This window comes from Peromyscus californicus, unplaced genomic scaffold (genome assembly GCF_007827085.1).
Source record: "Peromyscus californicus insignis strain IS unplaced genomic scaffold, ASM782708v3 Scaffold_3__1_contigs__length_106647218, whole genome shotgun sequence".
Classification (NCBI taxonomy): domain Eukaryota; kingdom Metazoa; phylum Chordata; class Mammalia; order Rodentia; family Cricetidae; genus Peromyscus; species Peromyscus californicus.
This window is the reverse complement of record NW_026294551.1, coordinates 80,821,379-80,893,467: the sequence shown is the minus strand read 5'-3', so window position 1 is coordinate 80,893,467 and position 72,089 is coordinate 80,821,379. Positions and strand designations below refer to the sequence as shown.

At 36.8% G+C, this 72,089-nt stretch overlaps 1 protein-coding gene across 3 annotated transcripts; it reads right to left on the bottom strand.

Moving 5' to 3' along the window:
* Window positions 1-15,783: 15,783 nt before the first annotated feature.
* Gabra1 (gamma-aminobutyric acid type A receptor subunit alpha1) lies at window positions 15,784-69,379 on the bottom strand. 3 transcript variants are annotated; one of them, XM_052758479.1, is made up of 10 exons: window positions 69,038-69,379; window positions 66,564-66,652; window positions 62,886-62,995; window positions 49,379-49,446; window positions 42,437-42,657; window positions 39,560-39,642; window positions 33,619-33,762; window positions 25,370-25,522; window positions 20,417-20,619; window positions 15,784-18,093 (listed from the first exon to the last, which is right to left on the bottom strand). In XM_052758479.1, the coding sequence occupies exons 2-10, from the start codon at window positions 66,635-66,637 to the stop codon at window positions 17,782-17,784; spliced, it is 1,368 nt and encodes a 455-aa protein (XP_052614439.1). In that variant the 5' UTR covers window positions 66,638-66,652; window positions 69,038-69,379; the 3' UTR covers window positions 15,784-17,781. The 3 variants fall into 3 exon arrangements, with proteins under 3 accessions (XP_052614439.1, XP_052614440.1, XP_052614441.1); XM_052758480.1 differs by lacking the exon at window positions 69,038-69,379 and adding an exon at window positions 68,910-69,011; XM_052758481.1 differs by lacking the exons at window positions 66,564-66,652; window positions 69,038-69,379 and adding an exon at window positions 64,733-64,833.
* Window positions 69,380-72,089: the final 2,710 nt, after the last annotated feature.

Genomic DNA, 72,089 nt, shown 5'->3' with positions numbered 1-72,089 from the left:
TTTGAGTAGGGCTGATTGGACAAAAGGAGTATATCATGTGACACACTGCAGCTCCTGAAGCCACTAGGAAGAATGAAGAGGTGTTGGAAAGAGGGAGGAGAAAGGTAGGTTCTTTTGTTTGTCTGTTGATTGGTTGGTTTTTAATTAATTTGGGGGGATCATACTGCAGGGGTGAGGGGCAGATATGGAGGGACTGGGAGGTGAGCTGGATTGGAGTGCATGATGTAAAATTTTCAAAGGATCAATAAAGAATTATGTTTAAAATTTTTTTTCATTTTACATTTCAACCACTGTTCCCCCTCCCTCCCCTCCTCCCACTACCCATACCTCCCCCCATCCCACCCCTATCCACTCCTCATAGGGGGTAAGGCCTCCCTTGGGTAGTCAACACAGGCTGGCATACCAGTTGGGGCAGGACCAAGCCCCTCCCCACTGCATCAAGGCTGAGTAAGGCATCGCACCATAGGGAATGGGTTCTAAAAAGCCAGTTCATGTACCCAGGATAAGTTCTGGTCCCATTGAGAAATAGCCTTGAATGTACTGGCACAGGAGACAACTTCCTGAACAGAACACCAATTGGGTAGGTAATAAGATCAATGATTAATAAATGGAAACCCCATGAAACTGAAAGCTTTCTGTAAGGCAAAGGACACTATCAACAGGACAAAATGGGAGCCCACAGAATACGAAAAGATTTTCAACAATTCCACACCTGACAGAGGGCTAATATCCAAAATATGTAAAGAACTCAAAAAACTGGGCATCAACAAATGAAATAATCCAATTTAAAAAATGGGGTACAGATCAAAACAGGATTCTCAACAGAAGAATCTCAAATGGTGGAGAAACGCTTAAAGAAATGCTAAATATCCTTAGCCATCAGGGAAACGCAAATCAAAACAACTCTGAGATTCCATCTTACACCTGTTAGAGTGGCTAAGATCAAAACCACAAGTGACAGCTTATGCTGGCAAGGATGTGGAGCAAAGGGAGCACTCCTCTGTTGCTGGTGGGAGTGCAAACTTGTACAGACACTTTGGAAATCAATATGGTGGTTTCTCAGAAAACTGGGAATAGATCTACCTCAAAATCCAGCTATACCACTCCTGGGCATATACCCAAAGGAAGCTCCATCCTACCACAAGGACACTTGCTCAACTATGTTCATATCAGCTTTACTCATAGTAGCCAGAAACTGGAAACAACCTATGTTGTTTCCTCCACGGAAGAATGGATAAAGAAAAAGTGGTTCATTTATACAATGGAGAAGCTGTTAAAAACAATAGCATCAGAAAGTTTGCAAATAAATGGATAGAATTAGAAAAAAAATCATCCTGAGTGAGGTAACCCAGACCCAGAAAGACAAACATGGTATACACTCACTTGTAAGTGGATACAAGATGTAAAGCAAAGGATAATCAGGCTAGGTTCCACAGACCCAGGGAGGCTAATTAACAAAGAGGGCTTAATGAGGGATGCAATGGTCTCTCTTGGAAATGGAAATAGAGTAGATTTCATAGGGGAGGGTCTGGGGGTGAGGGCTGGGGGGAGTGGCGTGAGGGGTGAGAAAAGGAGGGGATCAGATTACCAAAGGAAGGAGAAAATACTGGGAGAAATGACTGGAATCAGTGGGGGCATTTCAGAGGTGAGGAGGAAACCTAGTGCTATGGAAACTCCATGGAATCTACAAAAGTAATCCTCACAAAGACTCTTAGGAATGGAGGACACACAGAGCCTGAATTGGCCATCTTTTGTTACCAGGCAAGGCCTCAAATGGAGGGATTAGAACATCAAGGCAGCCACAAAACCTTCGACCTACAGTTTTTCCTGCCTGCAGAGTGTTCTCTCATTGGAACCTAGCAGCATCGTCACCATCAAAGAAACCAGAGAGACTTCATCCAGAAACGGATGGGAACAGATCCAAAGTTTCACAGCCAAATATTAAGTGAAGCTGTAGAGAAAAAGGAGGAAGGATTAGAGGAGCTAGAGGGGTCAGGGACATCACGAGAACATGACCCACAGAATCAACTGACCTGGATGCATGGGGGCTTGCAGAGATCTGGCAGCCTGTAGGGGGTCTGACAGAGGTCCTCTGTATATAAGTTGTAGCTGAGTAAGTTGACGTTCTTGTAGGATTCCTAAGAGAGTGAGTCAGGGGTGAGGGATCTGTCTCTGACGGTTTGTCTACTTGGGGGACCCTTTTCTTCCTCCTGTGTTGCATTGTCCATCCTTGATGTGATAGTATGTGCCTATTCTTATTGTAGCTTGCTATGGTGAGTTTGGTTCATGTCCCTGGGAGGCCTGCTCTTTTCTGAGGGGAACCAGAGGAGGCTGGATTTGAGAAAGAGAGGAGTTCTGGAGAAGAGAATGGCAGAATGGAAAGGAGAAGAAACTGAGATCAGGATGCAATATGTGAGAGAAAGAAAAGATACACTTGCAATCAAAAGGATGAAGAACCACAAATTAACATAAAACAATAGGTTTCTACAGAGATTACAGACGATCTCGGGATGACTTATATACATCCCAGGAGACAAATACTCAGAGGCAAGTTTTAGTGTTAAACTTGACCAGCACCTTGGGGAAGACAGTTTCTCAGTTCTCAGGAAAATAAAAGGTTAAAATTGAGCACGCTCTGTAAAATTTCTGGACGTTTTTACCTTGTGGCTGTTTCTGCCCTTTTCTAATTCTGGTGAATGCGTGTGTGTGTGTGTGTGTGTGTGTGTGTGTGTGTGTAAAGGTTTTATTTAATTTTCAATTCTTATCAATCAAAGGGCATGTGATCTCTCCTTAAAAGTAGACCCACTCTGCTCTAGAGGACATCTCTATTCAAGGAGGCCAGGCCAATGGAACAGTTGGGGAAGAGATGGTCACTTATTTTCCTTGTGTTATACCAAGGTGCCCAAGCTCCCTGCCACCTGGATCATTTAGCAGTCCTGATTAAAGAGCACAAGGCCTGGCAATCTGTGAGCAGCTATTCCCTGGTGCCACCTGGACTGCCTTGGGCTGCAAGAAGCCTTGCTGTCTCCAGACAATCTGTCATTCTGCTGTGTCCCAATAACCTTTGGCAACAGCAAAAGCTAACAGGTGCTTCAAGGCAGAGGGGTGACAATAGAGAGGACTTGCCCTTTACTTATTATTTTTAATAATTATCTCTGTCACCACAAGAAGTCATTTGGAGGTTTCTCTAAGAATCAAGAGCACACCTGGGCTCACTACAATTCTAGACCAAATAACATGTAGATTTAGAGTGACCATCTTTTTATGCTGCTTAGTACCCTTTTTCACAGAGTATGGAGAGTTGGGACAGTGTTTTAAAATGAAGGTTGTTAATAAGAACATATGTAAACACGTGTGTGTGTGTGTGTGTGTGTGTGTGTGTGTCTATGTGAGTGTGTGTCTGTGTGTGTGTGACAGATAGAGGTGTAAAGACTGAGATAATCACAGAACATATGTAAACACCCCCCGTGTGTGTGTGTGTGTGTGTGTGTGTGTGTGTGTGTGTGTGTGTGTTTGTGTGTGTTTGTGTCTGTGTGTGTGCCTCTGTGTGTGTATGACAGACAGACAGTTGTAAAGACAGAGATAATCACAGAACATATGTAAATACTCCCCATGTGTGTGTGTCTGTGTGTCTGTGTGTCTTTGTGTGTGTCTATGTGTGTGTGTGACAGAGAGATAGAGAGGGGTGAAAAGAGATAATCACAGAGAGACAGAGGAGACAAATGTACAGGTGTATTTTTAATATCTTTTAATATGAACAGAACTATCCAGCTATGTGAATGCTATACTTAACAAGTCTAGATGCTCAGATTCCATTGACACCCCACAGTGTAAGTGTCTCCAATTCCTACAAGGCTGACAAGATAACCAGCAAGTCAGCTGATGGGTGGCAAGACATGGTAAGGAATGGGTGGGCATGTGGAAAACTGAGTGTTTCATGCCCAATCAGGAAGGGGCAGCTATCACTGGTCTCCAGTTCACTACTGTCTGACAGATGCAGGTTTAGTGTTGGCAGATGCTTTCTTTTCTTTTTTTTTTTTTTTTTTTTTTTTTGGTTTTTCGAGACAGGGTTTCTCTGTGTAGCTTTGCGCCTTTCCTGGAACTCACTTTGGAGACCAGGCTGGCCTCGAACTCACAGAGATCCGCCTGGCTCTGCCTCCCAAGTGCTGGGATTAAAGGCGTGCGCCACCACCGCCCGGCTGGCAGATGCTTTCTTTTCAAGTGAAGCTGATCTACCAGAATGCATGCCAGTTCTACTGACTTGGAAATGGTAATTCCACAGGCTGAATCTCGTTTTTGAAACATACTCTACAGCATATGCCTTTACCATCAAACTGCCCAGTTTGGGTCCAGCTCTCTCATCTCACTGCACCCTTCCCATTTCTCTTCTCCGTAAAGAGCCTTAAACTTAAAGATGATGATTTTTCTTTTTAGAAAAGTCTTCAAGATTGGAAAGTAGGTCAGTAGTAAATCACCTGCCTAGCTTGTGGGAGACTGCAGTGTGATCCCTCAAATAACAAAACAAAACAAAAACAAAATTGTAATCATTTCTTTAGAGTATAAAAATAGTAGTTCAAAGTAAACGCAGTGGTAAAAATTTGTTTATAATTAGCATTCTTTATTTTGGACAAAATTTAGTTGATGTTACAAATTGGCACTCATTTGAATTTATTATTTGTTTCATATCACAACAGCAACATTTTCTATTAAATAATGTCTACAATTTTAAACCTATAAATCATTTTTTTACTGATGTTTAATAATGTTACATATGTACATAACCAAAGAGAATAGATAATGTTATTTTTACAATACAACCAAAGATGTCCTGGAAATTTCTGGTAAATGCCATAAGAGACTTGAGGGGACCAAAGAAACATGGAGTAAATTCTTACAAAATAAGAAGGAGCGTTCCACATCCAAGGGTTTTAGCTATGCTACATGACTCTTTCTAATGCAATACAAATGTCTCTATTATCTATCATTACTTCTCCCAACTCTGCTCTCAAAACCATCTTGAATTATGATTGCTGCTCTCTCTATCATCTGGCATGATTTCTTACAACTTTGCTCTCAAAGTCCCTTTGCGTTATAACAAGTACTAAGCGAGCCAAGGATTGTCCTGTGTGCTTTATGCCCTTGGTATTTGCTATCCTAAAAGCAGGATGAGAAAATACTTAAATATTCATCTAAACATTAAAATAAATCCATTAGGTATGAAAAGTATTTTTGTGGAAATGAGCAATGGAAACAAAGTTTTCCTGGGGACATGGCTCAGTGAGATAGAGCATGCCTAGCATTGGTAAGTTCTTGGGTTCTAATCTACAGCACCACAAGCCAAAGTCCAATTTTACCTGAAGAGATAGCTTAATGGTTAATGGCACTTACTGCTCTTGCAGAGGACCTCAGTTCAGTTCTCAACACTCACATCTGGCTTCTCACAACTGCCTGTACCTCCAGCTCCAGGGGATCGGACACTCACTTCTGGCGTATATTGATATCCACACATGCCTGGTAAATACACACACAAGTATACACACATACACTTTTTTAAAAAGTAAAGTATAATAAAAAGTATGTTACTCTTTCATATTCTTTGTAACTTCTATATGATATAGATTAATAGAAGAAAGCTAAACTTATATATCTGTTTATTTTTCCCATTCTAATGATTTATTGTTGTGGTCGAAGTCTACAAAAAATTCTGGTCACACATATAGCTTTAAAGATATAACTAGTCCTTCTTTTTCAAGAAGAATAATTTCATATATTCTTTTTTATTCTTATCTCATTTTTGCATACTGATCACAATTACCTCTTCCTCCTCTTCCCCCAGTCTATATTCCCTATCTTCCCTCTCCTTAGCATCCACCCCCTACCTCTCTGTCTGGCTCCCCTCAGAAAAGAGTAGGCCTCCCAGGGACATCAAGGAAACTTGGCATAACAAGTTACAATAAGGCCAGGCACACACCATCACATCAAGGCTGGAAGACACAACCCAGTAGAAGGAAAAGGGCCCCACATGTAGGCAAAAGAGGCAGAGACAGCCCCTGCTCCCACTGTTGGGAATCCCACAAGAACACCAAGCTTCTCAGCCATAACATATATGCAGAGAACATAGGTCAGACCCTACAGCCTCTGGGATCTCTGCAAGCCCCCAAGAGTTCAGGTCAATTGATTCCGTGGGCCATGTTCTCATAGTATCCCTGACCCCTCTGGTTTCTCTGTTTCATTCTCCCTCTCCTCCACAGGATTCCATAAGCTCTGCCTAATGTTTGGCTGTACAACTCTGCATCTTCTTTCAACCAGTTTCTGGATGAAGTCTCTCTGGTTTCTTTGATGATGATGCTACCAGGCTCTGGTCCCAGAATACTCTACAGGCAGGACAAACTATAGACGGAAGGTTTCGTGGCTGGGTTGGTGTCCCAGTCCCTCCACTTGAGGCCTTTCTTGGTTACAGAAGATGGCTGGTCAGGCTCCATGCCCCCATTACTCAGAGCCTTTGCTAGGGTTAATCTCATAAATTCCATGGAGTTTCCATTGCACTAGGTTTCCACTTCATCCAGTAAATGCCCTCCAATTTTAGTCTTTTCTCCCAGTATTTTCTCCTTCCCTTCTCCCTAACCTGATCCTTGCTGTTCCTAACCCCGAACACCACCCAACCCTGGTCCATCCACGAAATCTAATCTATTTCCCCTTCTCAGGAAGGTTCTTTTCTACTCCACTAAGCCCTCCTTTTTACTTAGCCTCTCTGTGTCTGTGCAACCTAGTATGATTATCTTTTACTTTACAACTAATATCCACTTACAAGTGAGTGCATACTATGTTTGTCTTTCTGGGTCTGGGATACCTCACTTGAGATCATTTTTTTTTTCTAGTTTCATCCTTTTGTCTACAAATTTCCTGATGTCATTGTTTGTAACAGCTGAGTACTTCTCCATTGTATAAATGAACCACTTTTTCTTTATCCATTCTTCTGTGGAGGAAACAACATAGGTTATTTCCAGTTTCTGGCTACTATGAGTAAAGCTGATATGAACATAGTTGAACAAGTGTCCTTGTGGTATGATTGAACATCCCTTGGTTATATGCCCAAGAGTGATATCACTGGGTATTGGTTGTAGTATTAAGGCCACTCCACGAAGTTAAAAGGGAGGTTTATTTTGTGGGGTAACTTACAAGTAAAGGGATAGGTTACAGGGTCAGGGAAAGGTGTAGTGCAGTCCAGCAGTGTTCTCTGGAAAACTCTGCTCAATCTACCTCCAGCGTCCAGGATCCAGGAACCAAGAGAGTTGGCACATCCTGATCTCAGGTCTTAAGGGATCCTGTCTTGGCCCTGCCTTGTAGGCACGACAGTTACTGAAGCCTCAATGGCGGTAGTACTTCCATGTCAAGCTGGAACAGCTACCCACTGTAACTGGGTCTTGAGGTAGATTGATTCCCAATTTTCTAACAAGTCGTCATATTGATTTCCAAAGTGTCTGTACAAGTTTACACTCCCACCAGTAATAGAGGAGTGCTCCTCTTGCTCCATATCCTTGCCAGTATGAGCTGTCACCTGAGTTTTTAATCTTAGCCACTATGACAGGTATAGGATGGAATCTCAGAGTCATTTTGATTTGTATTTCCCTGATGGCTAAAGATATTTCTTAGTGTTTCTCAGCCATTTTGGTTCCCTCTATTGAGAATTCTCTGTTTAGATCTGTACATCATTTTTTAATTGGATTATTTAGTTTGTTGATGCCTAGTTTCTTGAGTTCTTTATATATTTTGAATATTGGCCCTCTGTCAGATGTGGAATTGATGAAAATCTTTTCCCATTCTGTGGGCTGCCATATTGTCCGATTGACAATATCCTTTCCTTTGCAGAAGCCTTTCAGAGACTGAAAGGCAGCCTACAGAATGGGAAAAGAGCACTGTAGAAGCTAAAATCTTATTCATTAATTTTCTCACTCTGCTACATTAAAGTTCAGTATTGTGTGTGTGACACTGAGTAGATAATTTTCCATATTTGGTTTTTAACATTACACATCAGTCATTTAGAAAACCTGGTCTTTCAATGAGTTGTGAAAATCTTTATTAAAAGCTCAAACTTGATCATGGGCGATAAACATTATTAGTTGCTCTTTTTTGAGGAGACTGTATATGTTCATTCATTTTGAGGAAATGTCCGCTTTACACCTGAATTAGAACCCATCCATTGTTTTTAAGTGAAAATATTTTATAACACAAGATTTTTCATGAAAATTATAGAAAATATTCCAGTGCTTTTCATTGAGGCATCATGGTAATTTATCAAGCAGCGAAGGCATCTTTTCTATGCATTCCCTTTCAGCCCACAGAATACTAAGAAGGCATGAACTCAGCAGTTGATATTTAATAAATCAATAGTCTTTACTGTTATATCAAGGGCATTGCTGAGCACAACCGACTGTGCTTTCTCTGTGTTGTAGAGTGATAAACAACACAGGCTCCTAGAAACTTGGAGTTTATGTTGATTCACTCTAAAAAGCAAACAGTTTTAATCACAGATGCTATTACATCCTCAGTATAAATGCCATTACTTTGAAACAGGTCTAAGAATCCTTTGATACTAAACCTCTAAATATTTTAAAGAAATCTCTGTGTTCCCCATAGCATAGCTTGTGATCTTGTTACATTTAAAGACTCACATCTTCCTTCTTAATTCATTTGCATCCATTTAAACAAAGCTTGGTTAAAACTGACAGATATTCAATAAATCTTACTCTTTCTGAGTTGGATACACAAAATTATATTACTAAAGATACTAGAATGAAGAATTTAACTTGCTATTCAAGGAAAAGTCACTTCAAATATTGGTCTGTGCTTTTTGTATGAAAGCTAACAAGTAGATTTTATTGGCTATGTAATAAGAAAATCATTTAAAGTATCTTGTTTACAGAATAAGAGATGCAAAGATGAATATTTAATAATCTATGGATAGACTGATTCTCTTGCCCATGTTAAAAAATAGAGCCATCTGGGTAGAGCTATTGATTACTTGCCTTCCTTGGAAGCTGGCATAGCAACTTCTGATACTAGGAGAGCTAGCAGTCAGGGAGGAGGCTTCTAGTTCAGGACCAGCTTGACTTCTCCTGTGTCTTCACATGTGATATCTTCAGTCATACAGTTTTCCTTGATGTTCCAGGAGTCAAATAAGAACAATGGCACTATTATTTGGGGTTGTCTCTTGGACCCGTCCTAAGCAACAACTATTTCTATTGTTTTAAACTGGGTTTTTTGCTAGGTAGAATCTGGCTCCTAGGGAGAGAAACATCACCTCACAGAGAGTAGCTTCATTTAAACTCTATATGCGTATAATATGTGTACACATATGTTTATGGTAAAAATAGAAAAATAATGTTTCTTTGTGCCATTTATTTTCAAACATCCATAGCATTATATACCCCTCTTTCCTCCCTTTCCCTATGTATTATCCTCCTTCTTCAAACCACTAGGTCCAGCCCAGCAGTTTATCCCCCATGGTACAAAAGTGGCACTTATATCTTTGGGATAACCGACAATTAGGATAACCTAGTTGGACTTACAGTCTACTCTTCATGTGCTTCTTCAATATAACAAGAATTCTCTTCCATAGCCCAATAGGAGCTTCACCTTTACTTGAACAAAATTATCTCATGTCTTATGACTCATTGTCAAATGCAATGGGAGCATCATAATGCAATGTGTTTTGTGGAGAATGGAGCTTAATTTCAGCAAGATAATTTTTAGAAGAAGTAAAAAGTAAGGTGGGTGTTAATTATGTGATGGTTAAACATCTTCAAGCATTATTTCAAATGCTCACCAAAATAATATTTCTATTACTCATATATCCCTGCCAAAAAATTACTTTTTAAGATTTAAGTAGTGAATTTCTGAAGAGGAATTTAGTTAACTCTGCCCATTCTAATATCTTCTCTATGAAAGTGATATTTCTGAGCAAAACAACTGAATAGTACCCCCCACGTGTGTAATATTGGTACTTGAAAAGTTTGGTAAGGATATTACAAGCAATGTTGCCTTTTGGGGAGTGGGGTTTGAGACAGGGTTTCTCTGTGTAGCTTTGCACCTTTCCTGGAACTCGCTCTGTAGACCAGGCTGGCCTCAAACTCACAGAGATCCGCCTGCCTCTGCCTCCAGGATGTTGGGATTAAAGGCATGTGCCACCACTGCCCAGCAAGCAATGTTACTTTTAATTTGATAAAATTTATAAAAGAGTTGTAAACCTCTATGTGACTTGAAAAGGATGTGTGGTTCAAATAAATGATCACATAATAGCCTTATAGACATTAGGAGGCCAAGGCTTTTGGCTGGATAACATTCTGTAGATTTTTATTACATTCTAATTTAATAACACCCAGATTCAGTAGAATCTTAATGTTATCCATTATAAAATACCATGTCTTGAGGCATCATATTATTTTTAAGCCAACAAAATTCAGCTGTTGTGCATCTATGACCATTAAATATAATTTGGGTCACTATTTGCATGAGTATGTGACATTTGCAGACATGCTTAAAAGAGAGCAATCACTAACTTGCCCTCTCAAATTCAGTGTCTATAATCAACTTTCAGTTTTCTTAGTAACTTTGATATTGGTGTCCTGTTTACATGGAGATGTGAATCAAGCAGCTTGGAGCAACAGTGGCTAGGGAGGAAGGATCACATTTAGATAACACCATTACCATAAACTGTGCAAACGAGGTAACTCACTGCTCTGCTGCTGTGACCTCCTCTATGAAATGAGGCTGCTGCCCTGGATGTACCTTTCCAACTTCATGACCTAAATTTCATTCCTAAAATAAGTGGCTCTGGTTCCTTGTATATGAATGTTTAAATACAATCCATTAGGGTTTATTTATGTTCCTCTTTCTCACAACAGTACTTCTCTATGTTGGCATGTTTATTCAACCACATACATTTCTTAGGATTTTGCTAGATGATGATGAATATGATAAAGGTGAAGGATGAGATGACAAATATTGACCAAAGATGCCATCTCATCTCCAGAAAGATCCAGGTTTACATACATACATACAAACATAGATATGTGTATCTATAACAAAACAAAACATGACAGTGCTTTCCATCTTTATTAAAAATGTAAACTTATAAATAACATTTGCTTGTGCTTGTATTAATTCATGATAATTGTCTGGTTCTAAATAGTGGTATGCTGCAGAGATACTGAATACCTATGCCATTATGGATTACTTTGACGAAATCTTAAATACCCATGTGCTACACAATGACATGATTTAAGACAGGAACTTCTTTTAGTGTACAAGATGAATAATAAATGTATTTTTCTTTTTGAAGAATTTTAACTACATTTGTGAGTGTGTGCGTATGTGAGTGTGGGGGTGGGCAGCATACGGGGATGCTATGGCACCAGTGTGCAGGTTAGAAGACAACTTACAGATTCCTCCTTCCACCGCCTTGGTTCAGGAACTGAACTCAGTTTCTCAGTTTTGGGAATTGCCTTTGTTTGCTGAACCATCTTCCTAGCACAGTAGTAAACTGCTTAAAGTTAAGTTTTAGCTAATAGTTGTCTGATATAGTCTATGTATATTGGTATTTAGAGAAGAAATAAAATGAGTTTAAGTTATGAGAAAGAAAGCACCCTTTCAGCTAGAACTAGATGTTTCTGGAATAATTTCTTAGGGTCATTGTAACAAATTAGCACAAGAAGATGATTGTATTCAGCAGAACTCTTTTTTCAATATTCTAGAGACTTCAACACGTTGTCAGTGCTGGACTCTTTCCATGATTCTGGAGAGAATTCTTTTCCTGTCTCTTCCAGCTCTGCTGGCATCAGGAGCTCATGCACATCACTCCAATCAGGCCTCCACCTTCTATGGCCTTCCTGTGCCATTTCCTCCAGCCGCAGTCAAGCCTATCCATGCCGTTATAACATAATAAGCTTTAAATGGTGGTCATTAAACTTAGGCCTTGATAGTTGAGAATATCTTCTTGAGGCTTTTTATTATGGTTGCAAGCACTGCCACACATAATAGAAATTAAGCCACAAGTTTTAAGGTTTGAGCAATGTTGGTATTTATTTTTGAATAGCTACCATCCAAAGCAATCAAACTGTATACAAATGTGCTTTACAGAACTGTTAGCTTATTACTCTATATGCCACCTATGTCTAAAAAGAGGGAGAGAGACTTCCAGCAATAAAAGGCTTATTATATACATCTTTCTATCCCCAAGGTCAAGCCTGTTTTCTGATAGACACCCACTCACAACACAAATCTACTCAATAAGTTGTTTTAATACCTCCAACCTGAAAGCTGTACCAATATTTATATTTTTAAAAAGATTTTTATGCCACCTGGCTCAACTCTTTCTTATTCATAAAGTAGAAGAGTAAAGTGTTAAGGTGGTACTGTGGTACTTGCCATACTAAAAAGTGAAGTTTTTGTTCTGTCTCTTAGAAAATTTGAGAAATGTGCATGGTGGTCTCTGATCTACCTTTAGTGAAGGGCTTATCCATTGTAGCTCTCTTTATATTTTATTTATATAATAAAGCTGAGCCTGGCGGTGGTGGCACACGCCTTTAATCCCAGAACTCGGGAGGCAGAGCCAGGCGAATCTCTGTGAGTTTGAGGCCAGCCTGGTCTCCAAAGCGTGTTCCAGGAAAGGCACAAAGCTACACAGAGAAACCCTGTCTCGAAAAACCAAAATAAATAAGTAAGTAAGTAAGTAAGTAAGTAAGTAAATAAATAAATAAATAAAGCTGAATTTATAAGGATAATCAGTTTCTAGAATTTACCCACTTTCAGTGGTAGTCTGTAAAAAGAAATGTAACTGTTGAGCCAGAAGCGGTGAATATCAATATAGACATCCTTAAGTCATCACAATTTCTTGCCTGAATACCTGTGTTTTGATGGGAAACACACAATAGTATTATGGAGGGAATTTTTATTGCTCAACTCTGAGGTAGTAGGGATCAAGAAACTCAAATTATATTTCACAAGGTGTTTTCATAAACACTTCAAGGCAGGACTGCATGCAGCTTGCACATTTTCCAGTCTCTAACACTAGATCTCTATTATTGCAATCCACAATTCGTTTTCAACACTGTTGAAGCTGATAATAGTGAAAATATCCTCGAAATGTTTCCCTACACATAAATTAGTTCAAAATTGGAGCTTTTGGAGAAAGTAGACAGAGCCACAAAGAGGGATAATTACATTTACTGGTGGACCTACAAAGAGTTGGGCTATAATGTAGGAAGGAGAAAAATCTTTCACTTATGGTGTCTGAAATTGAGGAAAACAATATTACTTTCAACAGTAATCGAGTTTTTATATTAAGAAAAACATTTCCTCTGATTTAGCAGGTTCATTGAATTTTATTTCTCCATTTTGCTTGTATGTATCTTTCCATTTGTGGTGCAATTTGACAGTTACCAGTTTTATGCTGAGTGGGATAGAGTCACTAGGATGTATTTCAACGAACTTTGAATTCTCTGTCATTAACAGTAAAAATGCATATGCTTTCCCCTAAAGAACTGTCACCTTCTGTCCCTTTCCCCCCATTCACATGGATTGTTGAATCCATAGCATAAGTGGTGGGTAATGCTTATCCCACCTGTGTACTATTCAGTATTCCATTAGCCAGCAGTATCTGGGGACATTTTAGGAATACAAATTTATTAGGTTCATCCAGATTTATTGAATTGGAAAGTATAGGTTACATCAGGTCATCAGTTCTACAAAGCCCTTCTGGGCAATGTTACGTAGGCTTAAGCGTGACAGCCACTGAGAGATTGCCTTCCAGAATCCTCAAGCTGAATCGTCCTATTATCTCATAGAACTTCTTCAAGTGTAGGAATAGGAACACTGTACATGAAGCCATAGGATAAATCTCTCCATCAATGTATTGGATAGGTCACACTGGCTTCTTACTGTTCTATTCTCAAATGTATAAATTTAATAGTGCGTAAATTTGACATGTGAGCCCCTGTACCTTTTGCCTTTCTGTTCTGATTTTTCACTTAATATAATGTCTTCCAGTATCACACAATCTGTCACAAGTGACGGAAGTTACCTTTTTGTGGACTGAATAGTATCCCACCATGATGTTAATTCATCAATGGGATGTTTTTAAATGAAAAATTTATTCCTTTTAAGAGCGTTCACCACTCCTCCTAGTGAGTGATAGCTGTCCATTTATCTTTCAAAATCCAATCTAGGTAACAAGTTCATTTTAAAAATGTCTTCTTACCCTTCTCAAAAAATGAATTCTTTACATCTGTACAATGATTATAGTTCTCTTAGGAAGTATAGTAGCTTCATGTTCACTTTTACTCTATGTTATTACTAAGTGTAAATTGTCAGCTAAAAGAATAAAAGAACATGAAATATATATTCTCTCACCCTCTCTAGTGTAATAGAAGGGATGAGCACAGCAAAAAGCCTTGGAAAATGTTAGTACAGGTCTTGCAATGAACTAAATCAACATTGGAAGGCAATTGTTTTGGCTAAATCTTGTTGCAATAGAATGAAGTCAGATATTTGTTTTGGTTTATTAAAAATGGTATATAAATTTAAAGAACTCTATGTATTTCAATGAACAGATTATTGGCAGTGATGTTCTAAGCCTTTTTTATTCCCTTGATGCTTATGAGAAGCCTTGACATGGACCCAGTTACTTAGCCAAATAACCATCATTCCCTGTGTTCCTTCCTAGATATGCTCAGAAATTAATGAACCTGGACAGTTACACAGTTTACATGTGCAGGTGTCACTGGATCAAGTAATGCATATTATTGTATATTATATAACATGGTTAATATTTCTGGTTTCTTTTAAGTTTGAAGAGGTTGCTGCATTTGTTGTCACTGAACCTACATTATTTTGGTCCTTTCACCAAAGGACAGATTACCCCCACATTATCTCACCTATCACAACCAAACAGAATTTTATCTCTACATTGGATTTTGTTCTGTTCCTTGTATGTTTCAAAAATGCTCAAATGTTACTAGCAATATCAAACACCAATAATTTGGTAAATTCTAGTTCTTAAGCAATCATTTGCAAATAATAATTTAAGATCCAACTATTGACACATCTTCAAAGACTCTTCTGAGTTGCCAGGTTGCTGTTGCTACTTGGTACTTGAAGGTGTTTCTAGCCCGAAAATGCGTTAAACAGGGCAATGAATGGACCTTTGCATGTTGTGTAAACAGAATCAAGTATTCCAGTTTATTATTTAATAATGTAAGCTTTATTATTATAATAGAATACAGTGAGACATGAGATTAAAAGCTTTTGCTAAACGCTGTAAAGCGAGACATGCAGCTGCCATGAGCAATCTTGACTCAGGTTGGGTTTTATTGCCACTTCACTGCACTGAGGTGCATAAACATTCAGTGTCATCTTTTTAAAATATTCCTGGGAGTCAACAGGAACTGTCTTCTATAAGAGTGTATCTTTATTTTTTTCAAGGAAGACTTAACTAGTATTACATGGTTTAGCAAAGCACTCTTGTAAAGCTACATAGAAGAATTTCTCTTTGATAAGTTTGCAATCAATTTACACAATAGAATATTACTCACATGTACTAACAAACTAAGAAATGAGGGCAATGCAATCATTGCAAAGCAGTAAGCAGACTAATAAGAGATATTCACATCTAATGAGCAAAATACAGACCCAAAACTAGGCATGAGGAGTCTGGAAGATAAAATGCTCTCACTAAACATGTTAGGTTAACGTCGGAAAATAACAAGATAAACGGCAACACAGATGTTAGAGCCATAATTTATTTTATTTTCTATACATATCTATACACAAAATGTCCTTGGTTCAGCCATTTTTGGCATAGCTCATGAAATTTAGGCAGGACCAAATCGAACAATGAAGCACATTTAAAATGAAACCAGAGATTTGTCATCTTTAGGGAAACACAAGCAGTGTGTTTTCCAAAATCATTGGATAGCAGCTTGTTGAAAAAAAAACATCACTCAAAACTCAGGTATGCATTCTAATTGTCTTATTTGGCAATTATGCTAAAAGGTTTATGTCATGGTCTTATAAATGTGATTAGACCATGATCTGTGGATTCTGAACACTAGAGTTAAATATCTGTGAAAATCTATCAGACAAAAGGAGACTTCAAAAATACCTTCTTCATAAATATTTACTTCTAAAACATCTGGGCAGTAATGAAAGGCTAGAATTTTTTTATAAGGAATATTAATGGACCTCTTTTATTTAAAGCCCTTACATAGTATACCTACAAATATATTGCTGCAGTATAAATGAAATGTAATAATATTACTCAATAAAAGCTAGTTCCTGTACATTCTTTCATGTATTTTATATTGGATGCTACATATGGTAGAGCACTTATTGAAATAGTTGGTATCAGCAAATAAAGAAATAATATACAATTGGTCTTCTAGCTCCAACTACTGTTCCCTATTTTTTTTCTCTTTATCACAATAGCCTAAAGTAGGGAAAATATGGTATGATAGAACTCGAGCAGGTAGCAACTGATCTTCTATTGAACACCGGGCAACAGTGAAATTATGAGCGTTCTCTATATAGTTGGATTTCATACTCAATATGTTTTAAGTGGCATCTGTCTCCTACAGGCTGTTCTGTTCTTAAATGCAGGCTCTAAATGTATTTCCATAGCATTTAACAACATTCTAACAGCTAAAAGTGGAGATTCCTCAATGATATTTTAAGAACATAACTTTTAAAAAATGTTTAAATGTACAATCTCATGCTGAATATTTACATATATAATTTATATATTCTATTTTTTGTTTGCTAGTCATAAATTTCAATCTAAAGCTTTTGATGTAGTTATATAAAAGAATACATTCAACAATTCTAGAGCTTGCAAAATAGTTTTGCCCTTCTGAAAAAAATCTTCATCATAAGAATAGAGTGATTCTTGGATGAATGGGCTATATGGGAATAAGAGTGAAAAGGGAGGATAGTTTTCTAAATTATTCAATTAATTTATTTATTTCCTCTTCTACCAAGTAAACTTCTGTGTTAGGCTTGCTGATCTCCATAGTCTACTGGCAAAAGCTCCGATGACGACAATGTAGCCGGTTAAAAGGGTTTCTTTCCATCAGATTCAGAGTGCTACTTTGACAGCCGCATCTTACCCTGTCAGACTTCCATAAATTCGAAAAGAGCGTTGAACAGCAAAATATTACGTAGTGAGATCGAAAAAGAGAAAGCCTAGGGGATTTTCAAGTTGACAAACAAAACATTAAATCTATATATCGGCTTAAACCATGAAACAAGTAAAAACATAAGCACACCATTATTTGTGCAATAACGACATGAATTTAAAGTTCATTAAACATTTGTCGTTTGTCGTTTTTTAAACACCTTCACACAAAAATATTTTGACATATATATTTTTTGAGAATATTTGGAAATATATATCTACAAATGACTCTGTGGTTATAGTTAAGCTCTGTTTTTCTTCTACTCTTCGTCCTATCTTGGGACCTCCTTCCCCTCCCCCTTCCTCTCACGTCTGTCACCTTCTGACATGATTTTGCTCCCTGACTTCCTCTCAGAATCCTGTCTCGACGCTGAGTACTCTGTCTGCTCTGGACTGTCAGACAGGGGTCTCTTGTTCTTGTATAAAATATGGAAATAAGGAAACCTTCAGATTCTTTAAGACAGAGGCAGTAAAGCAGATAGGAATCACTGCGTTGAGAACAGAAAGCGATCCTCGGTGCAGAGGACTGAACAACAGAATGCGACTAAAGGAACCTATTGATGTGGTGTGGGGGCTTTTAGCTGAGGCTCTCTGTTTAAATACGTTGCCCAATAGACTAGGTTGAAGATGCCAAATAGCAGGGGGAAGGCTATTCTTGACAGTCGGTCGATTTTGCTGACGCTGTTAAAAGTTTTCTTGGGTTCTGGTGGTTTTGTCTCAGGCTTGACTTCTTTTGGTTCTATGGTCGCACTTTTAGCAATAGTTGCCAAGCCAGGATCACCCCTGGCCAAGTTAGGGGTGTAGCTGGTGGCTGTCGGAGCATATGTGTTGTTTTTCTTAATGAGAGGATCCTTCACTTTCTTTGGCTGGAGAAGAAAAGGCAATTTATTTAGCAAGAAGTGAGGAACAAAATGATAAGTTTCTGAGCAAAACAGCACTTGCTGCAAAATCAAAATCTTTGCTTGATTTAAAAATCTAAAAATCTGAACCTCTTCTAGACAGCTCAGCTTGTCAAAATGTCTCTCAGCCGTTCTCACTGTTTCTATATTTGTGGGCAGGGAGGGCCTTTGTAAGTCTGGTCATCCATGTTGTGAGGGACTTTGGTGACACAGCTGTCTTTGAGTCATTTCTGCTCCTGTGGGAAATCCCTCACCCATATTTGTGTTAGCAACTCCAATTAAACCCTATGGTTCAGTTAAAAAAAAATTTAAAAATCTGTAATTTATGACTAACGTACTGTCACCATTTGAAAAGCCAGATGATGTTTGTAACCTTTTAGATCAAGAGGTGGAATCTGTTCCTTCGTGGATTGAATGCAAAGCAGACTTGGTATTATAGAAGGGATGTTATGCAAGCTTAGGATACTGGATTCAAACATTTTCGTCTCAGCCTTCCCCTTCTAGATGCTTCCTGAACAAGAAACGAAGCCCAGGATAGACTAGAGAATACCCTGAGAATGGATAGAGTGCTAGACTCCTGGACAGCCAGTTGAGGTCTCAGGCATGTGAGGAGGTCAAATGTTACCCCACTTTGGTGGACCCTCCAGTTAATCACAGTAGTGTGAATGAGCCCAGATTACATGAAAGGAACACTCCAGGCTGTCCCCAGCCACAAATTCAGAATCACCAGCATCTAACTAGCTACTGTTTGAGGCTAGTTCATAGGCCTTCCATCAGTAGGCTTTTCCTAAACAGTTGTCCTTTTTCAGAGTTATGTGATCTTACACAGTTGCCATTAGCCATGTGTAAATATTGAGCACTTGAAATATATCTAGACTGACTTGAAATGTACTAAATATAATAATATGCATGGGATTTTGATGATTTGTATAAATAAAAATATAATACAGTGTTCGTCCTCAATGGGTTACAACTACAAAGCCAGTATGATTTATGTATTGTATATATTGGAAAGAAGTATATTCATCATCTCATCATGATTAATGTTTATTTATACTTTTTTCATGTATTATTATTTTTAGATTACTTTTCTGAGATAGGGTATCACTATATAGCTTTGGTTAGTCTGGATCTCATAGAGATCACCTGCTTCTGCCTCTCAAGTGCTGGAGTTAAAGATATGTGTGCCAACATGCCTGGCTATTTATACATTTAAAATAAGGCTACTAGAAATTGTTAAGTGGCCTGTGTAGTTTACATTTGTGCATTACAACATTTGCATAAGGCAGCAGCTGTAGGAGAGGGCTTCCCAATGTTTTGTGTACATTAAATCAAGGAAATCTTTATGTGAGGATAGGGAAAGTATACCTACTCTTGACTTTACTGAAAGCTGAAGGTAGTTAATTTTTCAAATTAACCAGACTAAAACATGGAAATAATTAAGCTCAGAAAACAGCCAAAGGGGTATCTTTTTTGTTACAAAAAATATACAAGACTAGAAAAATAATGGATTTGTTTTTGCATTTGATATTACATTTTTATTTTGTTTTGTTAAAAAAACAGTTTCTGAAACCACGGAAGGCACATTTTAATAGATACTTTCATCTTTGAATGTCTCTCCTTCTTTCTCTTACTCTCTACCTGCACATTGATGCAACCAAACAACCTCCACTAGAGCAAAGCTAAGTAACAATTTGGGCAATGTTGATTTGCCACATTTGTAACTTTCCTGCTATACCACATCTCATTCAAAAGAGCTACTCATTTCCTAGAAGCAACATGTGTATGCACAAATGCGTAGCAAGTTACATAAAAGTTACCAGGTGCAAAATACTATGTACACATACTTGCTTATAGATTTTATACAGCTTGCTTAAAAGCAAGTGAGCCGGGCGGTAGTGGCGCACGCCTTTAATCCCAGCACTCGGGAGGCAGAGCCAGGCGGATCTCTGTGAGTTCGAGGCCAGCCTGGACTACCAAGTGAGTTCCAGGAAAGGCGCAAAGCTACACAGAGAAACCCTGTCTCGAAAAACCAAAAAAAAAAAAAAAAAAAAAAAAAAAAAGCAAGTGGCTAAGTGGTAGCAGAACTGGTCTTTAAACACAAGCCTGATTCAAATGTCCAATAACAAAATAATTAATCCACCGCACTTTGTTTTTTACAGTCTAAGAAAACAAGAAAGGAGTCCTCATCATTCCTCTCTTGCATCTAAACCCACAAATCAACATATTCCATCTACAAGGCTTAAGGCCTCAAAATCCTAATATAGCAAAGAGCCACTGTGGTATTTACCTTTTCTGGAACCACGCTTTTGCCATCCCATGCATAGCCTCTCTTGGTGAAATAGTTCACTGTGGCAAATTCAATCAGAGCTGAGAAAACAAAGGCATAGCACACTGCAATAAACCAGTCCATAGCTGTTGCATAGGCCACCTTCGGGAGGGAATTTCTGGCACTTATACTCAAGGTTGTCATGGTCAGAACAGTTGTCACTCCTGTAACGAGAGAAATTAAGTAAATACACTGGTTCATTGCAGAAAATGTCATGACAACAGGCCTAAGCTTGTTCCCTTGATCAAAGGGTACCAACAGCATCATATCTGTAGTGGAAGAGTCATGATGTAGCCTCAGTATAGTCTAAGGTCAATAGCACAGCAATGTTAAGGGTCATTAGGAAGAGATAAACTACTCTGCTAATTGAGAATCTGTTCCTGAAACAGTGAACTTCTTTAAATAGGCATCTTGTATGTGTATCCTGAGTAAGAAAGGCGATAATATCATTCCATGCACCCAACTCTTGATGTAAAAATCTTAGATAACAACTGCCTGTGATATTCTAGAAATATTTATAGTGTTTAATAGTCTTTGTCCCAAATGTAGAAACTTGAAGCTCAATTAGCCCTTGATAGAGGAAAGCTAAGTCACAATTTGGGGAATGCTGATTTGCCACATTTGTAACTTTCCTGCTATACCATGTCTCATTCAAAAGAGCTACTCATTTCCTAAAAGCAACATGTGTATGCGTAAATGTGTAATAAGTTACATAAAAGTTACTATGGGCAAAAGACTATGTACACATACTTGCTTATAGATTTTATACAGCTTGCTTAAAAGTAAGCGGCTAAGTGGTGGCAAATCTGGTCTGTAAACACAAGCCTGATTCAAATGTCCACGATCTTTCTTTTTTCTAATGTTGCCTCATCTTCTCTACTCTGCAATTCCAGGCCTAATGATTAGGTGATCTATATTCAAAGTCAAAACAGTTTGTTAAGTTGGTTCTTTCTAATTTATTTAGATATTTCAATGAGACAGAGTGTGGGTAATGATACTCTTTACTGTTGATTGAACTACCATATGAAACACACTGTATTGGTACCATATACTGACTTTAATGCTTTGAGATGCCTTTAGAAAAATTTACAAATGTTTAAAAACAGTTCAAAGCAAACCTGCCAGAAAGGGTCAAAAATCACCACCAGGCAACCTTGAGCTACTGCAAGGAAGGGTCCAGACATTAGCACCCTGGTAAATGAATTCACAGACCTAAGCCACTATGCCTGTAAAATGGCTAATTCCATCTCCAATCTCTCTACTGTCAATGCCATCACTAAAATTCTCAGAAAGGACCATCTTTGCAGTCACTCACATTATTGTGAGGATTACATTAAATAACTTGAAGATGATAACTATTGCATTGCTGAGGAAGGAGCTGTCAATCTATGATTCCTAATCTGGGATTAACTCCTCCTGTTGATAGCTTTAGAAAATCAGTTGAGCTACACAGCTGATAGAAAATTTTTGGAATCTGTTTTAAACCAACAAGTGTTCTTAGGTTTTCCAAGAATATCAAGATAATTAGGGTTTTTTTTTTTTTTGGTTTTTTTGTTTGTTTGTTTTTGTTTTTGTTTTTCGAGACAGGGTTTCTCTGTGTAGCTTTGCACCTTTCCTGGATCTCGCTCTGTAGACCAGGCTGGCTTCGAACTCACAAAGATCCGCCTGGCTCTGCCTCCCAAGTGCTGGGATTAAAGGCGTGCGCCACCACCGCCTGGCCGATAGTTAGTCTTTTAACTACAATAGGAAATGAAATACTTAAGAAGAAATACAGTAGAATATCTATTAAATGATATTCTTGACATATGGTCAGGATTGTAGGAAATGTATTTATTTTAAGTTTGGATGGCACAGGGTTCAGAAAATTCTAGGGCAAGTTCCTTATTACATAACCAACCTAAAGAATATTAGTTGGCAAACTGCCCCCAAATTTACATATCAATATTAACTAGAGCAGATAGCAAGGTAATTAAAAGTCAGTAATTGGGGAACAGAGCAGCCCAATTCCAAATCCCAACTCTATAATTGCTAAATGACCTTGGGACAATTTCCCCACAATCTCGGGCTTCTGGATTGTTGCTTTTAATTTCTGCCTTGCTAATTGATTTTATTAACTCTAACTCACAGTATTATTGGGAGTATTAAATAAGATAATAAAATGAAATATTTAATTCTTAGCCAAAGGGTTAAGGCAAATATTAATGACTATGAAGGAAAATGTCTGGTTCTATTTAATGTGTCATTACTATCATAAACTCCAGTTTCATAATGTTCAGTTTAGATATGCAAATATTGAGAGTAATCTAGAAATTAATTATCTTACCCCAAAAACCCTGTAAACTAAGACTATACAGAATAGTTTAAGGTGAGTGTGTGTGTGTGTGTGTGTGTGTGTTTGTGTGTGTGTGTGTGTGTGTGTGTGATTTGAAATTACTCTTGTATAAAAATGCAAAGGAACAAAATGTGTTACATGGCTTTTAAATTCCAATGGTTAAGCCTGACAATTACTATTTTACCTTTCCTGTGGATCCATTTAAACATTGTTTTTCCTTCCTTGTACTTGCATTTGACTAGAAATAGGAGCTCGGACAAAGAATTTTAAAAGGCCAATGTTATATAGCTATTACTGGGTAAAATTAAACCTAAAGCTTGGATCTTTTTAAGCAGCAAATTTACATGGCATTGCCAGCAAATAAGAGAGCATAGGAAGACAAAAAGATCATATTTTCAAGTCATAAAGTAGACCGGCTTTGCCTCAGTTTGGACTGCTTTATATCAAACTGTTATAACTCTAGTGAGATTATTTTTTCTCTTTTGATATTTCTTTACATACTAGGGACTTTCTTTGACATCCACAGAGCGCAGAAGAATGTGCTAAGTTCAAGCTAAAAGGAACAGAAACATGTACTGAATAAATGTTAAAGGGCTAAAGGGCTAGGAAAAATGTATTTGTAATTTCTATTGAACTTAAACACCACAAATATATGACTTTGCACACAGAAATATTTGCTATAGCTGAGTTTACTATTGTACACTTATGTTCACCAAAAGGTCATTGGTCGTTGTGGTATAAGATCATTGAAAATGTTATAAGCAGTGTTTTGGATTCATAAAACACTGAAATACTTTGGTGAATTTCCAAATAGAAAGGATAGTCTTGGGTTGGAAAAACAGGTAAGAAAAAAACCATTTCCTTATAGTATTGGTTCCATTCTTCTGAAATAAAATAAAACAAGACCCAAAACCTAAATCATGCATTTAATTCAATGTTTATTTCCTGGTGTGATGAGGGCTCAAATGGAATGCCCATACAGAGCTAAGAATCTCTCAGGAGGCCAGTCTTTAGTGTATTCAATGGTTGTTAACATTGACAAATGGGTACAAATAAAAATGAATTTGAAATGAACTGCTCATTTACTCTGCAGCTGGAAGTCATTTTGCAGGTTAATTTAGTTGTGTGCTTAAGCTGTTGTCAGAAGACCAGAGAACAAATTAGATGGTTTTCAACCTGCAAGCATTGCTAAGTTCAGAAGACAAGACACTCCTGGTGTGATGGGGCAGAATTTGTTTCTCTTTTTGAAAGAACTGATATGTTATCCCTTAAACACCATGGGTATTAGGGACATCAGAATCTCTGCATATGAGTTGATTTGTACATGTTTAAAGGGTTTTCAGTATGGAACATGTGACCTTCAACACAGCAGGTACATAGTAGTTGCTTGTAGAGGAAACCTGGATGAATATGTCTTCCACCAATGAGCATGTGGTTATTACTTCTAAATGAATGACACAGACCAGAGTGAACCCATCATGTGCTGGATTAATGTAGCAGTACGAAACAAAAGTGATGGTTCTGTGCCACCATGAAGTACAAGGAATCTGGAGCTCATACCTTATCTTAATTCCTCATCACCTCACCTAGTAGCTCCTAACATGAGATGAATAATTTAACTTTGTGTTCATTTGGTTTCAAGTTAATACGATGTTCATAATAATAGTGTCTGAAATGTTTTAGGTTTAAATAATATAATATGGTGAATCACATTGAAAACAACTAGTATAAAATCACATAATTATTCATATTTTATGATCATTAAAATTTCAAGTTCAAGCATGTATTTCAAGAAGGCAAATAGTTTACTTCCACATTTTATTTCCAGAACAGAGCCATTAGCTTGTTGCACTTCAAAAAAGCTCAGTGATTAAGTGACTGGATAAGTTAACTGTAACAAATATTGCTTTCATCAGTCTGAAAAAGACAGTTGAGATGGTGTGGCTGGGATTCAGTCAAGAAACACTCCTGTCTATGAAATGTAAACTTTAAAATAATATATCAGTAGGTAGGTTTTCACATTATACAAGGGTGTTTACTGTTCAAATATCTTTCTATTCTATTGCCTTAACTTGCAATGCTCAGGTTATTTTAGAGACTCTGATAGAATTCTAACTCTTTAGGGGTGTACTTGAGAGGTAAAGGAAGTATCTGTCTATTGCTAGAGTAACTGATGACCTCTCCCTACTTAATGCAATCCTGGTTTCAACAATATAAGAAAGTATTCTTGCTATTTTTTTAAGATTCTCAAAAATCATATGCTATATAGGATTTAAATTTTTAGGTTATTATATTTTTAATCTAGTAAGTGATTTTGAAGTTTATTTCACTGTCTTCTATGTCAAAACACCAAATTAAATTTATATTAAGCCATTCTATTTGTATTAACAAAACAGTTTTCTGTATAAAAACACAAGTTTTAAAATCACACCATAATAGAAATGGTAATTCTTCAAAACTTTTTATCATACAAAGTTCAGATTTGAACACAGAGTGACATTTTTTTCATTTTCTTTGCAATGTCACAATCATGGAATAAATGCCCTCTAGACCTATACACATATATATTGATTGCCACTTACCAAAGACAGTTCTTGCTGGTACTGACTCTCTGTTGAGCCAGAAGGAGACTTGTGAGAGAATAACTGTCATTATGCATGGCAGATAAGTTTGGATAACAAAGTAGCCGATTTTCCTCTTCAAGTGGAAATGAGTAGTCATAACCACATATTCTCCTAGAGGGTGAAATGGACAGTAAGTTTGAATAATTTGCCACTGAAAAGAAGTTATTCCTTAGGGTTTCAAAGGAAGCAAAGTTCTAGAGGTTAGACACATCTTGTTTTCCACATGACATTAATATGCTAGAGGGCAAGGCCTTTGACCAAGAGAGAAAAGAAACATTCTCTCTGAGGACAAGACAGGTATTAGAATCTTCTTGTGAGTCCTTCCTTTTACCCTTGCTGTATCATATACCTAAGGGATAAAGTTGAGCTTATATTTCCAGATTGATCCTTAAAGTGATGTTTTAGAGAGCCCAACAAACAAAACCAGACCTGGTTTCAAGTGTGGCCTTTGCAAAACAGATTTGGGATGTCAGCTGAAGGTGCTTTGATATGAAAGTTGGGACAGCTGAATTTTAGTTCCAAGACTTCCTTGAATCTCAGATTAGTGATGGAGTTTGATCAGAAAGAGAAAATTAATATTGAGCTTAACTCCATTGTTTCTCAAAATTTATTTCCCAGAATCAGCTATTAATATTTGGGAAGACATAACTCTCAAATATTCAGGCACATAAAGCATTCTTTGAATTTACAAGGACATCTATACTGATAATAATAATTTTCTTTTCCTCTTAGTATTTTTTTTCAGTACTGGGGATGAAACCTAGGACATCCCCCACACAAGGCAAGTCCTCAAGCTACACAGCATCCACAGCTCTATAAGCACCCTTAGGGTTTGTTTCTATCCCTAGTCTGATCTGGGAAACAATACTAGGCACTCTCTAAGATTTTTCTGTTCTATTGGTCTGAAAGAGTAGCTCAACAGCACAAACCGTAGAAGGGTTGATTTTTCTTTACGTTAGACCTTATTCAATTGCAAATCTTTAAAATGTTCAACCTGATCCACATAGAATCTATATGTGGATGAATACATGAGAAAATAGATATGTTCAGAATAAGAAATCCTCATCTCTCTTAGAATATTTCCCTACCAGCCCCCTTCTTCCCATTCTAGACTTCTCGGTACTTGATTTATCATTTAACAACAACCCCTGGGTATCTGACTTCAGCTCCTGTAATGTGACTACAAGTCCTCCATAACTCAAATATCCTGGCTCATTATTCATCAGTCTCATACATGGCTGCTTACTCGACTCATAGAATTCAGTCATGAATCTCCCTTCTCGATAACACACTCTCACAAACATTTTTTTTTTCATTTTTATGTTTTGGCTTCTCTTAGTAACTGATTATTTCCTCCATAAATTACTGAGTTATGGGTCAAATCATCATTTTCCTTTTTATTCTTAAATAAATGAGGTATCCCTCTGTCCTCAGGTCCCTCCCTTAATCTTTCTTGGTTGAAAAGAATACTCTCCATCTCTCTTCTTACTGGTTTTGTGGGGGTATAAAAATGCCTGCCAATTGGGCAGTGAAACTAATTTGATTCTAAAAATAAGGACTTCTAATCCAAAATTCAAAGAAGGCAAATAATAGCTTTTCATGTTCCACCAACAGTTATGTTTAAAATTCATGTTGCAGTTCACCTAGCATAGTTATGTACCTAATATTCCAGTACTGGAGAACAGCGAGTTCTAGTCCAGCCTGAGTTACACAACCAGAAAAAAAAAAATCGTACGAGGTTACTTCCCTCAAAAAAATTGAACAGCACATAGCTGTCTAATCAATGCCAATAACATATTGGATTAGTCTTCACATATCAAACGGTGGTTTAGAAGGAAAGAATTCTATCACGACATTTGATTTCACCTCTGCAGCGTCTTTCAGCTCGCCTTTACTTTCTCATGGTTACTGTTCCCATCTCTTTTGGAGACTAATCACAATAAGCTATCAGCTGTCTTCTGTGCCACGAGTGGCATCTAACTCCAGTTTTTTCCTACCTTCAAATGTATAGGGATCTTTTATTCGTGATTATAATATCCTTCCTACTTAAAATATCTAAACAGATTCCCTTGAGATGATTAACTTTGGTAGCCAACTTGAGTGGACTGGTATAGCACACTTCTGGAAGTGTCAGCAAGCGTGTTTCTGAAGATGGGAAATGACTCAGGGAGCTAAGAGGTGAAGACCTACGCTGAATGTAGGTTGAACAACCCAGGGGCCAAGAAGCTGGAAGCCTAAGTATGCAAATATGCATAACTCTGTCTTAGAGTGATTTTGCTGCTGTCCTAACTTACAGGCATTAGTCTGTGGTTGCTTCTTCAGTCCTTGAAGATAAGCTTACACTAGCAACACTCCCGAGAATTTCAATAACCACAAGTCCCTCTTGTTCTGAGATTCCAAATTTCTTGAGCTGAGCAGATTTAATCTGCCTCAGCTTTGGTGTCATATAGTCTACTATGCAGCATGCTTCAAACCCATGGAACCATCCAATCATGGACTAACATATGAAAAACCCTGAGCCAAGGCCTACCTTTTTCCAATTTAAATATTGCCCTTGAGTATTTTTTCACAGCAGTAGAAAGCTAACATATAAAATTATCTATGTCAAAGTTTCTCAAACTTACAATTTGCATCTGGGACCAAATAATTGTTTGTGATTATTAAAATCTATCTTGTGCACTGCATATTATTTAGCTATTTCTAGATTTTACCTGAAACAGGGACCCTAAAACAATAGACCCCACAGAATTAAATTTCCCAAATAATCCTACACTAGAGGAGAGAGAACTAAAACTCTAGTTCAAAGGAGGAGGAACTTGCCTCCCAGAGGAAATTTCACACTGTTCCAACAGTTTATCTGGGATTACTACCAGCATATCAACATGTAAATATTTCATGGCTTTCATTTCATCTTCTCTGTAAAATTGTAGTCCTCCTAAAGGAGAGACAGACTCTAAGAACATTTTGCTCTTCCTCGTCAGAGCCACATCAATTCTCTGCTATCAACTTGTATTTTCTAATTTCTTTACAATATTTGACAAAAAGCCACTGTTTGTGTAGCTAAGCACCTGTTTACATAACTACTAGGTAACAACATCATGTGATGCTTCCTTCCCTAGAATGAAAATAGAAATGGTCTGCATTGCACACAGTAAGGAATAATCTCTTCCCTGTATTAACATGGATCATGCCTTTCCATACATTTTAACATCTCTGTACCTTTGCCAAGCAAACTCTATTTGACTTCTATTACCAAACATTTTGTTCATTGATCGATTGAGAAAAGCCGAAATACCAGATCCTCAGCAGGGTGGCAAGGAATGTCCTGAGGGGAAATTGTATTAGCCTTGGAAGGAAATGAGTTTATTTGAGTTTGATACTCAGATCTATTTTCTAGTTATATAGTCTTGGGCACCTCATGTAGACTTTCCATGAGGTCTCAGTTTTCTTATCTGTACAATAATAAAACTGCAATGTAACTGAATGAAGAATAACTCCTTTAATAGGACCTTCCATAAAAACCCTAAAATAAATTTTAGTTCCTTTCTCAGTTTTCTTCATTCTTCACCAATATCAGAACTTGGAGAAGTATTGACAAAAGAAATGCATCCAGTGTTACAGAAGAAAACCATTCCTTCATTCATCAATTGGTAGTAATGACAACATCCATTTATTGAATACTTACTAAGTACTTGGTACTTTAGTTACAGGTGTTCTTTATACTCATTAATAAAACTAGGTTTGCATTTTGAAATCTCCATTTGAATGCTATGCACAACTTTAAGTAGTTTCAGTTGAGTGTCTCTTTATATTGTTGGTGATGTCTTCAAGGTCAATAGAAAGAAAAGCAAGCTATCCTAATAGGATAAAACTCAGTTTTCTGAGATCTTTCTTAGATATATGCTCATGTTGCTTGACCATCCCAGGAGTACACTTTATTATTCCTAACTATTCATTCTACTATAGCCTGAAAAATGTCATCAGCTTAAAGGGGAAAAAATGCCATCTTTCATAAAATGTCAGGAAGATATGTATCTACCTATATTCCATCATCTTTTGTCATTTGTACTGTGACATTTTTGTGAAGAGTCTGTAAAGAATATGGTTCTGGGGAGTTATTATTTGACATTATACCATATTATAAACAATGTGTTTTCCTGAGAGATTAGGAAAGAACAGGAGGGCTTCTCCTGTTGTGAAAGCACCTGAAATTAAATAAAATCTAAAGAGCATTGGCCCAAAACTTTCAAATAAGGACAGAAGTGGCAGCAACATCAGAATCAAATTATAATTATTTAAAAGTGAAAGAAAAACAAAAAAAGTCTATATCTTAATATGGATTGAAAGTCTAGACATCAAGTGTGTATGTACTCAGCATAACAAATGAACAGTGTAGAAGAATTGTAAGTTAAATATCCTCAGAAATCATCCAACCCTGAGGGAAGTTTGTAAATAAAAAGTGACAAAGTTCCTGATACATTACACAGTAAGATTAAGGAGAATAAAAGAATGAAAGTGGGTATAATTTGGCAAATTGGCATTTGGAGTTAGTTTAGAAGTGGATTTCTCAAATGTTTGTTAACCACCGTGGTTAGTTTTCTTAGACTTCACTCTCCTGATTTGTCTACATCATATGATACTGTTGAACTAGCCTATTCCCTGGAATGCTCTGAGGATAAAATTCAACAGTGTGTGTGACAGTACTTATAATCTTAAACCCAAGGTAGATTTACAGTGTAAGGATAGAGCAGTAGATATATATTCTTTCTGACTTGGGAAATCAACCCTCAGTCAAGTTGTAAAACGTTATTGAACACTGAGTTCACAAGAATTTTTTCCACATTCCATGGAAATAAGGGAACATGAATGAGTAATAGAACTCTTAGCCTAACTAGATCTTTTCTCTCATTTGAAATATGAATTAGTTGACGAGAAAACCACAGAAGTCTTTTCTCTGGCGATCATGCACTAGGCCTTACAGATGGGATCCCTGAATGATGATCCCTGATGATGTTGACCTCGGAATGTATCTTTCAGACAAAGTCTAGAAAACTCTACTTATTTAAGAAAGGTGATCCTGTCATTTTTCTTAGTCATTTTTCTAAGGATAAAAGATAGTAATTGAGGAGAAACAGCTTACTTTCCAAGCTTACTAACATGCCTTGTGATGAAATTTGCTTTGGAAAACAAGATAATGTCAAGTTGTCCTTGAACTTTAAAACCATTGCACAAATTACTTTCTTATTCTTTTCTGGATACTGATGTTATTCTTGTCCCAATGACCAATGCAGTTATTTCATTTTGCTGTATAGGACCTGTAAATCACTGACCTAAAAATCTCATATATTGTGGTAGTATCTCTACCATTCTCTTTCTCACATCATTGAAGTGATATAGAGGTATTTGGACATGAAGCATCTCACTGGGATTACATGATGTGTGTTTACAGGTAAGCAGGATACCACTTTCTAACCTTGTAAAAGGCCATCTAGAATTGACTAGGCCCCTCAAAGGATATTAAGGTGGACAAAGGTTTCTTTTTCTATCTAGTTACTGTTGTTTTGTGTTCTAGTGCCATCATTCTCTGGTTTCTTGGCAGGAATAGGGAGGTAATTGCACTCAGTGTCATCTATCTTAACATCTTCAGGGTTCCACAATGGGGTGTGAAATGTAGTATTGACAACCTTGACAAAACCTTTTTTCCTTCTCTCAAACCTGCAGAGATGGATTCATGATGAGCTAAAGTGGGCCCAAAGGATATATAATTCCATTTGTTCAGTTACATAATGACTGTTCCAAGTAAGCCCAACCTATGCTATTGGCCAGCTCAGTGACCCAAGTGTTGCCCTCTTATCTCCTTGCCTCAGTCCACCTTTTTTAAAATTAGATTTTCTTCTCTGAATACCTGGAATTTGTTGGCATAACTCTTTAGTAAGCAAAGGATCATTTGACAAAACCATTAAGTTTAAAGATGTACTATCTGGTCCTGGAGAGTGATGTCATGGTATGGTCAAAGTCATTAAGGATAGAAGTACAGTAGAGTCTTTTTCTCCAAATGGTCTTCCAGACTTGTATATATTATTGCATGTGAATTACAGCAATGGGATTGTCTCTTTGATATTACCAACCACAATCATAAAAGATTAAGTGGGTTTGTGTTATATGATACTAAATGCATAGGACCTAGAATATTGGCTACTGTTTTCCAACAAAGATATATGCTACCAACATGAAAATATACCTCCTATAGAAATCTTTCCTCAATTAGCCTAAGCTACATTTTCCCCTTATTTACACAAAATATTTATTCAATGCCTCCTCTGCCATAGCTACTACAGAAAATAATAGGGATAAAGAAAATGGAAATGATCTCTGCCCTAACAAAAGCATTAGCACAGCACTTAGCACCCATTTTGATAATTACAGTTTATGTGTTCATCCAGCCTAGACTTTGCCTTCCATAAGAGCAAGGTCTTTGCTGTGGCTATCATTGAAACTCCAGTGCTAGTCATGATACCTGACTTATCATAACATCCATTTTTAAGAAGTAAACAGAGCTTATTTGGGTATCTTTTTTCAGCACATGTTGTAAGACAAAAAAAGAAAAGAGAAAAGAAAAGAATTTAAGACTGGAGCAACGGCCATTATGCAATAATCTGAGCATCTACTGTGTGATATTCCTCAGTGTTTTATACTAGAGTTTCACACCCACTTCTAGTTATCTTTTTAGGTATGGGGATAGAACCCTGACATTTATTCATGCTTTGCAAGTGCTCTCACAGTGAACTACAAACATCCCCAGCCACTATCTCATTGTTAATGGAAAGTATTCTATTCTGACTCCTTAAATGGAGGGAAAGTTTCTGTCTGGAGAAAGAAGCCGCCCAACATCCCCAGACTTCTGGTGGCAGCACCAGGATGTTTATCCACATCCTCCTAACAGTAGAGAGACAGGCTTTGCACCATGCTATGGCATTTCTAATAAGGCAAAGCTGTGGGCAGCTCTTCATCTTATAAAACAAGAAGCATAAGTATTTTAGCTCCTAAGGAAGTGTTTTTAAACAAGCAAAAGTCACATCTTATGTAAAAAATTAAGTGATTGATCTATTGCTTGAAAATGTTAACATTCTTAGGGTCTCAAAATGAAATCTGAAAACAGAAGAGTTTTTTTTGCTATTATTATTATTATTTGTTGTTGTTGTTGGTGGTGGTGGTGGTAGTGGTGGTGGTGGTGGTGGTGGTGGTGGTGGTTTCTTGATAAAAAATTAGCATCATTGTTTTTGTACATGACTCAGTCACTTTTTTTTTTTTTACAAATTCAAGTTCATTAAATAAATTAAATTTCTGTAAGATATGTATGAAAATAATTATTAGCTCTTGACAAATATTTTATCAGTTGAACACATTTAAAATGCAGAACGTTGAGGGGAAGCATAAGTTTTCTGATTTTTTACTTCCCATATTTAATTTATTTTTAATTAATTTATTTAATAATTTAATTTATTTAATAATTTAATTTAGTAATTTTTTTATTATCAGATTTCAAATAATCCAAGATGGTCCCTTGTATTACTTAACTCTAACAACCTTAGAATCTTTGAACACAGTTGGCTTCAACACTAAAAGGATCAAACTTTATCTACTTTTAATTCCCAAATGGAATGATCAGTATTGTATACCTCCACTGAATTTAGGTGTGAGACGGTATTAGCCTCAGAAAATAAGGAAATTTATTTTGTGTGTGTGTCCTGTGTGTAATGATCAATGCTTAAATTTATATGCAATCCTTTGATGTATGACAATAAGTGGGACCTAGAGACTACATACGGCTAGTATTTATGTAAGGACACTGTGTGCAAAGACTTGCAGACAACCATCTGCACTGGTTTAATTTATTCTTCCCAACATATTATAGAGTTCCTACAATCCGTTGGAAAATTGTAAGGCATGACAACGTAGCACAGACTTTCATCCATAACAGTTTTTATCCCAAGTTTTCTGTTTATATCCCAGGCTGCCCTGATCATACAGAACCAGCTTATTATGGAAATCAAGGTAAGCCAGAGATACTGAACAGCAGGTAGAGCACTGGAGGCCCAGAGTTCACTCCTTTCCTGACTTTTCTGTCATTAAGAAAGTCAGAGTTCTTACATTCTCACTAGATATTTTTCCTTTCATCATCTCCAGAATAATCAGATGGAACTTACCCGTACTGGACTGAACAATTCCAGAGTCAACTGTTTGTCCAAGAAGGTCATACTGGTTTAAGCGTGACCCATCTTCTGCCACAACTACTGAGCGAGCTGGCTCTCTGGTCCACTCATAGACAACTTCTGCTCTTGTATAAGCATCTGAGAGAGAGAGAGAAAAAAAGAGCATAGTTATGCATCTTGCCTCTTGACTCCTCCTAATGAGCTGATTGTTCCATCAGCTTCATATTTTCTACCACATTGTTGCAGAGGGCAAGCCAGTAAATGAAAGCTCATATTCAGTTGCTTGGTAACGTAAATACATATTTTTTTCTGAGGTTTTTCTTTCAGTCACTTGTCCACTCCTAACATGTTAAGCTCATACAAAGGATACAGCACTGTGCTAGTGTTGCAATAATAAACATACACAAGGTGGCTGATTTTGTGTGACTTATATTGGCGTAACAGAGACACAAACATATAGCCAAATAAAGATGTAATTCGGCAGTGTTTAATGCAAGAAAGCCATACACTACTAGGTGAAGGGATGGAGGGAGAAAGTCTGCATTTAGGTATGAAAAAGGACTTAGAGAAGTTCAAGTCAACACTTTTATGAATGTGAGACCTAAAAACAGAAGGTGGGCAGAACAGAGATCATGAGGGGAAAAAAAAAAAAAAACTTGTTCAATAGGCAATATGTTTTTTTTTTGTTGTTGTTATTTATTTATTTATCTTTATTTCAGACAAAGGCATGACTCAGTTAAAGAAGATTAGTATATGCACAGTAGAAAGCATGAGACCTAAAGTGAGATAGCGCCAACAACCCTGGGTACATATGACGTTGAGTCATGGGAAGCTTACAGTAAATGGAAGAGTGTTACTGCAGAGGCTCACACTGACATCCTGTTAAACTGATGATTTGTATAGATATTCACAATCATGATGCTGCTGCCGAAGATGGTGATAAGTTACCTTACAAAACCTTCCTTCTCACTCATGGTCACAAGCCAAATCACTGGTAGTCCAGAAATCTCCCGTATGAGGTTCTCGTTCGTAAATCTTTAATCCACTCAGATTAGAGACCCGTGGATAGAAATGAAGGAAAGAAGGAAGTGAGGGGGGGAAGGATAGACAGAAGGAAGAAAAGAAGGTAGCAAGACGGAAGAAAAGATTTCACAGCTTTTCTCTTTTCCAGTCACAGAAGACCCAATTCACATGGGCTGAAATGCCATCCTATGTTTAGATGCACAATGATGTTAACATTTTAAGGAGTATCAGATGAGGAAGAGTAAGCTGCTTTAGATTATTTGATGGGAGGTCATGACAGCAAAGGTTGGCCTTATGATACAAGCTTGATTCACTGGCCAATGGCCAACTCATCCATTAGTCACATTTGGCACCCCTCCCAGGGACCAAACCACTTTCAGAAGGCTACAAAAATGTTTTAATTTATTTAAGATCTAAGATCAATATAACCTAAACTGGCATGTATTCATCTTTATACCAACAGTTATAAACTATAATTTGAATTATGCTTTGGAGGAATGCCCCTCCCCGAAAAAGACAAAAATGCTTAGAGTTCATTGAATTCTTAACACTGATGTGTTCAATACAACCTTTAAACTCCGGATTGAGAATTGTGTACAAATATGTGTTCCCCAAGCTAAAATATTATAAGATATTAAATTATGGTTGCCTTTTATATGAAAATGATGCTCTCTGCAAAACCTACTCTGACTTTGAAACACAACTTGGAATGTCACTTTACTCTGAGCTGAGTGAAGCAGGAAAACTGAGATCTTGCTTCCCTGTCTTAGGTGGCATCCCATCTGCCCCATCATCACTTATAAGTCAATTAATATCAGTTATCTCTTGAGAAAACATTTATGTAAGTTTGAGAGAAAATAATTTAATGTATCTTGAGACAACTCTAAGTGACAAATGAGTAATCTAGAATTTGCCCCCATAGACTTTAATATTTTCCTTATTTTCTTGTGGCTATTTTCAGTGGGTAAAAGGGCAAGGTGTCTTAGCATGATACAGAGTAGGACAATTTTATCAATGAAGAAGCTATAAAATTAGACTTTAAAAGGCTCTTAGAAGAGGGCAGAGCACACAATTTGGAGACGCAATATATTACTTTCTGGTCATAGCAAATTCTTTTTTTTCTTACTGAAGTAGACACACTGCATTTATTATAGTGCGAATTGACTGAATGTACCTCTTCAAAAAGCCTCAATGGCCACATAATTTCATCACATTTTGTAGACAGTAAAGTGGGGCACAGAACCAAATATTTTTTTCATGGCATGCCACTATTTAGTGGGGAAACAGAGATAAGAGCTTAAGATGCTGTTTATTCTGCTCCATCTCATTGGAAATATTTTTTTTCTAGAAAAGATAGTCCACTTTGTACATAAGCCATGGAAGTCTGCTAGTTCTGTAAATGTCGAGGAAGCTAATTCTAGAGCTTGTGCCATTTTGGAACAAGCTAAATCTCCTGCTACTATATTGTACAGTTGTTGGCAACAGTGGCTGGATGGTATCATTTTATAACTTAGGTTGTCTCTGGAATGCTAATATAGTTAGAGCGGGAAAAGTGGTGTGCTATCTTTGGTGCCTCATGCTTCACTTTTTAGAAATACCATGGTGTAAGCACATGCATAAGCCCTCTTCCGCAGTGCAGTGAAGGTTTACATCACTTACTACTTAGAGCTCCTCCTGGAAATTTCCCTAAATGAAGAATGCACTCCCATGGTGCAAGCTGATGCTTTATGGTAGAGAAGACAGATGGAAGGCACAAGGATAGTTTATGTGAACTGATAATTCTTAAATAGAAGGAAGTAAAAGCTGGCAAATGTCTTCAACTGCATAGTCAAACACTTTAGGACAAGATCTCAAAGGAATCATATTCCCTAGTAAGAAATGGTAAAACAAAAGGCATTGGTTGAGGTTAAGAAGTAGCCTAGTGTTAATACTTCACTAAAGCCTTGATTTAATGTCAAGAGAGGAGCTGTAAAACGAAGTACCAGTGCCTTTTATCAGCCTCAGTGGCCAGAGTTCCATGTTTTCCTTTCATTCCTCAGACCTCTTCTTTCTACCTGCTTAAATGTTGAAAAGCAAAAAGGCACTTAAAACCTGGTTAGTATAATCTTTCTTTATTCAATAAATACATATTTATTGAATCCTATTAACCTCTGCAACAGAAAATGTTAAATAAAATATATCCTGCTCTTATAAAAGTTGTAGTCATCTGCACACAATAAAAAGTGTTCATTAACAAACAAAAAATGATAATGAATACAGGGGCAAATGTTATAAAAAATAAGCAGGGGAAAAGGACCAAGAAAATTGATAGTGCCATACATGAATTACTACAGAATTGTCAGGAAGAAACTTAAGGGGTGCTGTTTATGCTGAGATGTGGAAGATGGGAAGGCTATCCACACAGATGCTACGAAGAGAAGAGCAACATGAACAGGAAAGAACACAGGCCAAACACCCGGGTGCAAAACTGCTTTATGCATTTTTAAACTTCATTCTTTTTGTATGCTACACTATTTGTTCTCTCCTCACGATCCATTCCCTTTGTAAAATACCTTCCAAATCCTTCAAATGAAAATGTGTCTATATGAAAACATTCTGCCCAACCTCTTCTGAGAACATAGGCAAAGTAAAACACATTTTATTATACTGAGATATAGGTAGATGATTCTCAGGATTTTAGGGAAAGCTTTGATCGGTGTGGCCACTAATTTCTTATTTTCTTTACCAACAATTCTCCATCTCCCTGAAAGCAGATGCAGGTGCTTGAGGTGCCATATTGTGATGAGGAACTTCATGTAAAGACACTCTTTGTTAAGACTTGGGACTGAGCAGACGTCAACCAACAATGACCTTTACACATCTTATATGAAAGTGCGTGGCCCCTTTTCTTTCTCTCCTTTCAGTCCACACTACTGAAGCAAACCTTACTGAAAAATAAACTGTAATTCACTGAGCAAATAAGAACACATTTGAAGCCTAATCGAAGTTGGGAATAAAATACTTTTATCTGGGGACATTATTGGTAATGATACTGTGGTAGTGGTGATGGATCAGCACTGGCTCAGGAATAATATAGTGGGTGATCTTCCTCCTAAGGTTACATCGTAGACTGGGAGAACTTATAAGGGAGCATAAATTTGATGAACTATTTGATCTCCAAGTAACAAATAATAGCATCACTGTTAGAAATAGAACAGGAGAGCCAACTATGTAAAGAGCACATTAAAACAAAAAAGGGGTGCAAAAAGGCAGTCTTCCCTAAAGTCTTGTTTAGCTGAAAGATTTGGAAGAGATTAATCTTGAGTTTTCAGGATAGAATGTGATCTATAAATAGAGAACAATGTCTCCCCATGACTAGAGCTGCGAGGCGCATGAAGGCCCTTTGCTATTTTCTTTGCTTGCTGTCATCCTACACTATCACTATTTTTCTTCTATGAATCATATTTTACCAAAATAGTTGCTCAGTCTGCCTGTCCTGTGGGAAGGGTAAGCCAGTTAGGTAAACCAGGATTGACTCAGTCCCTGTCAGAACCCCCCCTGCAGGAAGCCGGGAATACATTATCTTCACTCCATGTATGCACTGGAGTCAGAAATCAAAGGGGAAAGAGTAGCTCAGAAAGTCCAGCTCTACAGCCCAAAGTTCCCTTGTCCCCCCATAGGTACTCCGTGATGATTTCAAACAGTATGAATTCATAAAGTTAACACAATGGAGATGTGTTTATGATACCATCAAATGAAAACAAAAGCATAAATACATTCATGAATTCCATGGGACAGTCACACTGACTGGAGAAAATTAGAGATGATAATGTCAATAATTTATTTTCTAGATATCACCTTAACATGACTCTATTAAGAAAAACACCTACATTTTGTTTTTGGCCACCAATGAATATTTTCTTAAAACCTTGTCAGACATTGTAAAGTAAATACAGCAATCCCCTTTTATTGGGATGAAAATGTATCTATGAGATCCAAGATTATTTTCCCTTTTCCACAAATACTACTTGATATGTTTTTCTACTAGATGGTTTAATCCATGGTTTCTATTTTAGTAAAAAAAAAAAAATAACATGGGAGCTGGAGAGATGGATCAGTGGTTAAGAGTGTGCACTGCTCTTCTCGGGATCTTGAGTTTAGTTCCCTGCACATAAATCAGGCAGTTCACAACCACTTGTAACTACAGCTCCAGGAGATTTGATGATGTCCTCTTATGGCCTCCACAGGTGCACATGCATGCATGATATGCATTCATATAGTGTCCTAGTTAGAACTGATATTGCTGTGATGAAACACCATGACAGAAGAACTTGGAGAGGAAATGGTTTGTTTCAGCTTACAATTCTCTGTATCTACTTACAGCTTACAATATCTCTGTTCATCACTGAGGGAAGTCAGGGCAGGAACTCAAACATGGCAGGAACCTGGAGGTAGGAGCTGATGCAAAGGCCATGGAGGGGAGCTGTTTACTGGTTGCTTCCCATGGCTTACTCAGCCTACTTTCTTATACAATCCAGACCTACCAGAGCAGGGATGGCACCACCTTCAATAGTCTGAACCCACACATACCAATCACTAATTAAGAAAATATCTTACAGGTGGATCTTACAGAGGCATTTTCTCAAATGAGGCTCCTTTATTTTAGATAAGTCTAGCATGTATAAACTGACATAAAATTAGCCAGCATATATAGGTGCGCACATACATACACAAAAATAAAATCCTTTTTAAAAAGCGAAAATACGAAGCATATAAGGGCTACTACTCATAGGCAACTCTTGTAATATATTGCTGTCTTAATTTTCTTGATGTATTTGTGACTCTCCAACAGACCATAACTAACTGGAAATCTCTTGCTTAAGTTCATAGATCTTGCGTAAGAATAATGATAATTTAAAGTAAATTTACTTACAGCTTCCAAACTTTAATGGGCAGGCATGGGCATCCATAGGAAAGTCTTCCAAGTGCATTGGGCATTCAGCTCTCACCGTCAGCCTTATCAATTAAGGAAACAGAATACAAACAAAAGCTCTATAGATTAGACATTTGATGATAATTAGACAAGGATGTTATTAACTATAGCAAATATTAACGAATCAGATTAGATGGACATAAAATGTACACCTATGCTATATTCCCAATAATCAAATTATCTTGAAAGATTTTTAAGATACCATGACTGTTTTCTATAATCTTTGTTTACTTTATGAAAATCAACAAGATTGGATTTTGAAGAAGGGGAAAACATTACTGGTGTTTCTTATAACAGAAAGCATCCACTAATCCATCTGGCTATGGGAAATGTTCCGAGAATTAAAGTAGTTATAATCAAAAATATAATTGCATAACCAAATGATGGATATAGTAATTTTCCTGATTTGATTATTAAATAATGTATACCTAAATTTAAATCATATTTGAAGGCCTAAATGTGTATGATTATTATCGGTCAATTAAAGATACAAAAAAACTTATAAAATATTGTGCATAATTGCCACTTGATCCTTGATTGAGAAAAAGACATTGGCAGCAATACCAAGAATAGTCCTCCTGTCCTAATCATTCTCCGATCTTTCCCCCAAATAGCACCAACAAATGGGACAGAAATAGAGCAGGTGAAGTAGAAAGTGTCCCTAGGCTTTGTGAGACTGTGGTTCATGTAAGGTGCAAACCCTCCTTGATGATTTTTATGAAGTATGACTGAATTTCCAACAGTTAGTTTTATTTACAAACCCATTGCCAGGTTGAGGCAGGTCTGTACTGTATTTCTCATGTATATCACATGTTCTGGGAATGTGAACTCTATTTATATTTCTGTTTATTTGTTTGTTTAGCTTTTGAGACAGGCTTTCTCTGCACAACTCACTTTGTAGACCAAGCTGGCCTCAAACTCACAGAGATCTGCCTGCTTCTGCCTCCCAAGTGCTGAGCTTAAAGGCATGCACCACCACCACCCAGACATAATATTCATGTTTTAAAAAAAATTGCTAAAAACTTATTCATTGAAATATATGTAGATAGATAGATAGATAGATAGATAGATAGATAGATAGATAGATAGATAGATTTGAAACAGGTGCTTAGGTTGTGGTACTTGTAAATTCTTGCCCCTTTGCTCCATATAAGATCTCTCCTGTTTTGATACTACTGTGATTAGTACAGCTGAAGCTGTGGCAGCTTACACATATGTAGTGCAACTTGAAATGAGAGGGATATTAAGAAGCAGCACACACTAACTGAATCGTAGCTCATCCTGGCACATTGAAATACTTGACAAGAATGGAAACTTCATAAAGACGAGAGGTCAAAAGGAATTCTATGTGTGAAAGAAATTGCAAATGCACATCTTCCATGTGAAAACCCACATATTTCAATGGAGGTTTTTCATTATTATTTTGGAGAAGGAAGTTCTTGCTGACTTCTTCAGAAGGCTTTGGACAATTAGAAATTTTTAATAGTTTTTCATTCTTCTAAAGATGGACTAGCCAGCCCCGTTAATGTGTGTTGTTTGCGTTTAGTTGAAAAAGCGGTGAAAGAAAACAGGGGTTGGAAGTGGTAGTTGTTGCCTTGTTATCTCAGGTGCTTTATATGAAAAGTCAGAATTTCATATGAGAAGGAAACCTCTGTTCTTAATTATTTGTTAGTAGAGAAAGAATTTTGCAATTGCTAGATGGAATTAGGAACAGGTAGTGTTAGATTGGATATCTCAGTTTAATGAAATGGTTGGGCATAGGTACTGTGAGGCTAGGGACAGAAGGCAGATGCCAAATTTTAATGAAAGAAATAACCAAATATAGCAAACACTGACCATTCCAATCAATAGTCATACTGGGCAACCAACTTCCATTTGAACAAAAAGAAAATTTTTAATAAAAAAAATCAAAGAATAAATCATAGACCATTCAAAGTTTCCAAGTTAAGAATATGTAAAAATGTCCTTTTATAAAAATTATTTAATAGTTTTGGTTTTGTGATTCATGCTTCCTTCATTCTATCTCTAAGACACTGTACACTTATGACATGTTTTTTTTTCAGTCATTTCAAAGGGGGGAAATTTTCACATCATACACACATACATACACATACAGTCTTCAGGCTAAGCCAAATGAACTATCTCTAGCTAAGAATACTATTTGAGAAATCATGTATTTCTTCCCATACATAGTTCCATGTGAATTTTTAAAAGAACTTTGTAGGCTGGGCGGTGGTGGCGCACGCCTTTAATCCCAGCACTTGGGAGGCAGAGGCAGGCGGATCTCTGTGAGTTCGAGGCCAGCCTGGTCTCCAAAGCGAGTTCCAGGAAAGGTGCAAAGCTACACAGAGAAACCCTGTCTCGAAAAACCAAAAAAAAAAAAAAAAAAAAAAAAAAGAACTTTGTATAGTCATATTTTTCATTTTGTCTTCATTTTTTGCAGAAATATTACTATCAAATATTCAAATTTTGATAGCTTCTAGAAATTTAACCTATACCTAATTTGAATTCAGGGAGATATGCCATTCATAACAGGGACTGAAAGGTCCTCATTTTGAATTAAAACAAGTTGGAAATACTGCCTCTGCAATGTTGTATTACTTAACCTAGACTTCATTTACGTTTTATTTAATATTGCGTGCATGCATGCAAGGATGCTATTTCATAGCATTACTATTGCTTAGCAGAATGAATTTAATGCCTAAAACAACAGGAAGCTCAAAGACCAATCATGGCCCATTAGCACCCTGATGACATAGTTCTTATAGCAGAACAAGATTGGGGACAGTTTTCTGCAGGAACCAAGGCTGTCCTTACCTCATGGTGTACAGCAGCGTGCCATCCTCTGTGATTCGCAGGAGTTTGTTAGGCATGGTCATGTTGTGGGCCACAGACTTCTTTCCATTGTGGAAAAAGGTATCGGGAGTCCAGATTTTACTGGCCATGAGGTTGTTTAACCGAAGAACTGTCATGGGCCCTTTGAATTTTAATCTTTCATCCTTCCAGCTTTGACGGAAAAACACATCTATTGTATATTCCTGGGTAATTTGGGGGAAAGAGCAGAGTTCACAGTGTTACATGTTGCCATACACATAACTTACAAATAAGATTTTGGAAGCTCAGTGTGGCTTAGGTGACATTCTCAGAAGCAAATGTGTGGTGGCACTTATGTGCTAGTATTAGAGGAATCACTGATGGCTTTTAGTAATAATTTTTAACATATGTATGTATGTATGTGCATACACACACAGAGATACACACAAACAATCTGTAAGATTTATGGGAAAAAAATTGTTCTCAATTTTCTCCTCAGATATATGAAAGTAAAACAGAAACTCCCTTTGTCACAATAGAAAAATGAAAATAGTAAATGACAGTTTAAAAAAATAAACTCATGCTGGGCAGTGGTGGCACACGCCTTTAATCCCAGCACTCGGGAGGCAGAGGCAGGCGGATCTCTGTGAGTTCGAGGCCAGCCTGGGCTACCAAGTGAGTTCCAGGAAAGGCGCAAAGCTACACAGAGAAACCCTGTCTCAAAAAAAATAATAAAAAATAAACTCATATTTGCAGGTTGCATGCAAAGAAGAATATTTAAGTTAATGAATTTCAGGAGTAAGAACAAAACATAATATTTTACAGGCCCATCTGTGTTCCTTGAAAACCTCATACTCAAACTCAAGCCAATCATGGTGCTGATACAGATGTAAAAATCCATTGACGAAGAAAATGGCTTGTTGTTTCCTGTTCTTTTCTAAAATAATGCATGTAGCCTTCCAGTTCTCCTACATAGTGAACAAGACTATAAAAATGTGGTAGAAGCTAATCGATTTCCACTGTTAATTTGGACTTTTGTTCCAAAGAGAAGGGAGAGAGAAGAATGCAAAGTGTGGAGGTGTGTGTGTTAGTGATCGCATGTGTGTGTATATCACATGAGAGATGTGTGAACCTCATCATCATTCACAGCCAGGGAATCGATTTATTTGAATAAGCAGAGCATTCCTTATGGCATTACCCAGAGACGAACATCTGCTCATCTAAAAACAAGCGATGTGACTTACCAGCTCCTGAAATTGAAAAGGATAGTGTTCGTCTTCCTTGCAGTACTTGCTACATTGGCACTAAATTTAGAACTCAATGGTTCGAAATAAAGATTACCACATTCTCCATTAATCTTAGCATACTCAAAACCAGAAAGGATGAGTGGGGAGACTGGAAAACATTATGCCACGTTTTCCTAGTCCTGTGAAGCTTGGTGTCTCTGAAAGCAGCTGTTTTAAAATCCTATACATGTCATCCTTAGGACATATAAAATAAATAATTTCTGTCTTTAGGCATTTTGTGCATGGCTTTAACTACCTGTCTCTTTCCTAGAATTTAAACAAAATGCAGTAAAGTCTGGATGTATGTCCGCTCTTCGGGCAGAGGTTTGATATTGCTCAGCCATCACTGATCCATAAAGTTACATCATTAGTGGATGTGTAATTCACCGTGTAGCTAATTGGGGTGACTGACATATAAAGAAGGAGGTGAATGATGCTATTCTGTTGAGACAGGCCAGACAAGTTACCATGTTTGTTGTTAGGCTTTTCTGTGTCAGGGAGTGTCAGATGGAAGTCACTGTGACACATGATAGGAATTTATTCATGGCAAACATTTGTTAAGCATCCATTAAACTCAGGAGAGGGAGAAATTTTTAAGCCTTGACTGTTACTAGAAGAACTCATGGAGGATAGGGATTGTGGATCAGATGATGAGGCAACATTACATGAGAACAGTGCTTATTATTCATACTATATCTAGTCTCCTTGTGCATATGTCTCCTTGTCTAGATAACAGGCAGGCTTCTGAGACAGAGGTACCATATCTGCTGACTTTTCCATTCTTCTTTATCTAGCTATAGCCAACTGCTCTCAATACAACTGAATGGCTTTAGACTGGTCCGAACTACAGAGAATGTCTACAGGTAAATCCAGATCCCAAGCATACTTAAACAGATCATGTTCTCAGGAATGAAATGAAACACTTGCTTCATTTCCTAGCTCTAAGGAAGATTTTGCTTGTTTGTTTGGGTTTGGTTAGTTTTTGAAAATATAGTAAGTGTTCAATGTAAATTAAACTTGAAAGAGATTGAGTTTAAATTTTCAGCAAGATAATGCCCAAAGGCAATGACCCCAAAAACTATGTCAATATTGTCCATGTCCTAACATTTATGTTTTTATTATATTTCCATTCAGTTTTATTTATCTATGCTGAAAGCTGACAGTGAAACCCCTTTTCCCCAGTTTTGAGAAAGTTCACCTTCAAATATAATACACAGACACACACAGATACACACACACACACACACACACACACACACACACACACACACAGCAACACTAAGTTTAAAATATAATCTCTCCTTTTCTCTGTTAGAGGAGAAATAAAAACCTAAACAAAAGTAGTTGACTGGGACCATATACTGTCTAACTACAAATAGAAACACTCTGTCTCATATTTTCTGAACCTATCCATATGATTGACATGGTAGCAGTAAACAACTTCCAGGATGTCCTTATACAATATGATCTAGCCCCCATGACCACAATTTATTTAATCAAGAATTACCATTTGGGCCAATATGAGCCATGTTTCCCTTTTCAGAGATGCTGAAATAAGGTTTAGGGAAGATCGATAGTATTAGTGAGTATGGGTATGAAATCAGAACCTATTATTTGATTTCCAATTTTATCAGCACAATTTTTAAACTAGAATTCTTTATAGCTTGGGTTTTTTTTTAAAAAGCGCTATTTGGAAAAAGTGACTTTGGAAAAGTTACAGGATGGGAACTTGAAGAAGGTGAGGAGCGGTCATAACCAAGGCAGACAGACAAAAGCAGAATACAAAAGACGAGACTCAGTAGAAAAGATTAAATAAATGCAAAGTATTTCTGAAGGATTTATTCAAGTTTCGGGATTACAGTTTCCACCTCATAAGAGAAAATTCTCCCCAAGTTTCTCTGCTTAATAGAGTAGGTCCCTGGCGAATATGAGCCTTATTCTCAAGATCTGGGACAAAACATCAACTTTGTACCTAAATAAATATCGTATTGAAGTGTTCTGGTTCATGCTATTTATTAACATCTGTATGTGCCTTGACTTAATACATTTTAAGCACCACAGAAAGCAAGGCTGTGTGATTGCGCAGCCTGGATATTTCTGTCAGAGCCTAGTGCCATGGGAATGTACTGTTTGATGGCCAATTAATGGTTTTTAAAATAAGCTTAAGGAGCTGACCTCATTTTGTTTTTTATTCTAGGTGAAGTTGGATGCCTTGGGAGCTAAGCAGTCTTCAGGGATGGACTGCTCAGGTTTCAATAGGTACCCTTAGCTAGTGGGTCACTTTCCTTTCCTGAGAGCATGCAGATAAGAATATTATTGAGCTGAAGGGTTTGAAATGAGGATTAGATAGAATAACATTTAAAATGTACTAGAACCTTGAAAACACTCAGTAATGACAAGTTCAAATACGGTTATTACTAATTAGATATTTTATCAGTTCCTGTTTAAAAAATAGAGAAAGCTTTTCCTGTTTTTAAAAAGTAACCTCATCATTCTTTCTTCAAACGTTGATCGCCTCTAAATAAAACTCCTTTTTATACTTAATCTCCCTCCCATAATACAATTTAAATAATCTTCTATAGCAAAAGATCAGGTACACATTCCAGGATCCACTTCGCAAATCAGTTGTGAAGCCTAATTTGATCCTTTTACAAAACAACTTGATTGATGTTTCAGAAATTATAAGCAATGAGAAAGATCAGCTTCTGTACATCCTCTGCTTTTCTTTTCTTTTTTTTCCCTGAAATTTATACGTGAAATGCAAATTTGACTGCTATAGGTATACTGGCCAGTAGAAATAATACTATTATGTACCTTTATTCTAAGCCAAAAGCACAACTTCATTGGTCCTTTGAACGTCCACTAAGCTGAGTCAGTAACTGAAAAGCATAGTCAAGTCTGTCAATATCCAGCACAGATGGAAGAGGAACTCACAAAACCTCGCCCCTAGCTGAGGAGCTATTGGCCACTGGTGGATGCTGGAGGAGGGAAAATCAGTTTTCGTGGAGTGTGATCTCTGCTTGGCTACCCAAGCTCTGTCTAGCGGACAGTTCTACAATCATAAATATTGTCAGTACACACAGGACTCAGCGGGTTCAAAATAGTACATGAAGTTGGAAAGGAGACTCTTGGGGGGCTGTGGTAGTACTTAGAGAGGAGAGACAAGAACAGGGGTGGATGGATCAAATTCTTAAAAGAATAAACCCAAATATATTTTTAAAATAAAAAATAATTAAGGCTTACTATTTTAAGGGAATTTACTTATTTTTCACATTTGGTTCCCTTTGGGCACTGTCCCTTAACACCGTGAGGCATTCTGCCAAATGGAAGAGACAAAGGTAGAATTATTGTAAATAAATAAGTTTAAAAGTAAATATAAAAACAAACAACATGTTATTCTAATCCCATGCCCTTTACTCCATTGTCTCCTTTATCAAAATAGTCAGAAGTCAAGGAAGAGGATTCAGGTTACACTGGCCCACAAGAATTCAGCTTTATTTATTTATTTATTTATTTAATTTATTTTTGGTTTTTGAGACAGAGTTTCCTTGTGTAGTTTTGGTGCCTGTCTTGGATCTCGCACTATAGACCAGGCTGGCCTCGAACTCACAGAGATTCGCCACCGCCGTCCAGTCAGAATTTTTAATTTTTAATGGGAACTGGGCCCTACCTCTATCATCAAGCAACTAGTAATTCTTTACTCCCTTTAAACGAGCAATGCACTCACACTGTGACATCAGTAAGACATGTTTGTCTTTGCAACTTTTCACATCACTTTAAGAAAATAAGACATTAATTTGCAATAAAAAAATAATTTCACCAAGCAATGCTATGCATGTAGCCAAGAGCAGTGTTGAATTCAATGTCAAAGAATTTGATTGAAACACAAATACAAGGACTTAATTTGGTATTGTGCCAATGATAAGCTTTTCTTTCTCAATTTGGTCCCCTGTGAAAATATAGGGTTTAGATGAGTATAGAAATGAGAAAATGACCTTTAAGGGAGTGTGTGTGAGTGTGTGTGGTGGGGGGGAATAAGCATGCATGTGGGGGTGGGGATGAGGGGGTGGGGGGATGTTGAGTATGTGATTTAAATCATGTATAATCTTACATGAATGGGTACCTAGACATCTGAGGGATTTTGAGCCTTTGGTTTTTAAAATTTTGCCCAGAATACTTAATGTTCTGTTTCATATGAACTTGATTTTATTATATTGATTTGATGGGAGAATGTGGATGATGGTGAGACTTTAACTCAGCTGTATTTACTCCAAGAGTCAGGCTTGAGAAGTTCCAGGCTGTATCAACTTATAGTAATCAGGACTTGCATAATGACAATATGCATGTAGTTAAGCCTGTGAATGAGTGAGAGAGAATGCCAAGATTAAGTATACATTGTAAGGATACAGGCAGAATAATCTGAGTTTCCTTTTAAACCAGGAAAATCTGCAACTTTTATTTGAGTTATCCCTAAGCTACTAGGAAATCAAAACACATTTGCATTAAGTACTAATAAAAGACATCTAATAATAATAATACGTGTTTGAAATATTCATAGTGGACTCTTTACCATGGTTTGGTAAGATTGATAGACCTTTTAAATTTTCAAAGATGTTCTATAGGAAAAGGAAGGGCAGACACACACAGTTCCACTTTTGGAAATTATTTGGTGCATGTTTTGCAACAAAGAACATTTCTCTGTCCTGTATTTCTCCCTCTCAAGTATTCTTTTCTTTTAATTTGGGTCAAGTGTTCTCTCAACTTTGATATTCATTTTCCATATATATCCAAAAAGGATTGGGACATGGTAGTACAAATGGCTGCTTGTTCTGGAATAGTAGTCTTATTTGATATCCTTGAATCACCATGGCCTCACAACTGAAGTGAGAGGCATGAGGCATGGGGAGTCCTGTGGACAGAAGCTGAGTTGAGTAGTCATTTTAGGGGTGAAAAGGGGAATACTGTAGTGGTTGGTTGATAAGCACAGAAACAGTGTGTGTGTGTGTGTGTGTGTGTGTGTGCGCGCGCGCGCGCGCGCGCGCGTGTGTTATGTTGTAAAATATATATTGTCAGTAGATACACATGTATTTGTTATAATACACACAATGACACAAAATTATGACCAACCCAGCCTTTTCAAGTGGGTTCTCAAATAGTCTATACTTTTCTTTTAAAATACAGATTTTAAAAGTACTAATAATGGCAATACTAGAAATGGCAGGTAAGCTTCACTCGTGATACAACAATGTATCTGCCTAAACAAGACCTGAACTCCAACACCAGTAGTCTTGCTAACATGAAAGGGGGAAAATCTTACAGGGCTCTACCAAACGACAAAGAATTATAGGCAACTAAGGAAGGCTGAGAGGGAGAGAATTAGTTTTCCCTAGGAATGAGTCGTCTAATTGGTTATTCAATACCAAGTGGTTGGCCCTGAAATCACACACACACACACACACACACACACACACACACACACACACACACACACACACACACACACACAGTTAGACATATATAACAATAACAGTCAAAGAAAAGGAAATCTTGATTTGAAGAGAGAATGGGGGAGGAAAGGAAAGGGGGAAATGATGTAATTATATTTTAATTTTGAAAATCTAAATTAAACACCAAAAATCAAACATAGAGTGTCACTTACCATATCATGGTCCGAAACAGGTCCAAAACTGGTGACGAAGATGTCAGTCTTCACTTCAGTTACACGCTCTGATGAAGCAGGAAATTGTGCTAGTGAGTGTCTATCAACAGCCCCTATTAGAGCTCACTATCACACACTCACACCCAAATGGGAAATTTATTGGCTTTGATTAGCCATTCCTAAAACTTATCCACTGTGTAGTTCTGATAATTGACTGCATACATATGAAATTTCACAGTTAATATTTTCAATGAAGGAAAGATCCTAAACATGCCACCTTGGGAGGCTGACTTTCAGGAGATCTCAGCTGCTTCTTAATGATTTTTTTTTTAAAGAACAGACACACTTGTTTAAGTGATACTGAACCACTTCACATTATAATAAGCAATATGTTAGCATAGCAATATGCCTGAAGTTTAAATATTTTTAAATAGTTAGACAGACCTTTCATGTACATTGTCTACCCTTGGGAGGCATAGAGGAGAGCTTAGCAGGCTTTATGGACTCTTTGAAGTCTCAAGTGTATGTTTTACAAATGATTTCTTTCTGTTACTAAATCATAACTGATTATCTAAATCACTCCCTGGGAAAAATATGACAACTGATGGAAGCATTTTTAGTTTTGATGATGAGGAGAACATACTGTGGCATGGAAAAAGTTAATTTAGAATGCTGTTTTCATGTTGAATGTAATTTTATTATAGTGGTCTCTGATGGCCTATATATAAACCAATAAACCATATTTATAGTACTTTTGTGACAACTCAACACAGATATTTTCAAAGAAATACAGTTGCTAACCAAGAAACAGGAAATCATCTCTGTCTGAAAGGACACGATTTGTTGAGGAGTGAGAATGGGAAAAAAGGCTATACAGTTTTCCGATACACTCTGGAAAATGGCAATCCAGTCTCATAAGGGCTCCTATCATGTGTGTTTCTCTTTCTATCTCTATCATAGGACACTGAAAACGTCACCCTATTGCTGCAACAGTAAAGTCTTTTGAGAATCAAAAGCTAGCCTGTCTCCTTCAGCTATTCATTTGTGGATACTCAAGACTTCAGGACAAATTTATTGCGAAGATGTTAATCTCAATTAACAAAAACAGGTAGAGGAGAAAATATTGTTTCAGACAACCATTTCCCTTGTTCTTGTCTGAGCAAAATATTTCCTTGATATTAAGACAACCCAATAAGCTTCTTCATTTGAGAACTATCTCTAGTTTACCCTTGAAGCAGTTTTAATTTTTTCATAACTGTAACAAAAAACCATAGAGTTGTGTGTTTAGATCTCATGTCTAACCTCAGCCTTACACGCTGTAGCTGAAAACGGGCAGGTGCTCAGCAAAGCGCCTCGGCTAGGCTACCCATTCTCCTCGAACACCCTTCTCTCTGCATCTTCTAGCAGCCACCCTCATATGTACCTCTGCCTCTATCACAGACTTTTCTCCATATATTTTTAACTATAGTTTTTTCTGATTTAAAACACCTCATTATCTTATATGACAACTAAAATTTAATTATATAATATATTTCACGACAATATTTTCATGCCTGTTTGTTCTGTTCAACTAAAGATTCCTTCAATTAGTCACATTTTATACCAATATTGTGACTATTTTTCAATGAACAATAACAACAGGAAAACCAATGCCACATATTTATAAAAGCTAAAGCTTATCATATTATGTGGTGTCGCTTTTAATTCTTCTCCTCCACACGGAACACTTAGATTTTATTTGATACAACAAAATAGACATTTCTTATCATGAAAAGGTACAAAAAGAAAGATAGTAGATATTAGAGTCTTAGGAAAATTTACACTCTATATTATTTCCTACCAAGTATGCCTCTAATGAGAAATAATTTGTTTTATATTATTTGCAATTCATTTTTTGTGCTATTAAATCCTACTGAAGCTGTGCAATAGGAAGAATTTGTAACCAAATTTGTTTTCTAATAATTTTTTATAATATTATCTGATATTTCTGTTGTATATTTGTTTTTTTTATTATTTTTATTTTGCAGTACACTTCAGTTCTAAATATCAGCCACGGATTCCCTTGTTCTCCCCACTCCCGCCCCCCTCACCTTCCCCCCAGCCTGCCCCCCATTCCCATCTCCTCCAGGGCAAAGCCTTCCACGAGGACTGAGATCAACCTGGTAGACTCAGTCCAGGTAGGTCCAGTCCCCTCTTCCCAGGCCAAGCCAAGCGATCCTGCATAGGCCCCAGGTTTCAAACAGCCGACTCATGCAATGAGCACAGGACCTGGTCCCACTGCCTGGATGCCTCCCAAACAGATCAAGCCAATCAGCTGTCTCACCCACTCAGAGGCCCTGATCCAGTTGGTGACCCCTCAGCCATTGGTTCATAGTTCATGTGTTTCCGTTCGTTTGGCTATTTTGTATATTTGTTTTTAATTAATTGAGTTGAGCTCATATTATTTTCAAGGTTCAAGTTTTATTGTATGGTGACTATTAAAGATATAATCTATAGGAATTATCTTATGTAACCTAGTGACATGCAAAATAAAAGTTATGTCTGTTTTTACATTTTGCTTTTCATTCTTGAAATGCATGTTCTTTTAGGGAATGCTGACTCATTTGTCTGCACTTTGGCATACATTTGCCAACCTAGGGCACTCTTACAAATCTATATCACTATTGTCTATTTATTGTGTATGTAGAAAACTAAGATTTTATTACGGAAATTCCACAAGGTAGATAGTTTAAGGAAATTGGACTAGTAGACTTTTTAGTATCAACCAATTTGTATCATCATTCATGATGAAGTGACCTGAAGAAGTGAGGTGAAAATTTATAGAATATAGATACCATTTTCTCTCTGTTGTTTTAATATTGATGGTAAATGGATGACCAACTACATAATCGTCAATTTTGAAAGTCTAAAATCTTATTTATAAAGTCCACTGTGCCAAACAAGTAAAACATGAAGCATAGTTAAGGTTAGGTACATCTATTGCCATGCGTAATTGTACCTGTGCCATGTGAAGATTAAATAAAAATGGAAAGCAATTTACATGAATGACTATAACTACATTTTAAAATTTTTTAATTTTAAAAATTTATAACTACATTTAAAAATTGTATCATCTTTTATCCATCCTTGGCCTGAAACTTATTCATCATGTCAGTGCATAACCTTCAGATACTTCATCTTATTATTTAGCAGCCACTAGCTCTGAGATTTGGTAGCACTCACATTAACTACATTCCAAAACAAGAAATCTGGCCTCAAGTCACTGTATCATAAGAATATGAAATGACTTCCTCAGTATATTCTCTAATCATATATTTATCCTTAAAGAGTTTCTCACTGTTGGTTTCTGACATTTTCTGTTAGCCTCCAAATGGAAAAGAGTGAAGGACAGGCAGAGAGATGGAGGGGAGATGGGTAAATGGGAAAGAAGGGAAGAGGAAGAGAATTGAATGAGGGAGAGAACTGAAGGGAAAGGAAGGGAGGACAAGGAGAAGGAAGAGGAGGGCAGGGGAGGGGAGGGAAGGAAAGAGGGAGGGGAAGGGAGGGAAGAGCAAGGAAGGGAGGGGAAGGAAACAGAAGTTGCAAACCTGAAGCATGCCTATGAGGGAGTGCAGAAACTAGATGGTAAGGATGTCTCACTGGAGACAGAAGAAGCACAGTCAAGGGAAACTCTGCGTGTCACTCAGGTCTTGAGTATCATAGAGCAATTACAACGGGAGAATGAATGCTTCCTCTGCTTTTTCTTTCCTTCTAAATGACTCTAAGACACTGTTTCAAGTAGATATATTCAGCCTTATTGACCTGTTTGTTTCCCAAAGATCTTTGAGAATACTCTCAAAACGATACAACACTTTCATGCTGAGTTTGAGGCCAATGTAAAAGATGATGTTTTGTGGGAAAATCTATCGTTAACAAGTTTAGAAGATATCAAATGCTAACATTTAAATAATCATTTCACTAAATTCTGTGGCTTTCCTTAACACTATATTTCTTTCAGCCCAGCATGAACTCAGAGTGAAGCGCAAGGTCTTTGACCACAACAGAACTTTCAAAGGTAGCAGGAATGCCCTGAGAGCTCTGTGAGTCAATCTTCTTTATAACTACAAGCACAGAGTTCAGGAGAAAGCATCTCTATAAACAAATCTGAGCAAAACTCGGTAGCATGGTTAACTTACTGCAGTTGACTAAGAAGCGACTTGACATTAACACTTCTTTAGGCTGAGGACTGAGGATAAGTGGAAATATCCTCATTTCTCAGTGCTCTAGTTAAGATCTTGAAACACAGCTAAGGAACTTTATTTTGCTCGTGTGCTTGGAAATTATATTTTTCCCAGGTCCTTCTCCTCAATGAGATTCCCAAGTAATATCTATCTGCCATCTATCTATCTATCTATCTATCTATCTATCTATCTATCTATCTACCTAACATTTATTTATCTATCAATTTATCTATCATATATCTATCACTTATCAATCTATCACCTATTTATAATCTGTCTTCTAACTATCTATTATTTATCTATCATTTATCCATTACCTATCTAAACTAAGAAAAATTAAAATTAATCATATGCTCTAATACCAGAATTTATTGATTTAATACCACACTAACATTTCATTAGGTATATTTGGATGATACCCTACATTTTTCCTGAGATCACATGACAAAAAGTCAAGACATTTTATGTTTCAATGTCTTCTTCTTGAGAGCATACAGCAGGAATCAGGATCCTTAAAAGGAACTTATGCAAAAATACTTATAACCTAGCAAAAGCCAAATGTGACCAAATCCCTTATATAACTAGGGAACTGGCTGAAAATTATAAATCAGTTAAAGTAACTTGAATGGAAGAACTGTTTGAATATCCAAATATTCAAATAAATTTCCTAAAAGTGTTTTCTTCACAGTAGCCTTGCCACAGTCAATATAATTGAAACTCAATGGATTCTTTAAGTGTAAATGTATGCATATATTCATCAGTCAAGGAAAATATGTGATTGCTTCATATAAAATGGGATCAAAATGATGATTGTTACTATATTTTGGAGAATATAATAAAAAATCAAAGTAATAAATTTTTATTTTAAATTCAGTCCTTAAACAAACTCACCTTTCAGGGCTGTGTTTAAATATATACAATAACTGCATCACCTTCTAACTGCCAGACAACAAATTCTTTGACCTAGACTTTCCTACAATATTGAGACCCTACTGAGGTTCTAAAGTGATATTGCAAAGGGATGATTAGTGCCAGAGACATAAAAGAAAAGAGCAGTATAGTAAATCCAGTAGAACATGCATTGGACTGAGAGTTTAAGTGCTCAGATTTTAACTCTGATTTTCTTCTAGTAAAAGCTGCATGCTTTCAGGTACCATCCTTACATCTTTCTAAATCTATTTTTCATGTTACTAATGATGAAATAATAAAGGAACCATCCCTGAAATGATTTTTAACCAAGACTGTACAGCCAAGGAAGCATTTGTGTGTGTGAATTTAGTTTACTTCTCATTTTCAATGTGCTGGCTCGACACAGTTCTTTATAACAGTAATAAAACTGAGTAAAAGTGACTAATGTTTCTGTTCTGGAGCACATCTCTTAGCTTTATAAATGAAAACATATGTAACCAAGATTTGATGGGTAGATACTAGATAGATAGGTAGGTAGACAGATGAATATAGAGAAGACAGAAGAAAAAGATTGGTGCGTCTGGAGCCTGGTGATGCTGATGATCACAATACGAGATTATGCTTTGAAGTAAGTGGGAGTGCAGTGGAGGTCACTGTGGATGGGAGAAGGCAGCTGATCTTTCTGCTAAAGCCACAGAAAGCCTTTGGGTACAGAAGTAACATTATGTTACTTAAACCTCCAGAAAATAACTGATACTGTGTGAAGAGTGGAGTATGAGGGTGAGTATAATAAAAAGAAAAAGGAGATGGGAGAGTTGTAGGCAACGTTTTAGCAATACCCATCAGAACAGCTTGTTTAATGGGACATTAGCCACATGTTCGATGAAAATGCTGTCAATTGAGCAATTCAGAAATATTCATTGGGAAAGTTTTCATGCACTCTTAATTTATGAAATCCTATATTGAGACCAAATGGACTGACATTAGTTAGCATCATAAAATAAATCCAAAAATCTTAGATTAAAATGGTCCTGCTTAAGCACTGGAAATACCCTGAGTTTCCACATAAACACCATCATATTAGAGTGGGCCATGTCTCAGCTCCAGATCAACCTGCCTAATGCAACATTTATCTCCCAATCTTGCTATCTTCCTAATACCATAGGGAAAAAATGGAAGCTCTTCCCTGGTCAATTTGTAAATTAAACTAACTTGTTTACCTACTAAATCTAGATACAAGGTAAAGAGATATGCTTTAATATGTCTAACAGGCCCCTGACCACTTAATGCATCAAGGTTCAGAGACCTCAAATGAAACAAGTATCTAAAGAAAAAAGATTAATTTTACTATGCAACATGACGTACATCTCATTTCCACTGAAAACTTTCTTCCTTCTCTGGTCTTAGGAGTAGTGTCTTCTGGGAGATTGCTCAATTGAAGGGAAGAGTGTGCAAGGTAGTCTTGGAAAAATGAGTTTCTTTTTATATGTATACATTAATATAAAGCTTTGAAGCATGATACCCCATGTAGTATTTGAGGTATATGATAACAGCATAACAATATTGGATACTATTCCACCACATAGGAACTAGCTCTCTGTTAGAATTCCCAAAGTCATTCTCTGTGATTCTTAACTCTGAGTTTCTTATCTCAGGAAAATTATATAAATTTTCCTTTAAAGAACTCACATTCTACCATAAAATGAAATAATCTACAGAAAACATTTTAGAGCTTTCCCATGGAACTGAAATAAATATGAGAAATTGAAAGAATAGGAAAAGATTAATTACAGGGGCATAAGAAATTACCTATTCTCATTTTCCAGGACTGACCTTCCTAGCTTGAGTATAGTCTCAATGGTTTCCTCTTATCTGAGGAAATTCCTGGCATTGATCATGTAGATGATTGACATACAACAGGAAAGACTAGAATAGAATATTTATAAATGTGCTAGAACATTCCTTAGTGTATTATGGTGATTCATTACATAAGCTGGATTCATGAGCCAACAGGAGATTTTAGCCAGTAAACATTCAGAGGGGTTTGCAGTTTATTGAACAGTGTCTCCCGGGGTTTGGGTAGCTGTCTTTCTCTTGAAATACAACTATGTCAAAGACTGTCTAGATCTACTATTTCTGTGGAAGGGTGTTGCATTTGCAAATATCTGAACATCTGTTCCACAACTTGCATTCAAACTCCATAAAACTATAATAAATTTAAAGTGAAGAATTCTAAGTGTAGAAATTTTAAATACTCTATTCAAGATCATTTTCTCATAAAGTAAATAAAACATCAATGTTTTTATTAAATAAGCATAGTCTTTTTATTTGTATTTTTTTCAGTATATATATTTTTAATTTTATCTAACACTATTACATTGTGAAAGAAATATAAGCTGTTTGAAATTGCTCCAAACACAAATGCAAATCCAGAATTTTAATGTTAAACATGAATATAATTTTTCTCTCTGATCTCAGTACTACTTGTGATGCCAAATAATCATAAAAGGTTTTTGAATACCAGCTATCTTATAAGTTAGCCAATTAAATTTGGATTATTTTTTGAAAAAGTGTAAAATAGCTGTTCTGGTGCTGTGGAACTTCACATTGGATTCTACTTCTTCGCTATCAAACCTATTTTTATGCACTTATCCACCACCAAAAATGAAAAATCTGAAAGAGAATTAGAACTTGCAAAACCATTTGCTTTAGGATTTCCTCCACAACTCATGTCCATCACCTAACTGCACAGAAGTTCATTGACGTGCATAGATTTTTGGGTCTGATTAACTTGAATGTTGATGTTTATTTTATTTGCAAATCTTTTTGTTAAATACTAAGTTCATGAATTGATTTTTAATTTAAAATAAAAATAAAAAGAATTACATTATAATATTTTCCTCATTTCTAGTGACTTAAATGTTTAACTATTGCACAAAACATACGATTTACTCACATTTTCTTTCCTTTAGTTTTCCACTTTTCTCATATTTGAAAGAAAAACCCAATCCAAAACACAAGTAAATTCCCAGTAACATTTTCTTTTTCAGTGACAAAGGACTTCAAGCCAGTCTGCTCTTTCAAGCTGAGTCTCTTGCAATAGTTGGGTTAACAGTTCAAAAGGTTTATAAGTCTTTGACTAACTCAAGATTGAGAAAACTATTTTGCTTTAGCTTCTTTGTTTATTTCTACAGGGTCTCTTGTAGCAGAGCTGGCCTGAACTTATTTTGAGACAGATGAACTGCTGATCCTCCCACTTCTTGCTATCAAGAGCTTCAATTACAGGCTGGGATTAGGAAAATTCTAATGATAAAGATAAAGGGTACTGTTTAGTTAAGGTTTCTACGGCTGAGATAAGCACCAGGACTAAACAAAGCTTGGGAAAAAGGGTTTGTTTCAGCATACATTTCCACATCATACATTATCACCGAGGAGAGAGGTCAAAGCCAGAACTAACTTCAAGCAAACCTGGAGGAAGGAGCTGATGCAGAAGTTATGGAGATATGCTTCTTACTGGCTTACTTCCTCGTAGGTTGATTTGCCTACTTTCCTACAACATGCAGGACTGCCTGCCCAGGGTGGTACTACCTACAGTGCCCTTCCACATCAATCGTCAATTAAGAAATGCAGCATAGGCAGGCCACAGGCCAATCTAGAGGGCATTTTTTTTCCAATTGATGTTCCTGCTTTCAAATGACTCTATATTGTATCAAGTTGACATAAAAGTAGCCATTTCATGTACCTAGAGGCAAAGATTACTTCTTAAACATGCTGCTTCTAAAATGCCTTGAGTATCTAAAGTTGTCAACGCCCCAAAGAGTTGCTTAAATCCCTATTAGCCTATTTATTTTTATTTAGCAAAAAAATAAAACAAGACCAAAACCAAAGAATTTAAATGAAAGATACTTATAACACAAAGAAAAAGTATTTAACTAACTGCTGTTAAGATGTAGCAGGGATAGAATCACTGTCTGTCTAAAAGCCTATATATTTATAAACTACTTTTCCACTCACCCAGCTGGACTTGTAACACTAGAAATATTCCCTCATATCACTTTCCTTGGCTCTCTTTATTTGTGTAGCTTAGTGTTGAAATCTTTTGAGAGCCATCCTTCATTCCATGCATTAGTCGTTGCAATTAAATTTAAAAATAAATTTAGAAATTGTTTACAGTTCTTCCAGGAAATACCAGAAGCAAAAAGAGGAAGGTGTGAAGAGTTTCTGTAAGCCCTTTAGTTGTGACTTTCCCATGTTTTCTCCCTTGTTCTCCATCCCATTAGTATTCTAGTTAAACATGGATTTACTGAAATTTGTTTGGGAAAGATGAAATGAGGAGACTAGTACAATACGTTCACTATGTGCCAGTCTGGTTCACCATGGGACTGAAGCATACCATAAAATGAAAAAGGTCTCTACAGAAGGGATAAAAAGAAAGGATGTGGCCAGAAGGTATTGCTTGTTCTTAGAACCTCTGAAATCGTTCTTCAGCGTTAAACATTGGGTGACTGCCTGTGGATTATTTTTTACATTTCCCGGAGTTGGAATGGAGCCTATATATAAAGGCAAATCAAATTTCATCCAAGTCTATACAGTTGCTTAGTTTGGGGGAAAGCTGAGAACACCCAGCCATCCTTCATCTTTTTAACATATGGAGAAAATTTTAGAACATGAATTTATTGAGAACTTCCAGTTTGGTCCTGTTTACAGAGAAACATAAAAAGCTCACGTCCTTGCATCCTGCCCATGCCTCTCCTCTGCTTCAGAATTGTCTCTGGTCCTCTTCGTCATACTGATACTTCTTGCTACACTTCAGTACCACTCCCATTCCCTGGCTTCTGATTTACTTTCTTTCTTCTTGAACTTGTCTGTTCTTATCTTCCTACTCTTTATGGTTTTCACCTTTATTTTCCCAACTGTGTCACTCTTTTAGACTTGAACTTGGGTTAGTCAAACACGCTTTGAGTTTCCTGGCTGCAAGAAGAGTCTCTTGTTTTCTTACCACAGAAGCAAGAGATTGTAAATGAGAAGGAATTCAGTAATTATTTGTGATTTTATACATTTTCTAGCTATTTACAATTTTGATTGACTCTCTGGTTGACTCTTGGTGCTAAGGGAGGCAGGAGTTAGCCTTCCACAATAGGGTTATAATGTCTGCAAGCTGATTTCCAATACCTGCATCAACCAAGTCAGGAATTTCATTTCTAATTACATTCAGGTGTACACTCCCAAATAACAAGCTGAAGATGTCATAATGGATCTGCATAGTGAATAGTTGCTTACACAACCTCAAGCTTCATTGTCATAGCTCTATTTTCTGAGGATACTCAGAACAAGCAGCCCTGTCTTTTTCACATGACGAAGAAGACAGCAGGACCCCTTCCTAGGAGAAAGTCATCTCAGATATAACCATGAACAAGCTACTGGAAAGCATTTGCCTTGCTTTCACATAAGATAAAGACTAAGCTCTTCCGTTCCACAGTCTTAAAGTGAGTTACATAAAAATAATAGCAATAATAATAATAAGTGTGAAAATCCCATTTCATTGCAGGAATTTACTAGTAACCATGCCATGCTTAAATTATCTGAAATCTATAGTAAAAAATGAAATTAAATATTACATTCCTGAAGAAAATGAGATAATTTCAATTTAACCAGTCAGTATCAGAGTTGACCATTTCCTGTAAATTCATAGCTGATTATGTGATAAAATCAATGTCCTGGAAATATACTTCAAATTCTAACTGTAATTGTCTAGATATCGAGTATCAAAATGTACATAAACTATTTTGAGCCTATAACAGTCACATGGCTGTTTGTGTCTTAAAAATTAAGAATGTCCTTCAAAAGGTACAAAATAAGTTTAGTCAATATTAAAATTTCAAAAAAAAAACCAAATCTCAAATCCTTCACCTCTTGATTCACTACATTCTAAGCCAACATTTAAAATACAAACAGAAGAAAGATTTCAACTATGTTTTCTTTGATTTTATAACCATCAAATTCTTTAAGTCAGCATTTTCAATAATGAAAAATGGAAAAATAAATTCTTTCCTAGAGATTAAAAAACTTTCATTTAAAAATGTATTTTTCTAAATCCTGAGTTTCTATTATCTTACAAGAGTATACTTGATCTTTATGAAATTAACCATTATTTCTGTTCTCTAACCCACAAGTCTATTTTTGCTATTTACAGAGATTAAGTAATTATGGACTAAAAATAGTAATATTCTGATAAACTGATGTAGCTTTCTTTAAGAAAATATCACAATGTCATAGATCTCAAAAATTACCTTTGAATATGTACTTTAGGCTGTCTATTCATTTGCAATATATGGTTCTCTGTGGTTTTGGTGTATGTACATTATATTTATTAAGGAATTAGAATACAGAATTAAGTGAAAATTAGCAGTCATGCCTTTTTACTTAGACTGTAATAACTGTGCAATCACAAATGATCATTAAAGGAAGTGTGTACATTTGTGTTTATACAACATTCTCTAACAAATTGAAAGTCACATGCACACCTTTCAGAGGATATTTATATACACATAATAAAGTATCAAATTATTTTCCTAAACTATTTGCATATGAGGTTCATTCTGCTATACAAGGATTGACCTGAGACAGGCTGGACATTAAGTAAAAGAAACATATGTCAGCATTTTCAGAAGCCTTCCTTCTCATTATTTGTATCAATAACCCAGTGGTTGCCTCCTTTTGTACATTCACCCTTATCTCTAGTCTTTGCAATTTATTCAAATTGTGTGCAAAGATGGCAATTTCTTAAGAGTCAATCCACATGCAATGACATTATATTCCTGCATTATGAACAGGTCTGTGCTGTCCATTTTATGACTTCTCCATCTCAAATATAAGATTTTTCTTTTCTCGACAGAGAGGCTGCTTTGGAAGCGCTAGCTCCAATGTGTCTACCTTCCTTCCTCAGACTTTTTAGTATCTGAGTCTACAAGTACATGATATTATATTCAGCATCTTTATAATATTCTTTACTCCCCAAGAAGTTAAAATAACACAATGTGGAGGCCAGACCTGAAGAAACCATGTCCAAAGATTAATGTTTGAACTTGATAAGAAAGTACACCTGGTAAGACCATATATATATGACCACATATATATACATGGATGAATGGACATATATATATATCATATATCGAGCTGTGACTTTGGTGAGGAGTTTTCCTTGTAACCTATGAGGTGATAATGATATTTGGCGGCTTCAAAATAGACCCATGATTTCCATCAATGTGATTATAGTAAGCAAGCTATATATATTTTTAGAGACTCTGAGTCTGGGAATGTAGCTCAGGAGTAGAGCATGATGAGCACATGTGAAGTTTTTCTTTCCAGTCCCAGCTCTGAGCAATGAAAGAATGAATAAATAATTCTAAATCCATGATACCATTTTGTTTGAAAACCAGTGTTTGAGTTCTTAAACTTAGCTTCATTTATCTGTTCTATCTAACTTAATAATAACTGGCGTTTGATAGTGCTAGTTAAATATTGCTATTCGTTTCTGCTGCTTTGTAAAGGTGAGAATTTGGCTGTAACTTGGAGTCATAGAGTCATATGTTGGTTTCCTATGAAACGTTAAATAGCAATTTCTTTCTTTGCTTTACTTATTTTGCTTTAAGATCAGTATTCTGATGTGACTTCATTAGTCTTTACTTAATCACAAGGAGGTAGTGTAGGTAGTGTATTATATTTTCAAGGATTATTCAAATAAGCATGTACATTCTGGTACTGTGCACTATTGTACATATAGTATTAAACACATAATATTGAACATTATTTTCTCTCTAAGCAGAAATTCCTTAGTCAATTAATCAATTAATTAATTTTATAAAAAGCATAAACTTTGCTATAGAAAATTAGAGAATACATTCAACGGCATGGTTTAAAAATAAAACATTGTCATCTATTTTATTCACCTTTGATCATAGAGATGGGGTAATACAACACAAAGATATGATGGAATACACAATCTTCTTAGGTAAATATTTCTAGCGTAGAATCAGAGATAGAATTCAGTGCAGGCAAAGCAATGCAGGTGTAGTTGGCAAATCTTATACTAAAAGGGAGAGTGTTATCTTTCTTTTTATATAACCAAGTTATTAGAGAGAGAAAATCATTGTGCTTGTCAAGAATATGTATCTCTTTTGTGTCATTGTGAGAATTTTGTGTCTGTCTTTCAATATATATGTATGTATGCGCACAAAAAGTGATCTATTAAAATACAATTAATTATCAATCACTATGCAAACAATTTTTATTTACTGTTTGAAGAGAAAATAGAAATATACTAGTAAAGATTTAATAATACTAAATCTTCTCAAGAAAAATGTGAGACTATAACTCACCTCCCAATCCTGGTCTCAAACGATTGTCATAACCGTCCAGGAGTCGATCCAAAATCCTCGTGAAGACAGTGGTGTTGTCTTTAAGTTCATCTTGGGAAGGCTGTCCATAGCTGAGGAAAGAATAAAGAAAATAATAGCATGAAATTATAAATTTCCACTAAAAGCTCTTACTATTCAAAACCTTTCTCAGATTGTCTTACTTTCCTTGCTGTTGCGAGTTTGAAAGTAATTATAATTCTTGTCATTTTCTCATTTCTGACCTCATTGGTGACTGGCTTTTAATTTTAATATAGAAAATGAGTTCTAAGTCTACATTTTCAGTTCTCAGAAGGTAGAGAGTCTTAGAAGAGACAGATCTTCCCTGAGCAAGCAAGACTATTAACTCATACTATATAAAAACCATCTTGGAGGTTTCTATTCATATTATTTTTGTTTATCTACATACATACATCTATATGTGGGTTATAAAACTAATTCAAAGGTTCTTTTAAAAATTTAATATGCAAATTTTCACCTGCAAAACTTCCTTCTCCAATTTTCCTTTCCATATATTTGTGCTTTTGATTTTTGAATGCTCTTTTAAGATACTTAGGAAAAGAAGATATACAAATGATTTCTTAGGTTGATTACATTTTTATCAATGTGGAAAATTTTGATTTCCCCTAAGATGTATGACTAAATCTTGAAATTTTATTTAAACATTTATTTGGCTGAATTTTGGTCATTTCTGGGATTAAATTCAGTAGAAGCATTGAAGAAAGTCAAGATTAACACTCTTCATGTTAAGGTGCACAAAACCTTGTGCATTGGGTTTTAAGATACCACTGCTTAAGAGCACAGCTCAGGCTAGAATTCAGGCTTTTTCACCTTCTGAGCTAACACTTTATTTCCACCCTCTGTAGAGGAACGGCAATTCCTATTTCTTTCTGTTTGAGGATATGGCTTCTATCCCTTAGTGTTTCTCTTCTGGCTTTCAACCATATAGGGCTGCACTGCATATACTGTGTGTTTCTTATACCAATCATTTTGTTATCTACGCAGTTTTAATCTTATTTTATGTAATGATTAGCATGACACCTTCAAAATCTTTAGAGGGAAGCAATTTCTATCTTAGAAAGACTATACACTCCCTGACAGATTTCAGCGATAGCTCTGACCTTGAGTAGAAGGAGTAAGTGGATAAAGTGTGTAAAACTAAGAAAGGGTAACAAATCTACATACTTCATATTTGAATTTTATTATTCTTTTGCTTTACTCATGTGTAGTTACATAGTTAATAAACATACACAAAATAGTGGCATTTTAAACCAGAATTCACTTATTTGATAGAAACACCAAATATAATCTATTATTACTTCAGAAACAAATGCTGTCTTTCAAGTAATTGATTTCTTATAAGCAAAGTTCAAATACCACTTTTCTTTTTCTTAATTTTATAAAATTGTATTTGAAACTTGCAGATGAAAACATCACACACCAAGTTAACTAGACTGACTAGAAGGAAATAAAGAAGGTCTGACTGCAGATAATGGCCACTTTAAGGATACAAAAATATTTAGTTTTCCAGTTCCGTAATGGAAAAGTGCATAAAACACATTCAACATGAAAGGATAGAATTCAATGAGAATCTTCACTGCTCCTGTTCTGAATACCTATTCTGACTGCATAGAAGTTCATTAAGTTATATATACTTCCAATGACTATTCTTCTGATAGAGTTTTAATTCAATAGTTATAAGTAAACGTTCTCTGTGATGTTAAATAGATGAAATTTATTTCTATGAAATCATTTTTCATTCTCTTCAATTACACATTCATCCATCCATGTCACACAGATTGAGGACTTACTCTCCTTTAGCAAAATTAAGCATCTTGCTGTTTCATTTTGTTTTTTTAAATCAAATTTTCAGTGAGCTTGTGACTTCCCGCATGTCTCATCGGCAGACGACAGCAGTAAGGCAAAAGCAAAAGCAGTTTTCTGAAAGGGATTATTTATAAAAATTCATTGTCACAAAACCAAATGCCATCCACGTGTCTTCCAAGGACACTGGAAGGTCATCTTGATAAAGATGAAAAGGAAATACAAACACACCTTAGGATTCAGGAAACTCTCCACAGAGAAAACTCTTAGGGAGGAAGCAATACATTTAAGAGGGGAAAGAAGATGAGTTAGGGTGACGTCAGAGGGTACTTAGACTGCTAACACAACCCTCAGAATCCCTAGTATCTGTTACCTTTATCTGTGTTCCCTGTGTTTCCACAGCTTACGTAAAATGCAAGAAATCTTCTCAGTTTAGGAATCTCACTTTCAACAATGGTTAGCATTGGAATACAAATACCAAAGAGATCAGCCCCCTCCCAAACAAGACCAGCCCATCTATCTCATTTGGAATGAAATCTTCCTTTATTGTGATTTTGTAATCAGGCTCAGGTTCAACCTGACTATTCGTTCTCTATATAAAGTGCCAACTGCCACAAAAGAACCCCAGGAGAAAGATTAAGATGACTTTTGGGGGGTACAAATACTAATAACAGTGTAGAGTGCCCTAAACTGAATATGCACTTGGAAGATAAATGTCAGTTGCTAAACCTGCTTTTGATTCCATATGAACCACTCTGTAATAAAACACTGTGCACTAACTCCATCTACAGGTCATTATAATAGTAACACTTCATATAATTTTTCAAAATTCAGTCATCACTTAACTCCTCAAATTAAGAGTATCTGACAGTAATGTGTGTCTTATTCATCTGATATTTATTTACATGATAATACTTAAAAGTAATAAAAATAACACAGTCCACATCTCATTTAAAACCAGTCCTCAGAAATTTCTGCCTTTCCAGGTGACTCCATATCTCTGACTTTAACCCATAAAGATTCATTTCCTATTACATTTCAAGGAGTGCAGGACTTTGGCATATGGTGAATACATTCCAATGAGGCACAAGAATAAACTACTCAAAAGCTATTAAAGTAGATAAAGAACAATATAAACTATTTGGTCATTTAGATAGTTGCTATTACAATATCTCATATTCTTTATTGGATAATTAAAAAATATTTTTGTTAGTTCAACCTACTGAAATTTATTCACAGCATGCCTTCCTAGTATACATGCTTGATTAGCTCAGTTTAATTTTTATCTAGTATTTTAAAATATTCATCTGGTACAGCCCATCTCTGTTGGTTTAAAAATACAATATGCATGTGTTTATAGACATGACAATCAAGTTACAAATATTATTTTAAGTTTTCTACTCCCATGCTTTTACAAGTTACTCTATGATTTTTGCAAATGGTTAGAAATTTTCTTGTTGGAAAATTTACAACTTATAGGGCATGCAGAGTTTAATAGGGTAACTTTTCCATAAATTAGGAAACTGCATGCTTTGTTCAGTTACAAATGAAAACTGCAAAGTTCAATATCAGATTGCAAAGTTGAACTCATATATTTCTTAGCAAAATAGAACTTGTTAAGTGTATTCTAGCGAACATCCTAATAAGAAAGTTATTTTCATGTTCTATTCTTCTTTAGTTTTAGCTGAAATTTTATTGCAGTAAAGTTTTCTGAATTCCCTTAGTCATGTATGCATCCATGGACAATGTTCTTCCCCCTGATGGAATAAATGAAAAATTACAGAAATTTTCATGCAGATTTAAAATAAAGTGCCCCACCTTCTTCCTGACAGAGTGCTGAGAACGAGGGTCCAGGCCCAGAGACAGTCAGAGAGACCCCAACTTTTCTTCATCACGGGCTTGTGCAACTGAAAAGTGGAATAAGTAGAGATCAATGTGTCTTGCAAGAAACATCAGGTTATAACCACTAGGGCTGACTGAGGCAGTCCAGATGAATGCTTTGAAGTCAGGAAATGACCTCACTGGAATATGACACCTCATTGGAAGCAATGGAAACCTGGGCCATCCACTCGCCACTTTCCTTACCATCTCTCCATTCAGAAATAGACCAGTATTTTAGTTTAGCCTGTAAAAGAATTCAAGTTGAAATGCTTTCAGGTGACAATATTGCTCAACACAAAAGCTGTGAGTTGTTTTCTAAAATAGCCTTTAAATTTCCATTATTTGCCAACTTATTCCTTTCTGTTGTTGTTTACCATCTGAAAAAATTTGACCTTTGTGATTTGAGTCCCTGTGGCGCTCAAAAGAATCTGTCTTGAAAGATTTAAGCTTGGTGTCTGTATCAGGAGAGCATGTGGGTAGGTGGGAGGTGGGAGGTTAACACCTCCTGTTGACTGAATGCATCTCTGAATTCTGGATGTACCTTGATTTCAGAAGCAACTCTATTTACCTTTTTATAAACACCATTAGAAACACACTGTTGAATGCCAGAGTCGTGCTTCTCCTCTGGGATTGTTAAATATGCTCACTAATGTTTCTGTGAAGCTAAAGAATACACTTTATAGTCAGGCCATGTGCTTCTCTCTCTCTCTCTCTCTCTCTCTCTCTCTCTCTCTCTCTCTCTCTCTCTCACACACACACACACACACACACACACACACATCAATGCATACAAACATACCCACACATATCTTGCATGCATTCTCTAATTTATTCCAGGTTGCTGCTAGAAAATGCTTCATCTCAAACAGATGGAAGCTTAAGTAGTTTGCTTTGCATAAGAAGAAGGGGGTATTTATTCCCACTTAGGTAAAGTGCAATCAATCATTATCTGGTCGCTGAAATTTGGATATGGTAGGGGGATACTGCAAGAATAAAGGACTATAGAATGGCGGGTTTATAGAAATATATATGTGTATGTTGTATGCATTCATATAATTATGTGTGTATATATACACAATTATTAGGTCAAATTTTGACATTCTGTGCACCACCTGGTTAAGAAGAGATATAGTTACTTAAATGCACTGAAATTATTTCCAGTCCTACAGTGAAAACTATCCCATGTATTTTATTTTAACCACTCTCCTGAATCTTAACTCCTTAGTAAGATCAGGAATGGATAGATGGAAGCATTCTAAAATCTATTTTTTACATTGAGCACTCTCTAGTTCCATGTGGTATGCCTTTAAATACATCAACAAAATGCTCTCCACACTCTCCCGGATCATTCCAATCAGGAAAAACCCTCACAAACAGTCATGTAAGCAAGGAACCCGAATTTCTTTAGAGTGAAATGATGTAAAGATAAGAGCTGTGAGCTTCATCATAGCTTTCTCTTCCTTTGGTGACTGGTTTTTGACATACAGGAGTAGAATATGATATGACATCTTGGATAAATATCATTAAGTTAAAATATTGGATCCAAATCGCACGATGATAATTCATCCTTTAAAAAAAAAAATGACATCTGTTCTGAAGAGGAGAACAACTTCTCTTATCCCTATTAGTTCCCATTGATTCTAGAAAAAGGGAGAAAGTCCTAAAGGGGTGAAGAAAACAGCACCCCAAACCAAGACACCATGGCTTTTGCACTCCTCTGATATCTGGAGGAAAACAAAATCTGCCATGGCACTTCAGTTGTGGAGGAAGAAAGTTTCTTGCGAATACAAGCCTAACAGTTGAAAAGGGAGCACAGAGCTGTTTCCTTACCCATTTCCACCTCCATCCTGCCCCTAGCCAGACACATGCTCCACTACCCACCTCCCCTGCCACCCAGATCAAGGAAGTTCAGCCTCTCATTTCCCGAATGAGAGAGACCCCTACGCCAGAGGGCATTTCAGCAGCGGCAGCTGGGAAGGGGCGAAGGGACGTGTACAGGCACGGTGAGCGAGTCTTCCCTAGCATGAAACAGGGTGACAGGTTTTCTGTTCTAGCCTCTTAACTTCAGCTGATGGCAAGCCCCAGCGCCCCTCCCCAACTCACCCCAGCTCCCCTTGGTCAAAAAAAAAAAAAAAAAAAAAAAATCAAAACAACATGTCACCACCCACCCACCCCTCAGGGTACATTCAAATCTGCCTCAGAGAGGAGAGAAGGAAGAGAGAAAATTCTGCTCCTATATCGCTGCAGTTTTCGCCCTGAAAGAAAAACATTCCTTGTTTCTACCTGCTCCCAGCTTCAGCTCCTGTCCTGCTGGCTCCTGCTCTCTTCCTCACTAGAGCATCCGTGCCTCTCCAGCTACGACAAAGGCACGTTGCAAGCTCTGGGTTTACGCGGTCCGAAGTCTCACTTACCTCGGGGCCCCCTCTGGGCACCGGATCGCTCCAGACCGGGGAGAAAAGTGTGGGAGAGAGGATCGCGGTGAGCTGGAGCTGCGCGAGTGTGCGAGCGCGGGCGCGCCGGGCGGAGGGCGTCCTCGCGCCGCGCTCACTCACTCGGTCTGAGCCATCATGGACTCTGCGTGCTCCTGCACTGGAGATTTCATACCCAAATTTGCTTCCCAATATCCAATCTGCAGCTATACAACAAAAGATTTCTCTGTACCAAGACAGTAGTAATACGTCCCAGCGCAAACCGGATGTGAAATAGGCGGTGACTTCATGCCAGAGAGATTTTATTTTAGAAAGGAAGGTGGTACCAGCCACTGGATCTGGATCTGGACACCAATCCGCCCATTTTTTATATGCAGCGCAATTTAACTTGAACCGCTCTGGCCCTAATCCGCTGCTCTGTAGCTACAGACTCAAATCTTTCTTCAATCTGCTACAAGCATTCCTTTATTTTGGGGGGTGGGAGGTGGGACTGGAAATGGGGGGAAGGAAGGGTAAAAAGGGTTAGACATGGGGCTACACTTAGGATTTTTTCTCTCTTGCGATTTATGAGCACACAGTTCTAAGGTGTGCTCATTAGAGCAAACCTGATCCTTGCAACTCTGCTACCTCTGATCAAATATTTAACCACTGCATCCATATGAATGAACACAAGCTACTAAGCAGGGAGATGCAGGCTTACACGTGTGGGGAGCGCTCTGTCCTCTCGACTTGTTCTCCCTCAAACACTCCCACACATATGTCTAAATCCCTGCATGTTGCAGAGCCAGGAACAGTGAGGGACAGCAGGGAAGAACCCTGCCCGCTAGAGAATGGGCCCCTAGCTTTCAGTCCTTCGTACTTTTCTCAGATTCTGAGCGCTTTGCACCCCGCCTTTTATCTGTAGCATAGAGGACAGCCAGACAGGCTTCGGAACCGGGTTTTTAACCTTTGTCTGTGTGCGTTGTGGAGAAGAAAGCACAGAGGTCCCTAACTCTGGATTTTGCTGGGTTTCCGAATGTGGAATATTTAACTTCACATAAATCATTTTCGGGTTTGAGAGACATATCTCCATTTCCGGAAACATGCCTTTGCCGTGAACTCCATCATTCTTGGATCAGAAAAATGGGAGGGGGGAGGGATGTTTAGGAGTCAGGCCAAAAAAAAAAAAGTAGCTTTTTTTTTTTTCTTCTCTGCCCTCTTTTATTACCTTCCCTAGGAGTTCTCCACCTACAGATAATTATACACTCAGGGAGTGTGTGTGTGTGTGTGTGTGTGTGTGTGTGTGTGTGTGTGTGTGTTCGACATGCTCCTAACTGAATTTTCAGGGAATGAACGATGGCTGTGATTCCTTGTTCAGGTTTTGTGAATGACTATAGCTCAGGTCATGGGTGCTATCTTCCTGGGGGCGCTGGTAGACAGGACCAGCACTACCAGGAGCTGTCTTTCAGCACTTAAACACCACAGGAAGGAGATGCTGAAAATGAGAGCATACTTCTGGTGGATGAAGTCCGAGTTTTGGTAAGCCCGCTGGCCATTTTCTTCTGGGTGTACTTCTCGCAGAGGAGAAATTTGAAACGGAGGCTGAGTGTTGTCAAAAAAAAAAAATATATAAAAAGAAAAAACTAATTAGCCGGTCCCAAGCACGTCTGTGTTTAGTATTCTACAAGTGTTCTTAGCTTATGCTGCAAGGAAATCAGCTTGTAAGATTAAAACTTAAGCTGGGTGGTTGCATTGATGTGGCCTACAGAATGGTAGTCCACATTCATACGTGACTTTGTTCTCTTTCTCTTGGGGGGTAATTTACTAACAAAGTATTTTAGAGATAAACATTTGGAAGGCAAGTTTGAAGTCTGACTTCAGGTGTCACTTTTTTAAACAGTAGTGTGTTGTCAGTGAACCAGGTAACAAACGTGGATGCACTCTTACACTGAAGTCCACTGCAGTTCCCTCATGCGACATATTTATTTACTTATCTATCAATTTACATATTCATTGAGCAGTTTGTAAAGCAAAACTGACTTTACTAAGGTTCTGAAACCCCAAGTTAACAACTATAAAGTGTCTTCTTATCTCTCAAAAAATATGTAATATTCCATAGTTTCAGTGCCTTTTGAAAAACAATCAATAGTCATTAAAAAGTGATATTTTTTAAAGTTTTTTCTTCTCCTGTTTAAATTATTGTAGCTTTTTTTTTTTTTTACATTTCTCAACCAATTGGGGAAAACTTTAGCTCTTATATCTAATGTCATACAACCAAATCTCTATTGATTATAATTTTTGTAAACATTGGCCCTGAAATATTATCATTTGAGCAAAAGTCTCTTTGAACAATTCCAATCTCATACTACTTTATGCACAATAACAACTGCATGCAGTTATACAACATTTCTACACACTAAAAAGAAATACATATGAATAATTTTGGAGCTGTAATGTGAATGCAGAAATGGAAATGCCCCTTAAAATAAAAAGCAAGGTAGAGTATATTACATCATTTCCATGTATATAATCTCGGTTCTGGTATCTATCCCCACATATGTTGGATAAACTTTGCAGTACATATACATTTGTTTTAGCACACTTATGTTTTTAATAAAGTACATGCATTTAAAATATTAATAACTTCATAAATCCCAAAACAGTAATCAGCATTCTAAATTAAGAATATGTTTTTAGTTTCCTATCTGAGATATTAATATATTCCCCGATTTCCAAATAATAAAACACAAAAAATTAATAACAAGAACCCAATTTATTTTATATTGTCCAGTTCCATTAATTCTTTAAGATAGTTGATGGCATATACTTTTCCTGTTACATCTGGAATAAATCCTTACAAAGTGTATGTACTTGATGAAATAAGTTATTGAAGTAGCATAAATCATGATGTCTAACATTTCTAAGTGTTTACTTTGCAGAATTATGTCTTATTTATTTAGCATAGCTCATTCAACTTAGTTCTTAAAGCAAACCTTAATATACCCATTTTACAAATCTTTCAATACCTGTGTCTCAGAGAGATCAAAACAAACTC

Coding starts and splice junctions, on each gene's coding strand:
- Gabra1 (XM_052758479.1), bottom strand. CDS start 66,637: ATGAAGAAAAGTTGGGGTCTCTCTGACTGTCTCTGGGCCTGGACCCTC. Junction 49,447..62,885: donor TTTGAGACCAGGATTGGGAG/GTGAGTTATAGT, acceptor CTGCTTCATCAG/AGCGTGTAACTGAAGTGAAG. Junction 42,658..49,378: donor CTGTTTCGGACCATGATATG/GTAAGTGACACT, acceptor CAAATTACCCAG/GAATATACAATAGATGTGTT.